Here is a 72,089-nt window from a genome sequence, read left to right on the forward strand (position 1 = left end):
AGGCAGTGAGGCTGTACAGCTGCCGCCGCGTGCGTGAGTGCGCGTGGGGTGGGCAGAGCCGCGCGTGTAGGTGTTAGCGCGGGGCACGCCGGGAGTGCCTGGCGAGGCGGTTTTGTCAGAAGGCGCGTCAGGGGCTGAGCGAAACAGAGGCAGTTCAGTTCAGGGGCTTTGCTGCTCAGCTCCGTGTCTCCTCTGAGAGGCTGCGCTTTCGGAAGTTAGCAGCGTGCTTTTGCAGCCAGTGCCTGCCTCTAGCAGTGCTGTCACCTGATGTTTACGGTTACTGCCAGTGACAGGGATGCAGAAAGGCTCTTGCTCATACTCACTCCTGTAGTGACCAAGGCCACTGCCGGAGCTTGTGTAACACACTGGGGGTGCTGGGAATTAAAAGGGGACACAAGGGAATAAAAGGAGTCGTAAGGAAGTACATGGTTGCACCTTCTTGGAGGAACAGACAGGGCAGGGGACCAACAAGAGTATTCCATTCCATACGTGTCATATTCAGTATAAAGCTGAGGGATCACAGGGGATAAGGCCTCTTTTTCAACAGCTGGTAAGTGAGAAGGACTCCTGTCCATTCTTCTGCCTTTGATCCAGATCCTGAGCTCAGGAATCCAGCTCTCTCTGGTTCCCCTCTGCTGCTGAGCCTGGGGCTGCCCATGTGCTGCTTGCTCTGCAGCATCAGTGGGGACTGATGTCCGGGGGGAGACATGTCAGGTTTGATAATGGCTTCATATATATTTGTCATTATTTTCATCATCCCCCTGTTAGTACTGTTATTGTTTTATTAAAACTTTTTAGTTGTCGTTTCTAAGCCATAAGTCTCTCTGCCCCATTCTTTTTCCCTTCCCGTTTTGGAAGGGAGCAGAGTTAGAGAGCATCTGTCAGCATTTAGTGGCCGGCCCAGCCCTAACCTTCAACACAAGTGGCATTTGGAAAATAGCATTTTGGTGCATATTTACTCTTTCATGGTGAAGAATTCTTGGAAAACTCCTAATGGGCTTTCTTTTGCATATTGTATGCAAAAGATGCAAAATATTTTTTGGCCTTTGTACTGCTGAATAGCAGAAAGGGCACATGTACTTTTGATGGAGAAAAATCTTGGCATAATTTTGCAAATCTCCTTTTTGACTGATTCAGATGAGGGTACTGGCTTTTCGAGTCAGGCCATATTCTCCTAAGAGCTAAAGGCCAAAGGAGATCTCACCATATTTTCCAATTAAACTCTGACATCTGAATGCTTTCTGTATTTTTGAACTTCATACTGCTGTTAGGCAAGACAGATTTTAAAACAGTGTGTTGCTGTAATCATCTGATATAGCCATGTTTAAAATATTTCAATCACAAATCAATTCAGAAAATGTTCCCAGTGACAGCAGTTTTATCGTTTTCCTCTATTTGGACTGAAACCTATGCTACAAGATTAGATAATTCATCTCTCTTTGGTTCTGGGTGGAAAAGTTAAGTTTTAAAGAAAAACCTTTCTTTTATGGCATCCACTTTTATACGCTGGTTGCTCTTCACGTCTTGAGCGAAGAGTTTGTGATCCATCTTCTTCTGTTTTGCCTCGGGGCCACTTATTAGCCCAACCAGCTCTCCCTTCTTCAGGGCAGCATCTCCAAGCCTACCTAGGTGTGGAGATGCTGCTGCTCCATGAGGCAGTGCTGTGCTGGTTGGCTCTGACCTTCTTATTGCACCCATGTTGGTGCTGGAAGGGCTGTGTGCGTTGTAGGGGCCAGCAAGGTGGACTTGAGGCCACAGCAAAGAGGGCCAGCTGCTACCTCGCTTGCCCAGAAATCAAGGAAAGTGACTATTCCCCTCTGCTCGGCATTCGTTAGATCTCTTCAAGGTATTGTGTCCTCTTTTGGGTCTGCCAGAACAGGAAAGACATGGACCAGTCAGGGGAGGTTCAGGGGAGGCCTCAGGCAGGTCAGGGCTGAGGAACACCCTGGGGAGCAGGACTTGGTCAGCTCGGGAGGGGCCCCGGGCAGCCCATGGGTGGGGAGGTTTCTGAGAGCAGGCAGCCTGGCTCTTCACGGGGTACATGGCCGGAGATCTTGCAACAGCATGCATGAGTGGAAAGAAGAGGCTCAGCATTGGGTATCAGGAAGGACTTTCTTCCCTGGGACAGGCTACCAGGGCAGGCTGTGCAGGCTCCATCCTAAGCCCCAACTGGATACAGCACTGAGCAGCCTGGTCTGGACTGAGGCTGACCCTGTCTTGAGCCGGAGACCATGGTAGAGACCTCCCGAGGTCCCATCCAATCTGAATTAGCTTGTATTCCTATGATTTATGTCTTCATTTGCCTCAGGTCTGCCCATTTACTTTTTCCAATATGCAAATTACATTTTTCCTCTCACCTTTTTTATTTTCCATTAACCTCATTTAACCAGCAGACTGTATTACTCAATTGAAGTTTTATCTGGACCTCACTGGCAGCTAGAAGCTGTGTTGCAGCGGAAGAGCAGTGCAGGGAAGCAAGAATGGCCCAAATGGTCCAGCAAGGTTTTCACCAAGAGCAGAGTAAGAAGGGACCACAGGACAACAGGTGTTTTGGGAGCAACCTCTATGGGCAGTGAGTGCAGATCCCTGACCAGACATGTCTCTGCTGAGTCAGGAGAGCTCCCGGTGTGCATCTGGGGTAACCAGGATTGTCGATCAGTGTGAGGAGAGACTTGAGACTGGGGAAAATGAGGAAGATCAAGGCTTCTGGAACTCTGGATAAAGTGAGATGTGGACTGAAGCTATTGGCTTCAATGTAGCAAATTCTTTTCATATATGTATGATTTAAATAATTAATAAAATCTTATTTATTTATGTATTCATTTTCCTCTGGCAAAAAGCAGAGGGCAGGAAATGCATAAGCCAAGTATTTATTCAATCATGTTGTCTCAAAGGATAAAGCTGAAAAATTAATTTAGAATTGTTAATTTATTATTCTATTCCATTTTGAACTTATATTTGTCTTTCCATTTGCCTGTGTATCTTAATGAAATTGTCAGACATTTTAAGATTATAGGTGGAATTATGGAACCCTTGAAGAAACAACAATTTTTCTGTTGGCTTCTGTGGAGTCTTTTTTCTACCCTGTAACAGTAGAAGGGATCCTGGTTTGACTTTGATCAGTGCTCTGTTACAGAAATAGGCTAATAAGTATTCATGCTGGAAGTTTAAATCCTTAATAAAATAGCTTAATCAGAACAGTAGTAAATAGGTATTGTTGTCTTCTTTTTTTTTTAATAGAGGATTTCACCCCAGTTCCATATAAGGCTCCACCACCTCCAAAACCAGAAAAAATTTTTCCTCCTTATACTGGATTTGGTTCTGAAGAGGATTCTCTGTGCTCCTGTATGGGTCTGCTTCCCAAGCCTCCCCAAAAAGATTTCAAGAAATTCATGGAGAAAGACAGGTATTTCACTGAAAAATAATTCCATTTTTTTAAATTATGTCTTCTTGTGAAGGAGCTAAATGCTAAGTAGGGATGTCATTTTTTCAGCAAAATATGCAGTATGTCAGAGTTTTAAGGAAGGTGTGCATGAGGACTGGTTTAATGAAATGGTACTCCAATGTCCTCCAAACTCAGCAAAACTTCTCTTTTGAAAAGGAAAATATTCTGACCCTCCCATCCTCTACTTCCTTCCCTTCTGCTGTCTTCAATGGATGTTTGATAGAAGTCTTAGCCCAGGAATTAGTCAACAATTTTGTGTGCTTCAGCAGTCCAACACTGATTTGCTTTTCTGTTTGACTTTTCGACATTTACTTTTTCTGTCTGCTGTATTTTGTGCAGTTTACTGTAACAATATGAAAGTGTTAACCCTTTACTTCCCATTATGAAATGGTTTGTCAAGCAGTGGTTGTTGAAGCGTAAGCGGAAAACGAAGTCATGTGGTAGAGATGCACCTGAAGAAACTCCATAAAAGAAGAAATCTATTAGAAAAGTCCTGGGAATGTATTGGTAGTGCATATAGCAGTACTGTAAATAATTTAAAACACTATCACTTAAAAAATATCCAACTAGTGGTGGGCCTGATTTTCTAGAGATAATCGTATGTATTGCTTTTCAGAATTTGATTTGAAAGTATACTTACCTACATGTGTTTCCATTATAAATTTTCTGGAAATAAACCTGGAGCTTGATTGGCAACTGAACTTGAATATAAATTCATTCCAGACCTGTGACAGAGAAGTAATTTTCCACTGAAAATGATTCCTTTCTGTCTGGCTTACTCTAGCTGATTCTGTTAATTTAAGCTGGAAATGGTTTTTGACAAAGTAGGGAATCTCAGGCCATTTCCCTTCTTGGTCCAGGAGTAACACAATTAATATGTATTACGAAACTCAAGAGAATGCATATCTTAGTGATGAAAACTTTTTTCATATTCTCTTCTTGGTATCTCACCTCTTTTTTTGCTTTTCAGAAGTGGCATGGAAAGTAACATCCTGCGGTTCTGTGCAAAACTTGTTACAGATAGTCCTGTTGACAAGGATCGGAAATTCATTATTTCCTACTTCCTGAGTGATGACACCATTTCAGTTTTTGAACATACACAACAAAACACAGGTAAGATGTCGTCATGTCTTGCAATCAGTCCCAGTTACCCTGCTCATTTGATTAGAATTTACAGTAAACGTTGTGGCCAGGCTCAGCACTGGCAGAAGCAGCAATGTGGATTTTTTAAATGCAATGGGAATTACATCAGCAGATCTACTGCACTATCTTGCATAGCCGTATGTCATGGTAATTTATAAACTTCATCACTCAGAATAATGCTGTGCATTGGAAGACTGTACTTTACAATATCCTTTGGGACCTAGAAGTTTAATGCATTAGAACTTCTTCATGTTTAAGTCTGCAAATTTGGCCTTTAAACATTTGCTTTTATGTGGATAACATACAGGAATCTTATTGTAACTCATGATAAATAGAGACAGGAAATTTAAGACATCGAGAATGAAAGAGTAAATCCTTTGTTTTGCAAGCTTGTATTAAGGCTTTGGTAAACTTATATAGCATCCATTGTATAGAAGCAGCTCATGAAAGCAAAACAGCTGTGGTATTTTTTAACATACTTTATCATTAATCATTTAGTGTTTAGCATATAGTGTCTGTGCTAGTATCTGTGTGTGTCTGTATAATACTAAACTGAATTTCATAGCCACACTACCAGTTTTTGAGTGACAAATGCTTTGTTACTTCTCAGTTGCTTGCATTTATCCTATTGCTTGAGCATGGTCATACAGTGTTGTCATGGTTAAATTCTTTTGACCACTGTTGTCTTTTGTTGTCTGCCTCCAACTGTGGATATGAAAGGTTTTGTGATTTTCAAGCGTCTTATTATTTCCTCGGAGTGTCTTGTACACGAATGGAAGGACACGGCACTGGGAAGAATGTCAGGAAGTCCTTCTGTAACTCAGAGAGATGCGGAAGCCCTGGCTAAGCATGACCCTGTTGGAGGAATTAGGGTATTTCTGTGAATCCCACAAAACATATGCAGCAACAGTTTCAGAGCAGTTCACAACCAGAAGTGCTCTAGTGCCTCTTAACATGTGCAGTTGAAGGACTGACTCTTAAAATCTGCTCTCAGCCTCTGATAAAACTATAGAGAGAAAAAAAGAATCAGGAAATTGCATTCTCTCAAAGACAAAGGAAAAAGAGTAACAGAACGTTTCCTTAGTTACTGTGTTAAACTCTTGTGGAACCTTGTGACTAGCTCTTTTGATACTGCCTGATACTGCACTGCTGCCAGTGGTGCTGCGAAGTCATTTGAGTGCCCTGCACATGAGTAGGTTTTTGGGAAGGCTTCAGCCTTTTCGGCGCAAAGAACTTCTAATGGCACCTCTGCTTGTATTCAACTATATTATGAATGCATAAATAGGGACCTCACCACCAACTAAAATACAAGCAGTTCTCTGAGAAATGTTTTGATGATGTGTAGAGAACCTGCCTAGGCTTCAGTGAGCATTCCCAGTTAGCCTTGCTCCATTGCAACATTGAGATTTAGCACTGCTTATAGCAGCAGCGTCCTGTCATCATTGTTTTACTAGTTTCCTGCCATCCAGTGGCCTGTAATTTATGCAGCTTCTCTTTTATTACAGTTAAAGACACATACAGTTATGTATATGTTTATTATGTCATGCTGCTGTGAAGCTCAAGAGCAACTCCTTTCTCTGCTAGTGAATGACATGTTTGATTGGCATCTTTTATGTCCAGAGATGTAAAGGATGCTAAGGGTACAGCTGCACTGTTAAATTCAGTAAGTCCAGGGAATAGTTTGAATCTTGGACCCCAATCATAGGTATTGTCTGTTGGGTCGTTCCTGATTCTCCTTCGCACCATTCCAAATAGAGAAGGTCTCAGAGAGCCTGGGACCACTCTTGGAGTTATAGAATGTGTTGAACCTGAAGGGACCTTTAAAGATCATCTAGTCCAAACCCCCACAATGAGCAGGGACATCTTTAACTGCATCAGGATGCTCAGAGCCCCATCAAACCTGACCTTGAATGCCTCCAGGGATGGAGCCTCCATCACCTCTCTGGGCAGCCTGTTCCAGTGTTTCACCAGCAGGAGGATGCTTGACTCCAGGAAACTCTCCTGCAACGCAGTAAGGACAAGGCTGCACCTTTGGTTTGGCTTGCCTCACCCTTATTGGTCATCTAACATTGTCCCAAGAGGTTTTGTGCTCTCAAAAGTTAGGGTCTTTCTGCCATACGGAGGGGCTGCAGTACATACCCTCAGTTTTATGCTGTAAACCACCATTCTGTTGGACGGCAGCACAGCCCTTGCATGCCTTCACACGATGTGAACACACAGAAATAATAGTTGTGTCTTAAGACCCCAGATTTATCATATAGCACCCAGAGCAGGGCCAGAGCCACACACGGTGCAGTGCAGATGTGGTCAGTTGGCCAGGCTCTCAGCAGCAAGAGTGTCAGGCCAGAGATTGCTTCTGGCCTTCTTTTTGTGTTTGAATGAGAATATATTCTGAGAGTGCAGCTGGGAGCCCGTTGGACATTGCTAGTCAAACAAAATGTGAAACAATAAATGAGCAAGTTCCCGTACCAACAATAGCAAATGCTTTAAAACGCGTATGAAAGACAAGTGTCTGTAAATGGGTTCTTAACTTCACTGAGATGATGAAGCAGATAGAGTAGCTGGCTTTCAGAGGTGATAGAAAGGTGAAGTGAAAGGATGTCTCTAAGAACTGGCCATTGGAGAGTTTGGTGAGACCAGCCTTGAAGAGGCAGGATAAGCAGTAGGAAGGGGGCAAGGCAGAGCTGGAGTTGGAAACATGCCTGGGATGGCAGAAGGTTTTGTTCCAGCTCTTCTTCTTTCTTCTCTTTTTCTCTGTTTTTTTTTTTCCAAGGGTTTTTCATGTTTGACCAACCTGATAGCCTTTTATGAGGACATAACCAGGTGGTTAGATGATGGCCATGCAGTGGACATGGTTTATCTGGATTTCAGTAAAGCATTTGACTCTGTCTCCCACAGCATCCTCGTAGCTAAACTGAGGAGATATGGTCTGGATGATCAGGCAGTGAGGTGGATTGTGAACTGATTGTAGGAGAGAAGTCAGAGAGCTGTGGTCAGTGGGGCACAGTCTAGCTGGAAGCCTGTATTAGTGTGGTCCCTCAGGGGTTGGTACTGGGACGAGTACTATTCAATATATTCATCAATGACCTGAATGAGGAAGCAGAGTGCACTGTCAGCACGTTTGCTGATGATACAAAACTGGGAGGAGTGACTGACACACCAGAAGGTTGTGCTGCCAGTCAGAGAGACCTGGACAGGCTGGAGAGTTGGGTGGGATAAGTGTAGCATCTTGCATCTGGGAAAGAATAACCCCATGTACCAGTATATATATAGTAGGGCCCCATGTGCCCCTACACCGGAGAGCAGTGTAGGGGAGAGGGACCTTCAGGTCCTGGTGGACAGCAGGATGACCATGAGCCAGCAATGTGCCCTCCTGGCCAAGGAGGCCAATGGCATCCTGGGATATTAGAAGGGGAGTAGCTAGTAGGTCGAGAGAGGTCCTCCTGCCCCTCTACTCTGCCCTGGTGAGGCCACATCTGGAATATTGTGTCCAGTTCTGGGCCCCTCAGCTCCACAGAGACAGGGAACTGCTTGAGAGAGTCCAGCGCAGAGCCACAGAGATGATGAAGGGAGTAGAACACCTCCCTTATGAGGAAAGGCTGAAGGAGCTGGATCTCTTCAGCTTGGAGAAGAGGAGGCTGAGGGGTGACCTCATAAATGTTTATAAATATGTCAAGGGTGGGTGTCAGGGAGGATGGAGCCAGGCTCTTTTCAGTGATGTCCAATGATAGGACAAGGGGCAACGGGTGCAAGCTGGAACATAGGAGATTCCACAAAAACATTAGGAAAATCTTTTTTCACTGTGAGGGTGACAGAGCCCTGGAACAGGCTGCCCAGGGAGGTTGTGGAGTCTCCTTCTGTGGAGACATTCAAGTCCCATCTGGACACATTCCTGTGTGACCTACTGTAGGTGATCCTGCTCTGGCAGGGGAGTTGGACTAGATGATCTTTTGAGGTCTCTTCCAACCCCTGACATTCTGTGATTCTGTGATTCTCTTTTCACTATCCCTCCCTTATTTTAGTCATGTCTGAACAGAAGTTAATGAGTTTCTGTGAGGTTAAAGAATAAGAGCACTTTGCAGAAGTCAAGTAAGAGTGTCTAGGAAGAAGGAGTAAGGCATGCAAGATGGGAGTGAGAAGAACATCCATGCATGAGAAGGAAAAGTGTTGAAGTGGCTGGGGTGGGAGAAGAGTAAGTTTGAGCACATCTTAGAGAGGCACTAAGTTAAAACAGTAGATGACTCTGCAAAAGACAACTTGACCACCCTTTTTGTGCTATATTTGCCTTTTTATTTGCATGAATCAATACAAATTGGCAAGTAAAAGTGTTTCAAATCTCCATCCTAGATTGAAGTAATAAGTTGCTCTTACTTTTCTCAGTCTAGTAACCTGAAGGTTGCAGAGAATTACTACACACTATTATTAAAACTGTGCAACTGTATTTGAAACACAGAGGGATGGACATCTTGAAGCACTTGTTGAGATGGGGGTCAAAACGTGAGAACTTTGGCTCCCCATGCAGAAGATCACAACCCCTTTTTTTACTCAGTGTAAGACCAAGCCAACAGCTGTACAAACACCTGCAAAGTCTGATCTGATCTTAATGGAAGCTGGTCTTCGGTTGTGGTGTTTATTTTGTGCTTTGAGCCTGGCTTTTGTAGATTTCCATCAAAAATTCTCATCAGGTTTCAGTGTAAAATCTCTAACCTAATGAGATATTTTTGTTTTCCTTTATACCTCTTGAAATATACTAACCCGTAACATTTAAAAAAACAATTGTGGGACAGAAGTATTAAGGTTCGTTTCCAATCTAAGTGCACAACTGCAGGGACATAGAGAGACAAGAGTGAACTTCCAATATTACAGAGACCTGTTCTGTTTAAATATTACAAACAGTTAACAGGATTATATAACCTAAAGTTTCATATTTATTTTAATAGTTAAGTGGAAAGAAATGCGTTAAGATTAGTGTTAAATTAATGATTTGAATTGTTTTTTGATTCAAGCTAGATCTGACCATTACCATAGTGTACTTTTTTTGTCTTTTGCTTTTATGGTGCTAGCAAAGCAATTAAGACAAGACATCTGATCCGTCTGGTTTAACAGGGAGTTTGAGTTTCACATTAATTCATAATTTTTACTATAAAAGGCATTTTATTACACTGTTCCTCAGCTTGTTACTGGACTTGCATCATTAGCTAATATGTAAGACATCATTAAATGTTAATAAACTGTGCTTTTTGGCTTTTGGCTTGGAAACTCAAACACAAACAGGAAACAAACCCCAGGCACACCAGAGTTGTTGCAGGGCACATATCCTGATGAAACTAAACGTGACAGAATGTTTTCTAGAAAGCCTGGTACATGCAATGCAATTATGCGGTGCACCAGAAGATATTACTGGAAAGCAGAATGTTCTTTTTAGCATCTTACATACCCTTGAGTACGACATGTAGTTTCCAGTGGCACAAATAAAATCATTATAATGTGAAAAGAAGTAATGTGACATACTCAGCTCACAGGGGAAATAAGAGATCACGTTTAAATTGCACTGACAGAACAGCATGTGGAAGATAGTGTCATGTCACTCCTACTTTTTTTTTTTACATTCAGAATCCCTTAAAAACATGTTAGAACTACAGTGCACCAGAATTCACGATCTTTGTTAGGACTAGGCTATTCTAAGTTGTGATTTTTTTATTTTTCTTTTCTTGCTTTAACAGTTCAGGGATAATTGCCTGCATCTTATATTTTGTATCTTGCATTTCTCAAGGGTCAGTTCCAAGGCTGGGAACAGGGTTATGGGAACAGTTTGAAGAGGCACATTTCTGTCCGGCTTTAAAGAGAAGAAAAAAAGGGAAGGTGTTTGGCAGGCATTCCAATGAGACATGGCACTGAACATGCACAATGTAATTGTTGCTGCGGATGCTGGCGGAGACAGTTCTTTTAGCAAAGAGAGGGATTGGGAGAGTACATTATGAGACAATAAACTCAAGGATGAAAACTCATATTTAAATACAAACCAGCCGGTTTGGGGTGTCTTTTGGGTTTTCTTTTGTGGTTTACTTTTCCCAAGTAAAGCCACAATTAATTATTTACAATTCTATTCCCATAGGGATACTTGGTGGGAAGTTCTTGGCAAGAGGTCGCATTAAGAAGCCCGGGCAGGAGCTCTTTAAGAGTGAGCCATCTGAATACTTCAAGGCTCAGAATCTGTTTGTTGGAGCCACAGTTTGTTTCCATGGTCACAACTTTCTCTTGGTGGATGCTGATGAGTACACATTCAACTACATGGAGAAGCATGCAAATGAGGTGAAGCAGACTCTTGTTATTTTCTATTATCTTTAAGGACTGTACCTTATCTCTGTTTTTCAGAGCTGTTTGTACCTAGTTTCTTCACCCAAGGTGCTCTCTGTCTAGCAATGTATTTAGATGTTAGTTAGGGAGTGCATGCAAGCCTGGCCACTCTTTACTGTCCCCTAAATTGATCTGACCTGTGTGGAATTATAGATACTGACTGCTTCCACAGCTCTCTGTGGTAGGAAGTTGAAATATGTGATGAAAGAAGTATGTTTTGTCTGTTTTAAATCAACCTCCCACTAGTTTCAGTGCTAGTTCCAATGTTTCAGGGTTTGGTGAAGATCACCATTCATCTTATTCACCAACTTCATAATTTTGTAAAATCTCAGACATTTTTTCCCCTCAGCCAAATCCTCTACATTTAAGAGTCTCACCCTTTTTAGTCTGTTCTTGCAAAATGACTGTGCGATACGGAGACTGGAAAGGTACTTGAGATGTGGACGCATCCACTTTAGTCTTCCTGATGAGGCTATTTTGTTCCCTGATTTGATTTTTGGAGTTCATACATATTTGTCTGCCAAAATGTTTTCCTTATCATGTTAGAGATCAGTCAGGAATTCAAGCCTTCAGTTTGCACTGAGTTTCACTACCTTTTGGTGTTGCCTTCAGAGGAGAGGGCAACAATAGAGAGCTGGGGTGCTTCTGCTGGTAGATACTTTATATTAGCAGTCATTACACAAGTGGCTGGTGAAGAAGCCCTCATTCACCAAAGCCAGAAATGTATTCAATAAGAGGAAATGGATTGTCCTGTAACAGTTTGTGGGATTTTGTGTTGGTTTGGTAAGAAATGTAGATTACTATTTCTTCTTAAAATGAAGTTTGTGCTGCAATATTTGAATAAATGTGCTCCTAGTATACTTGGAAATTCCTGTTCTGTGCAGCTCGGACCCAGTTGCTCTGGGCCAGAATGCATTGGATCAGGAGCTAAGGCTTCTCTGTATCCCAGTCCCTTTTCTGGATTGTTCCTTCATAGAATCATAGAAACATCAAGGTTGGAAAGGAGCTTAAGGGCATCAAGTCCAACTTACAAACTTGAACCCTAAACCATGTCCTGAAGTGCCACATCCAGCTGTTTTTTAAACATGTCCAGGGATGGTGACTCCACCACTTCCCTCAGCAACTCATTCCACCACCCTTTCGGTGAAGAAGTTTTTCCTTATATCCAATCTAAACTTCCCCTGGCGCAACTTGAACCCCTTCCCTCTTGTCCTGTCGCTATTCACTAGGGAGAAGAGGCCAACACCTGTCTCACTACAGCTGCCTTTCAGGGAGTTGCAGAGAGCAATTAGGTCTCCCCTCAGCCTCCTCTTCTCAGCCCCAGCTCCCTAAGCCTCTCTTCATTCTAGTCCCCTAATCATTCTGGCTGCCCTTCTCTGTACCTGCTCCAGCACCTCGATGTCCTTCCTGTACTGTGGAGCCCAGAACTGCACACAGCACTCGAGGTGCGGCCTCACCAGTGCTGAGAATTGGGGCACAATCACTTCCCTGGTCCTACTGGCCACACTACTCCTAATACAGGCCAGCACCTTCTTGGCCACCTGGGCACACTGCTGGCTGATGTTCAGCTGTCTGTCTTTCAACACCCCCAGGTCCCTCTCTGCTGAGCAGCTCTCCAGTCACTCCTCCCCAGGCCTGTAACGCTGTTGGGGAAACAGTATGATCCTGAACATCAGACTGACTGGACTAGATTGACTTTGCTTCATAGCTTGTGGTGATGAGGCAGGAGGAATTGTGCCTTCATCAGACCTTCTCCAGAGCTGCCCTTTTGCTTAAGCTCACTGAGAGCACACGTAGGGAAAATACCCAGGAGGCTTTATCCGGCTGTGGTCCTCTGCCCATTTTTCCAGACTTTTTTTCCAGCTGGAGAAGGGAGAAGGTTCTTTAGTGAAAGTTTTAACTGTTCTCTGGCTCCTGACTCACCAGAGTGAACCTGGAGGACTCCCAAGACTCTGGCAGGCCTGGTGCAGTCTCAGGGGTGAATGTCCAGTGATTTCAGAAATTTCACCAGTCCTGACACCGGGGTGCCGCAGAGACAGAGGCAGCCCTACCCTGTGCTGCCTTCAGGCCACACGTGCTGCCTCCCATTCAAATGGAAATAGCATAATGGTGTGATTTTTTTTGTAAATTAACGTGGAGTTAGCACCACCTGCATTCCCTGAAATAACAGGGAAGGCCTGCAAAATGCTTGTTGATGTAAAATGCTATGACTGCTAAATGCTTTAAGCAGTGAAATACAAAGCTATATACAGTGTTTTCTTACCGCTGGACCGTTTCTCTTCCCAGCAGACTCAAACCCAAAGCTGGTCTCCAAAATGCCGAGTGCATTGTTGGATTGTAAATGTTCTTTGGAAGTGCTCATTGCTTCAATTATCTTGGGTGAAACGAGCTCTGAATGATTGTGTATTATCAAAGTAAAATCTGCAAAATGAGAAGAAGCAGCACTAAAACTACTTCTTTAAAGTGAATTTTGAAACGTTCTTTACACAGTTAAGATTTTATAACAATGGGTAGGAAAAAAGGTTTATTCTCCTAATGATTGGTGCTTTATTCACATCCTTTGAATAGAGCTCCAGAAGTAAGGACACACCTTGTTTGCCTCAGTTCATTAGAGGATTGCATATTCAAATCACAACAACTTCAGCAATTATTAGGGAAGAGCAGAGCTGGAAGATAGTTTGGAGAAAGGAAAACAATTTTAAGATGGCTTTTTTCAGTATGTTTTCTGAAAAAGATGGTGAAAGAAATCCATATGGAGTGTTTTTCTTGTGGAAAATGCCATTTTGACCACATTTCTATAGGCATACGTTGATTTAGATGAGATTTTGATTGGTAATCAGTCCAGGTTGGTATTGATTTTGCTGTAATTGAAACATTTATCTGATATCATGTAAGGTACTTGGAAAGTTTTAATTTTCAGTTACGAAATTTGATTGTTATTTTTTCAAGTTATGGGGAGAGAAAAATCATTGAGTCTTGTAATTTTAATTGCCATCTATACTGAAAGCAAATTTAAAGATCTAATTCTCAAAACTTTTCAGCACTTTTAGTTTCTTTTCCAATTTGAGGAAAAAAATGTATTTAGAGAGTGTAAATTTGCATGCAAAACAGAACACGTGCTATGCAGAGTCCTACTGGTACTATCCAGGTTTGAGGTGGGTTCTTTCAGGCCAGGTGTCACTGTGCCTCCTTGGAAATGAATTCATCGTCTCTGAATCAGTCTCAGCTTTTGAACTTTGCAGTCTTTTGCAGCACAAACATGGAGGTCGATTTTACTTCCATTGAATTAAACTTAATAACCTTAAGCAAGACAATCAAACAAAATTAGGGTGTGACTACTAGCATGTCAGCAATTGCATGAGAAGGGGGCAGAGCAGGTAAAGAGATCTTGCCATGCTGCTCAGATACTCGGTGTCCATGTAGGTGTTGGAAGTATGGAGTTTAGGGAAAAAATGTAAAAATAACTGCTTTGATAATCTAGAGAAGACAGATTTTTAAATAGACAGAACACCTTGTCCATCTTTAAATACTCTGCTCATTGATTCCTTGTGCCTAGTGTTTTCCAGTCTCTGTTCCTTGCTTTTTCAACAAAAAGCTATGTGCTTGTGGCCCAAACAGTAACACCTTGTGGAGGGGCTGAAAAACTTACGGTCTCTCAAGCTTTTTCATCACTGGTCCAGCTGCTCCACACCAGTTGCTTCCATGGCTTTGCAATGCCAGGGTTGTACCTGTGGTTTTGGCATAGGCAGCAACTGTCTTCTCTAAATCTGAGCATGTTACCTGCAACCACTACATTTATTAAACTTGGATCAATTTTTAAAGCTCTGGCATTGTCATGGGGACTTTAGCTACCCTTTTCTAGATCCCTTTGAACTGATGTGTAGCTGTACTCAAGACTTCAGCATAACTGGGACTGAGGCTCAATTTCTGTTGTGATTAGGTCCCTAATACAAGTCATTCCACGTTTCAAATAATCACTAGTTAAGCAAACATTGCTTACTGGCAGAAATGGAAGAAAACTATTTTCTGACAGTTCATTATGCGGTTAGGCACACCATGACAGGTGTAAGGATATATCAGATATTCACACTTGGACTCAACTCCAATGTAATGACTCAATACATACATGTTTTATGTTAAAAATGGATATAGCAAATAAATCTTTGGTAGAGCTCTAACAGAATGATCTGACTATAGGATGGAAGCCTTGGTGCTCCAATTCTATTTATCTAAATTCAAATTTATTTTTATGTCCTATTTGGGAAGAAATAAGCATTGTTCTTACATGACAGGAAAAATTGGTTCCTAACGAATTCCCAGTCTGCTAATTCTGAATATATAAAGCAACATAGTTTAATATGAATATGGATATCCTTTGGAACAGTTCGTTTGAACTAGTAGTGAAAAGATTAGTTTTAACTTGCTGAAATTTATTAATTGAGAGTTAGGGGCACCAACTTAAAATGGGGACCAAGATATTAGAACTGTGTTTTAATTTTTTCTGCTTCTGCTTTAACAATATGACGTTTGAAGCAAAAGTGGATGTTGTTTTATATAGCTGGAATAAGCTTCCTGAGAGTGCATGGTCTGATGATTTTTGTTTATTTTTTATATTCTCAGTAGGAATCAGTTTCTTTCAGTAGCAAGCTTCCATCCAGCCTTAACACAGTGCTGATTTCTGCACCTGAAGTGAGACAATGAAGAAACCTAATAATTCTTAGCAGTTCACCGTTGCCCTGCATCTTGACAACTCTTGCTCGTACATGCATACTTGGTTACATAGTGGTTATCTCTTTAAACTATGTCTTGTTTTTCTCTGTTAAGTTCTCCGTGGCTGATATCGGTTTCATCCTCAAGAAACTGAAAGACCTAGCCGAACCTCATTCCCGAGAAATCAGACAGCTGTTTGCAGCCACTGACCCTGAGCATACCAAGGTGATACAGTATGACCCTTTCAGGTAAGACAGTGGATTTTATTTTTCAGTATTTAAGGAACACACATTGCCCAAAAATGCATAGAGCATGACTGTTTCTTGATGCTTTCTGCACATGTTAGCTGACAAATGGCATACATTTGTTTTGCATTTACTTGGAGACTATGTGTGAAAAAGAAAGTGAATCCATGCCCCAGAAAAAAAAAAAAAGAAATGTGATAGTTTCAAGTAAGCTGAAAGGCACAACTGAAATATGTCTACTTTTTATGGAGCTGGCACAGACTGTTGTGAAGAAGGGCAAATCAGCAGTAATATATACACTGAAAGATAAAGAAACTTTGTGTAATTCTCTGGACAGACTTAATTAGTAGTTTTGAAATTCAAGAAGGTATGTTTGAGGTGCCTCCTGAAAATGGTATTATTTGGGGTTTGAATCATGGATGAAGAAGAGTCTTTGTGGAACGAAGGTGTATTGAAAAGACAGAATTCAGTGGTAAGCATCATTAAAAAAACAACCTGGAAAGCAGTAGTGAGAGCAATAATTAAAGATTTAGTTGCAATTTCAGCATAGATAGGGAGAGCAGAAAGCTGGATTCTGGCAGTGATCCAGATAGACAATGAGTGAGTGTATAGATACTCGAAAGAGGAAATCATGCTCAAATTTTAGTTTGTCCCACAGCCAGAATACTTGAGCATATGAATTGTGTTTGGTACAAGTAAAATTAGTCATGTGGAACAGAGGAGTTAATTTTACCTAGAAGCATTTGGTTTTCACAGTGGGTCATGGATCAAGCCAACTGGGACAAAAAAGAAATGCGCTCTCCATCTCACTCCTCCCCACAGCTCCATTTCCACAGTGATGTGGAGGGAGAAAATTCAACTAAAAAGGCTCAAGGGTTGAGATTAAGGATAGGGAGTGCAATAATCTACCATTTAAGGTGATGGGTAAAGAACCAGAGAGACTTGGGGAGAAACGACATAGATTTAATTCACCACCACCTTTTACGAAGTAGGGTACTGAGAGGAATACATCAATAAATACGACCCAATCTTAAATACACAGGACAGCTTGAAATGAGATGAATCCAAAAGAGAGAGATAGAACAATCGGGTTGCCTCTTAAATACTCTGATCACAGAGGCACTCGCTGGCCTGGCCCTGGCCGGAGGCAGGTCTGACTCCTACCTGGGAGCAGGCGGGGGCTCTGTTCACATACAGCTCTACCCCTGCTTTTTCTGAAAACCCTTCCGGACTCAAACCCATGATACAGTAGTAATACACTGTGTATTTAGAAACTGTCCTAATAACTAAAGTATGCAAATAGATGTGTATTGCATGGAATGCCATCCCTATAGGAATGTTAACAAAGGCAGAAATTGCTTCTGAAATATCTCAGAAGAGAGATAGAACAGCAGAAGATTCTTCCAGCAATTCAGAGTAAAAGTAGTGAGAGATGAAAACAGGCTGGTATACAGAAATCAAAAATATGTGATTAGAAGGTAAAGTTTAAACTAAGAGAAACCACAGTTATTGGTGGCTTGTGGACAAAATATTTCTAGACTCAAATGTTTTACTCAACAGAAGGAAGATTTTGAACTGTTGATTGCATTAAGAGGGAAAATATTGTAACTAGGGTAAGAAGGGGAGAGATTTGACAGTTGAAGTAGAAACTATAGCACTTGGAAAAGGTTTTTTTAAACAATGACTGTTTAAAATCAAATAGTTGTGGATTTAATTCAAATTCTGAAGTAATAATCTGCAAAACTTTATCTTTGTACATGCACTAAGAGCAGGTCAAAGTTTCGGAATATTTGCATGACGAAATTGGTGGAGCACACTTTTAGAAGATGATTGTGCTTTTGAAGAGCAGGGAGAGATTTTTATTTTGCCAGGAAGAGGCTCAGTTGAGTGTGAATTTAATCGCAGTCATATTCTTTGCAGCCATGTACGGCCCAGCTCTTTGGTTTGGGGTAGTGCTGCTCTGTGGCACGCAGTAAGATCTCTCTAGTTATATGGTGCTGAGGCACTTGGTTTCAGCAGCAAAAATGCAGTAGCCCATGAACAAGAGAGAAAGCAGGGGAACCCAGTAATCAATGTTTTCTTGGCTTCAGTGCTCACCTGGGCCAGCCCGAGCACCTGCTCATGGCCTGCATCCCTCCTGGGGTGGGACTACAGGGGATCTGGCAGGAAGCATTTGCACTGCCAGAGGAAGAATTTACCTCTAAAGAAACGTTGAACTTTTGTGCTTTATAGTGGTAGTAGATTTATTATATCCAGTAACCTAAAGGCTCTCTGTTATCCATGTATCTTATTTTAGAACGAAAGAAACATTTTTAATGACAAGGACGAGAGCACTTTGCATCTGTGAAGAGTCAAAAGGATATTTTTCTGTGAATAGAATATGTGTTCTTCTTAAAATTTTATAATGTCTTGTGTGCATCACTGTTTATTTTTAATCTGTTGTGACATTTCTTGATTATAACTAAGTAAAAATGAATATTATCTGTGTGACTTCAACTAGTGTGATAATCCTCTTATATTACAGTTAAAGCTTTACTGTGCTCTGAATTTGACTGTTCAGATTTCTTCCTTGCTACCTATGTAATTTTATATGAGTTGCATTTAAAAATAGACCTATTAATATGATGTAGTGAAGCAGAATTATAGTTATACGGATTACTTCAACTACTTTCAGAACTCAAGTTTACAGCACATCGTCTGGGAAGTAAATACATGGCGTACACTGAAGCCATCTGCTAAGCTATTGTTAAAACCATTGAAAGCTTAGTTAAAAAGAGAAGGAAAAAACCCTTAAGACTTAGATGCTTGTGCATCATGTGGTCCTATCCAGACTGGTTTTGCTCATAAGCTACTGGCAAGACCATTGACTGTTGGAGACAAAGAACTATGTGGGTTTAACAGAGATGCGTATCTTCAATTCAACTTGAGAAACAGCTCTCTCAGAAGCAGTTAATTATTATTTCTTCTTTCTCTACCAAATTAAGATCGCAATCTGTCTTATTCTTCTAGAGCAACAACAACAACAACAAAAAAGTAAAACAAAAGATAACTCAGCTATGGAAACAATTGTTGCCGCGTGTTTCTTTTTGTCAGGAACAATTTAGATGTAATTCTGTTTGCGAATCTTGGATCTCGTTCAGTAGTCCCTTGCAATCACTAAAATGTTCCTTAATTCCCAAATGAGATGATCATTTTGTCTGGGGGGTGTGGTGACTTGATTGTCACTAACTGACTTGAGAAAGTAAAAGGCCTTTAAAATCCTGGCACTGGAAAAATCTGTGCCATGTATGGAAATTCAGTCTGTGGAAATACTCAGGTTGATGATGTTATCTACATGCTTTCAGCCAGCCCAAGCGTTTCGAGTGCCAGGCTTATCGGGCAGTATTGTCCTCTTCTTTGTGCATGCAGCGGTATTACTGCTGGCTTCACGAAGAAGAGGCTCCAGTTTTGACTGGATCTCTGAATGCTCCCTCAATATAAATAATAGTACTCAGTAAGTGGAACAATAATACTGACGAGATAATGGTAATATTAATAGATGGACCAAGTTTCAGTCACTGAGTTTGCATAATCTCAAATAAGGTTTGCTACTGTCAACAACTTGTCTTCTCCTTTTTATTTATCTCCTGCCACTGCAAATAAAGGATCTTTCTGATTTATTTAATATGAAAAAAGCAGCAATTGAATTAAAGGAGACACTATACAGTGTTTAGCATCCTCTTTTTGAATAGCTGTATAAGTGCAATCACATTCCATGGAGAGTTATCTTTATTTGAACAGGAATGCACAAACCTCTGAGACAAAGCAAGTGGAAAATTAGGTTTCTTGATAAAATTTTGCAGTTTGGAGGGGTAGCAAGTTTCTGTGCTTTCCGTTCACAAGTGGATGTTAAGAGATTTATTCAAAAATTTAACTGTTCTCTAGCCAGCAATTTGAGGCTTGTGTCAGAACTTTGTGCATCACTAGTAATTTCTTCCGTTTGTTTTCGAAGGTCAGTATACAATCACAGTGACGCAGTACCCTCAGGGGTACTATAAGGTACGGCTCTAATTGCATCAGCAAGTACACAGAAGTTTATTCTTAGTGCAGTTTATCAAAAAGCATTATATATAATTTATTTAATTTTGACTGAGGCACATAGGCCTATGTTGATGCTTGTTAAAAAATTCTGTTGAATGTGAGTTGTCCAGAGGCAGATGTTTGGGGTCGTAATGCCAATGTAGTTACATGAAGACAGGTTTGTCAAGAGGCCTTGTAGCAGCTGAGGCAACCTACAGTTTGGGCCAGTTTTTTCCAGGAGAGCAGGAAGCCTCCCAGGTTCCCTTGCATACCTCGCTACTGGTGTTTTTCTTCCCTTATGTTGTGTCAACATTCAGGACATTTGAAGAACTCCGTAATCACTGAAGGCAGCAAACTCCCCACTGCAAAGACAATGAGGTCTTTAGTCCTTCTCCTTTTCTCCACCAACAATATAAAGAAGAGGGAGATGTTCTGAATGGTAATTACTAGTCCCGATTAAGCTCCAAAGCTTGTGTCCATTTGCTGATGTACTACAAGTCCCTTCAGATACTTACCCAGAAGTCACTCCAGCTCTATTATCAGCAACAAAGTCTTGGTATGAATGGGAATGACTAGTCATTTGGTGTCAGCACTGGCTGACAGCATCACTCGGATCTCAGGAGTGTTTCTCCTTCCTCAGATCAGGCTGGTTTGTCTGAGCAGCACAAACAATCTTGGGAGGGGGCGTCCCAGGCTCTTCCCTGTATGGGATCTGATTCTCTGCTGATAGCTTCCAAGCATAAACTGGCCTTGCTACTGCCTGCTGTCTTCATTTCTTGCTAGGAGGGCTTATGATGATAAGTTGGGTGTAATTTTCTGTCTTCTCTCAGTGACCAGTTTGTGTTTCTGTTTCTCCAGCTTTCCTCTGAAAAGCAGCCTGTTGGGGCCAGCTTTCACAGTGTTTTGTGAAGTGTAGCTTGGCACTTGATTGATATTCTGTTCCCTGTTGGGATCTTCTGCCCCACTTCTCCTCTGCTGTTGTTAATTCTCCCTACTTTATGCAAGTGTTGTTGGGCATGCTTTGTGTTTAGAAATAATTATTAATGTGCTGCAGAATGCAAAATGTAATTAGGAACAAAGCAGGGTAGTACCTTGTTAATTCACTGTCTTGTTTGATAAATGCAATGAGAAGATTAATCTCTGCTAATATTCCATGCCAGTGTGCCATCTCTGGTAAAAGGCCTCGCTCATGATAATTATGTATTTTTGTATGTATAGCCAGTTGTTGAGGAAGAGTGAACATTCTGCAAAAGTTTAAGAGTTCAATTAATTTCAATTATAGCTCCTTGAAAAGACCTGGATTTGATTTTAAGTAGATACATTCTTGAAATCTAAATACAGCATTTGATAATGAGTGAGCTTTAATCCTTTCTTTCCCTGGAATTTAGTGGTTAGTGACTGTTTATAACTCCTTTACTTAGAACTAATGTAGTCTGCTGCTTTTGCAAACAGGCACTTGATAATCAGTATCACTGGCGGAGCGTTTTCAGAACATGAAATTATGACTCTTGGGCGCTACTATGGTGTGAGAGATGAATATGAAATGGACATCCACTTCCTCCTGGCAGTGGCTCAAGAACAACTGAAGAAAAATAGCTTTGAGAATTTTGAACAACTGTCTGCGGTGTTTCTGGACAATGACCGTGAAAAGTAAGTTTCCTCTATTTATCCTAAGCTGTTATTTGGGAAACTCTGCTTGTCAACTGACCTACTTTGTTTGTTGCTGAGCTTTGTGGCTGAAAAATGTTATCTGTAATATTAAGCTTCTTTCAGCACTTGATATTAGACAAGAAAAGGATAGCCTTTTTGTCTCTTTTTCATCTTGTTTGTGGACTATTTATTATAGCTGCTACACAGCACCTTCTAGAATGTAAACAGATGCCCGTTCATGGGGCAAAACACAGTATTTTATATCAAAGAAGAAAAACAGTGATTTAAGGGAAGAAAAGAAAGGCTTTTTGGCTGATTCTTTATATGAATCATGTGCCCTTTTTGTTCTCTGAACTAAGGACCTCGGTGTGGTGGAGAGAGGCTTCAAGTTTCTTCATGTGCAGTTCAAGTTTCTCAACTTTGTAACAGTGAAATTTCATAGAACCTTGCTTTTTTTTTTGCTTCTACCCAGATATTCCTCACATGTTTTCCTATTCCCAGCAACAGCCACTTGAAGCAGATCTGGAAAACACCTAATGTACACTTCTCACCCTCTCTTTCTGTTTGTGTAGGTGTGGAGTGCTGCCCCAAGACACGTGCAGGACTATTTGCAAGTCCTTTAGATTGCCCCTGGCTGATGATGATCTGCAAGCTTTACTGACCGTGTGAGTTAAGTGCATTGGTGAAAATCGCTGCTAAATACCTTCTGGAGACACAGTTCTTAAGAATTCATCATTTAAATAATATTAATCATGACTTTGTCCCTATACAGATGCAGACTTTCCTATTTACAGAATATTTAAAATCAGCTGAGGTGCATCCATCTTAGGTACTTCATTTTGTCTGGCATGGTGGATCATCTGGGTTTTGCCAGAATTCTGTGGAATTGTTCTTGCGGGAATCAGCTACTGCTACTTCTCATTATCAATGAGATTCACTTCTTTGTTGCATTAGTTGTTTCTGCATATTTGTAAGGTAAAAATAATTTTATAAAAGCACGCTATGTGAGTTTTAAGAAACATGCCAAGATGAAGAAAATGAAATGTCCTTGAATCAAGTGGGCAGCATCAGTAGTAAAATAAAAGTGTTTTTCTACTCCTGTTAATCTCAACCAAAACGTTTTATTGTAATTTTTAAAAAGGAAGAGGAATGTTGGCAATTTTTTTGTATTTTTCCCTTAGCATAAATTGCAATTAGACAAATTGCTTGGCTAGCTGTATTAATGGGAATAGAAGAAAAAAGAACTAGTACTCGGTGTGTTTATATTGAAGGCCAGAGTTCAGAGTACCCTGTGGTGTTTCAAACACTGATGTCATGCTGAGTTTGGTTTTTATGGCCAGATTTTTTGGTAATAGGTTTAAATGCACGGGTGTCTTCTTTCCTTTGTGAAAGATCATAGAAAGTTTTGTCTGTACCTTCATAATATGTTAAAAGCAGGAGCGAGTCTTGTCTTCTGCCATGTTTAGATGTTTTCAGGTAGATCTGCTTTTTGATTGCAGGAGGAATTGCAAACTAAGCATCTGGGTTTATCAAATAATGAAAAGACTCTTGTGAGGCAGAAATGCGGAATCCATTTTAATAAAGCATCTTTGTACTGCAGGCAAGACTTCCTACTTAAATCATTATCAACAGGAGTGGTTTAAGAAGCCTAAGGAGCTATTTTTCACTAAGCCCCTGTTTCCAGACCTGAATAGGTCCCTACAGTAGCCAGATAACTGATTTTGGCAATTTGTTTGCTGTTCATCACTTCTGATGGTTGGGTTACAAGCATTAGTCATCACAAGCACGTCTGAATTTTAGCATTAATCTAAAACTCATTTTTTAGAACTCCCACAAAGGTGCCCAGCACAAAAAGTGTTGGAGGACAATTGATGTCCTGTATTAGACAAGGGATTCTCATAGTTTCCGCTTCATAAAGGCTGAAAATGAATAGATGCACAGATAAGGGCCTCGAGGTTTTCCGTTATGTACTACCTCAATGCTGATGAAGAACAGACAAGCCTGATGCGTCATAGGCTCCAGAAATATGTTGATTGTTTGTGAATTTATACAAGGGAAAGCTTTTGTGAGGTGACCCTCTTCTCTCTGGAAGAGCCTCAGGGTAGGCGCTTAAAAAGAAAACACCCCATACATCATAATAAAAATTAGAGATAAGTTTAGAGGGCAAGGAGGAGACTAAGGACTGATTTCACCCAGCTTTAGCTGGGTACCCATGACGGCTGAATTAATTAGGATTCAGCCGCTGTAAGTTCTTTCTGTAGGCGATGGAGAAGGAGAGAGTTATCTCCTCGGCCTGTGCAAGAGCTGGATTTCTAAATTAGCATCCATTTTCCTTTATTTCTAAAGGGGCTGTGGCCAGCCTATATTGCAGATTTCTGTATGAGAAGGGTAAATGGTGTGAAGCTGAGCCTTAGAAATCGTAGTGTGAGAAGTACCTCATATGGTAGGGTGCTACGTGCAATGTCAGTTCTATGCGACTGCGTTAGCTGCTCTGAAAGCTGGCAGCTTCTGCAGTGAGTTGCTGCACCACAGGTAAGAAGAAAGACTGTCTGTCACATTCTTAATAATGTGCGCAGCTGGCACTGCGTGGTAAATTTATTATTTGGTGAGGATGCAGAGTCAGGGATTGATTGTTCTGAAGTCTGGAAATTGAGTAGAGTTGGCTGAATGAGATTTAGACTTTTCCTTTAGCTTCCTGTAGTTTTCTTCGAGGCTAAAGAAGCATGAAACAGGCAGGTTTATTGTTAATGAAGAACAGTCTTACTCCTAGGGAGGATGCAATTCAGTGTGGGCAAAGTTTGTCAACAGTATTTTTTCCCTGTTTTTTTGGGGGTTGGGGTTTTTTGTTTGTTATATTTTATTAAATCAGAAAACATGTAGTTCTGTGTCTATTGATGTTCCTGAAGTGTTGCTGAAGTGGTGATAGTATTCCTACTGTGTGTATCTGTATTTATGAAGGAAGAAGATGGTACAATAGAAGTTGTTGGATTGATTCCCACAAAATCAGTATATGTAGCTAATGCACTAGCTGGACCCTATTCAGCTATAAAATGATGCTAGAAAATGTGATCAGATAATAGCTGAAGACTGAAGCTGTATGTTTATTCAGCTTCATTATCTGAGATTAGGTGTCAAAGACTTTCTGTAGGACTTAATGGTTCTATTTTTCTATTTTGAAAGGTAATACTCTTAAAGTATTTATTATTTACATTTAAAAATTATACAGCAATGATCTGTCACTTATTAAAAGCACGAGATGGGACTAGAAGTTACTGTGTAATTTTGTGGTCACCTCCAGATGACCCAAGACTTTGTTTACTGTACCCAAAGACCATTCAGTTTCCACAGAAGAGCAGGGAGAATTAGCAACAAGACTGAGGCTTCATAAGATCCTTTCATATTGCCTGTTGAAAATAAATTCCTATTTTTAATTCTGGGATGGTGAAATAGTAGAATGCAGGTACCTGACATTGTGTCTATTTTTCCAGTTTGCCTGATCTGGCTTGCTAAAAAGTATTTCCTTTCTTCATCAGCATTTTTTCACATAGTTTTTGATCACAGGGCAATACAGACTTTTAATCACAATCTATTAAGCAGTGCAGACAGTGCAGACAGTGCCAGAAAAGCTACAGTAGCCATTACAAACGTTTTTTCAATTTATGCAGGAATAATGAACAATTATACCTTGTTTAATAAATAAATGTTGCTAAAGTGCTTAAATAATGAATTTAGGGTTTTTTTTTCTGTTTTTTTTTTTTTATTTAATGCAATGCTAAGTGTGTGCTAACAAGGACTTAAAAAGATGCAATTCTGTGCAAACAAATGACAGATAAGAAAAGAAAAAATGGAGGAAAGAAAGGATGACAAGTTTGCATCAATCATTCCACATTAGCTTAATTGTTGAGCATATGTCCCTATTTTTAAAAATATGTCTTTTAATTTCTGTTAAAAGCGGCTGTGTAGTTCTTCACCTCTCCACAGTACCAGGGTGAGGCTGTTGGACTCTTCAGAGGGAGGTTTGTTGTTTTGAGAAAGGTCTTCCCTCGTGTCTCAGGTAGCAGCACCTGCCAGGAGTGGGCCTCCGGCACCCTCATCCCACTTCTCAAGTCACGGCCAGGCCAGGCCAGGCCACTCCTGCCTACACGGCTTTTCCATGCTTTGTGTCTGGGTAAAAATTTTTTGTGTGATTGCCTACCTGTAATGTTTTTTGGGAGCAGACCTGTTTTTTTCAGGAAGCAAACCCTCTTCTCCGGCTACAGCAAGTGTCCAGGTGACAGGAGCAAGATTGGAAATGGTCACGAGATTGTTCTCCTGCACTCTGCCCTTTGCTTATTACCTTTCATGCCTGAGACTAGTTATGCCATTTGTGACGAGAAAACTCTTTAGCATTAATATTTGGATCTCTTAAAAGAAATTACTTCTGTTATTCAGGATGCTGAGGAACTGATGGTTCAATTCATAGTTGTTCAAGATGTGAGTAAGTGTATATACAAGATGGTAGCCATTTCTTAATTCATACTGATCAACTGCATTAACTTCACCCTGCTTACTGTTTTAAGTCTTCTCATATAAGCAGTTTATGACAGTTTAGGTGTATGCCCGTGTTCTCGAAGAGTGTCATACAGGCTGAAGAATACCAACATTTTCTATAAGGTTAAAGCATTGTGATGCTTCTCCTCTATTATTATCAAGTTAACTTCTTAATATATGTTATTCAGAAGCAAGGAATTAAAAAAACCCTCTACATGTACATTAGCTTTACACATAAATGTTCGTGTTACAGATTACCTGATTGGAAAAAAAGACATATTTGTAAGTAGCCTTTACTCACCAAAGCATCCTCAGGAATGGTCATAATGTGATTTAACCCGACTTTTCACATATCTGGAGTATTTCATGATGAGAATATTTTTAGAAGCAGAAATGTGCAATTATTTCTGTAATGTCAAAGAAAAAAAATAACTCTGCAAACTATAAAAGGGATAGGAGAGTGACTTTCATAGGCAAAAATCACATGTATTGGTGAAGGCACAGGGCAACACTGAAGAGAAGCTTAGTTTCAAGAGATCTTTGTTGCATCTTCTTGATAAGAGAAATCTAATTTCCTTTCCTGAAGAGCACTTTCAGTTTCAGTCATATTAACTCCAGCCAGTGAACTGTATGACATCTCTGTCCTAATAATGAACCAAGTGATAACATCTCCTGAGTCCATCTGGATAGTCTGTCCGGAATTGCAAGTGTGTGCTTTCAGGAGATTGATACAATAGGTCACAGCAGGAAAGAGATCTAAAAGTGTAGATTTCTGTTTTTTTTTTTTCTTTCAAAATTACTCTATTTAAGCTGCTTTCTGTGGCTATTTGAATATGGGATTTAGGAGCCCTATTTCCTCTGCCCATGTTCAAATCTTTGGTTCTAGTTAACTTTGTGCCCATGTTGTTGTGTCAGTTTGCTAGTGCTGTCACATCAAAGGGCTTTTCATGTTTCCTGAAAGCCAAAGCAATGCTTTCCTTGACTTCATTGCCTCAATATAAACTGTAGGTAGTTACACGCCTTCACATGTTCTTTGTTTAAAAACTCTACTTACAAGTTCTGCGTCTTGGCGTAAGATTAAATTTTTTGACTTTTCGCAGAAGAAAAATACATATATAGTAAAAGAAAAAAATAATTGTCGTGATAGTTCTGAAATTCAAAATCTGTGTGCCATAGATTTTTTCCAGGAGGTATAAGCTTTTTCTTATCTTGTTACTTCTAATGTAAAAGTCCTTTCTTCTCCCACTTGCCACCTGCAAAAAAACCTGAAACAAACAAAAAAACCCCAGTAGTGTGAATGATAATTTTCTTGCATATTGAATATATTCCCCAAAAAGTAAGGCTTTATGAAAATGTTAACTTGTGTGTGAGCTGTTACAAAGCAGCAAGCTGTCATAGGAGGTTTTCTCATGACAGTGTTTCAGGCCCCTCTCTAATACTAGTAACAGTAGCATTCTTTTCTGGCTTTGCTTTCATCTTCAGCATAACTCACTGTACTTAACATTCTAGTTTATCACTAGCATCTCTGTCTATGGCTCTCAGTGTATTTTATTATTATCTCTCCTGCTGACTATTAAATGGAAGGTGTGGGGGGAGGAGGAGAGGATGAGTTGCAGTTTATTGCAGTTTATTTTTGTCACTAGATTTATTTCTTCTTGTCACCAGTATTGTTTTCCCAGTTTGTGCTATAAATTCTCCATTAAAGTACCTTCATGCTTATTTTTGCCAGAACCCTCTGCAGTGGTTGAAGGGTTTTGAGGCCCATGTTTCCTGCAGTGCTATTTCTTTAAGAAGAAGACAGAATGATTTTCTGAAAAGACTCATTTCCTAGAGATTATCTTGCTTCTGTGCAGTAGTATTTGTCACCAGATTACAGGGTGGAATTGGTTAACCTCATGTTCCCTCCAAAAGAACAGGTATTGAGTCTTGCCAGTTGTGTGTGTCTCTCCATGGACCCCAGCAAAGCACAGACGTTTCCAGGGTGGAAATTTCCTTGTAGGCCTAACCCAGGTGCCTTTTGTATGTCAGTAGTGTCAGATGAGACAAATGTAATTCACAGAAGCTGCTAGTAGATTAGGTGTAGCAGAGCAGTCAAGGTGTTCCTTTGAAGAACAATTTGTATGGTAGCTTCAACTTGTGAACATCTTTCAAGTATTTGACTGCTCCCACTGAAATAACGATGATTCCCAAGTGCTTTAATCACTTGAGTGATTTGCTGAACTGAGGACACTTTTTCTGAAGCTGCTTCTTCCAAATCAATGACAGAAGAATGACATGGCTTACAAAACTGCTCCCCTGGAGTTTAGTAGTTCAAAGTAATAATTTTAGAAATTTGAGAGAGGGGAGTAATATGTTCCATGTGTACCTGTAGAACTTAGCTGGCAGCATTTATGTCTTTATGCATTTAGGGAACCCTCATAACTGACACAAATATATGTTTATTCCATAGAAATGAAGTACAATGCCATAAAATAACTGCCAAATTACAAGGCATGTGATTTTTAAATTTAGCTAGTATTTGATAGCTTAGAGTGCTGTGTGTTTGTCAATTGTTAATTGAGTAAATTGATCTCAATGTGTATGCAAACAGCATTTTTGAAGGATTGCTTATGTCAAGAAATGATTGTAGAAGCCATCTAAAGCAAGTCAGTTGTGTTATAGCACACAAGGTTTTCTCATATCATTCTGCCTGTTTCTTTTCCACACAAACGAATTATACAGTGATCATTCCAACTCTATGTTTGTCACCAGTTGTGAGATCTCAATGTTGGAAAAGATTGGACAATGCTTCAAAAGTAAATGAAATTAGTTGAAATGTAATAAGCCTTAAAGAAGTTGAATTCTACTATGAGAGACAGTAATAAGATGTGAGAATATGGAATAGGATGTATGATATAGAAATCCTGGCAGTTTGATGGTGTTTTTCTGTACTTCTGCCAGTAGTAAAGGAGTAAAAATTATTGTTATAAAATGTATTTGTATGCTGTAGATAACATGATCCCACTTTGTTAATAGTTTCCTTTAACTTTGAGTCGTCTTATGGATATTCTGTTTAGGTTTGAAGATGACCATAAGCAAGTGGAATATAAAAAGCTTGTGGATGGGCTGAACTGGAGAGAGAATCGAATCCCTGCTTTCCAGACCATAAGGGTACCTCTCAAGGTAAAAAGAGCATATCTGAACAAAGGAACAGTACAGTACATTGATAAAATTGGTTTGACTTTAACAGGAGTTCTTTGTCCCGTGGAGACCACAACAGTTTTCATATATTTGTATTTGTGCTCATTTTCTTCAAGTCATTGTTTTTTTCTGGGAGGTTTAGAATGAAGCAGGGAAGTCAAAGAGGGATGAGGAGCTCTGTAACACCCTTGTGCCTGATAGGTGCCATATCTCTCTGACATTTTTCTAGAAGAGAAAACAAAGAAGAAAGGGGGAAACAGGTGTGTTTGTCCAGGAACAATGTGAGTGAATACTGCTTCACCCACTGATATTGTTGTCACTTGTTAAATGATCTGTTCACTTGCTGAGATAGTCCGGAAATAATTTAAACTCCACTGGCACCACAGAAAATAGCTAAGTATTTTTTATAACTCTGTAGGACCTTGTGTATAATGCACCACATCACTGGTAGGTGTACAGCAAGAGCAGTTTGATAGATCAGCTTTGTATATCTCTACAGCCTGCTACTCAGGGTAAATAAAAAGGCGGTATCAACAAACTGCAGAGATAAATCTGATCTTGCCATCTTGTGCTGAATGGAACATTTTAAAATAGATGGTGCATAAAGCAATTATGCTGATTTTTAAGAACTTCCTAACAGTTAGTCCAAAGCCCTTCTGCCAATACATAGTTTTGTTTTCTGGCCTAGGCAATGTGTTTCTGTGCTTGTACAGAATGTGTTTAACTGTGTTCAGACCATTTAGAAACACAGCATTCCTTTAAATTCAAGTTCAAAGGCGACATAGTTTAAACCAATATTCCTTGAGTACTGTGTTATTAACCTGGCTTCTCTCTCTTGGCTCACCAGCTCTTTCTTCTGTAGCATCGCAAACTGTCAGTGATGTCTAATGAGGGCCCAGTGCTGCTGGTTCAGTCTGCTTTCCATGATGGTTTATCTTTCACTTTATCGTCAAGAAGAATTTTTCCATCTTGTATAGATAAAATCAGAGTCCTTCCACATGTTTTATACAGCAGTCCTGTGGTTCAAAGTGTGCATTAGATTTTGTTCAACAGGTATTCTTTGTTTTTACGGAAGAATTCTGTGCTTAGGTTATAACTCAATATTTAAACAGTGACTGTTCTCAGGAGATTGTCAGGATAAGGGACCTTGTGAGGCTCAGTACCACAGAAATAAAAAGGTCAGAGCCTGTGCCTGGAGGTTTTTTGGCTTGAAGATGGTGCTAAGCTCTGTATCAAAAGCAAGGGTAAAAGGGCCAGCGGCACAGATGCACTTGCAGTTGAATGTGTCTGGCTGTTTTTTTTTCCTCTCACAGGATGGGTTATGTAAGCATTGAGCATCACTTGATTTCTGGCAGGCGAGGGAAGGAGATGGCTCTTGCGAGGTGAAGGTTGGGGTGCAAGTGACAGTGGAACCAAAAGGCAGCCTTCACAAGCTGAAGGTGTGGAGGAAAAGGTGCTTGTGAAACAGGCAGGAGGTTGAAGAGGATGTTTGTGGTGAAACGTATGTTCCAATCGACGTAAAAGATGAGGTTTTGTTTGAGTATGAAGAAGACATTATCTCTGCTTGGAGGATGGCCAGTGGCTGGGCTTTCTGGGAGTGGCTGATGTGTAAGAGCCCCAGTTGAGAATGGTATGTGGAGTTAGGAGAGGAGGGGTTACAGCTCAAATCAGAAAGGAATAAAGAGCGTCAATAGAAAGTATAATCTGTCTTCATCATGCTGGGATAATCAGTTCCTCATCAGCTCCAAAGTCTTGCTGTAACTGTCGACATACAGCACTTCTTTTAATGAGCTGCACCCAGACTGGTGCCAGTATAGTTTACTGAATTTTATTGAGTTCATTATTTTGTTAGCTGCAATGCCTAGACTGTCTTTGGTACAGTACAAGAATATTTTAATAAAGAGATCAATACAAAGTGGGAAAAATCAGAGAAAGGAAAGGATTTAAATCTTCTTCAATGTTAGAATCCAATTGTCATTCTGCTTGGGACTTAACCGTGAGTTAATAGCCATATTTTGAGGCTACATTACCTGTATTTGACAGATAGATTACAGCAGCAGAGTTATGCTGACTTCTGTCTTCTTTCTCTCTCTCTATTTCATTATTTTATATGATTTTTAATGTTGAGACATAGAGGACTTGCAAGACTTTAAAGTATAAGTATCTTAATGAAGAAAATGTAGCATTATTTAATTTGAAAATACCTGCAAAAGGGCTTATGACAAAATATTTTAAATATTCTGCAAGATTGATAAAAATGGGCATGTAGTAATCTTTTAAGAGGCTGTGCTGTATAAAGGTCTGCTTTTTCTCAGGTTTGTATGAAGAAACGAAGCCTCTCATTAAATGTTATGTTGACCAACTTTTAATTAATCTTGTTTTGGTTATTATATTCTAAGATATTCTCTGGGTTATTAATTTCAGAATGAAGGTGACTGGAGTGGACAACCACTACCCCTTCCGGTGAAAGGAATCAAATACTTAACTCTTCTGGATGAACTGTTTGGCAAGGAAGAATAATCTGATCTGTGCAAGGCATGGCTTTTGGATTACTGCTTCAGCTCCAAAGCTTGCTTATGTACTGAAAACATCATTTGTAAACCACAAAAAAAAAATCAAATAAAGGTTTTATTGCATTTAATTTCTTATTCCAACATAAATGTATACTTAGGGTGTTTCTGTAACTCCTTCTAAACTGACAGTACTCTATCATACTTACAGAAGCATAATTAAAGCTGTGTCTCTAATCTTCATGTCTGGTTATATGGAGGATTTACAAGTACTGAGAAATCTTTGAGTCGAACAGAGCAAAACCTGACTGACCCTGGTTTTTCTGCAAACAAGTATTTTTGAATGACCTCTTAAAATATTAATTTGGACTATATTAACACAATCAGGTAATTCCATTTAAATTTCCTCCTACTCTTTATATTATATCTGCTTTTTTTTGCTATATCCCTGTGATGATGCTTAACTACTGTATGTGTCAATCTGTTGTTTCATGGAGGAAATACTAGCAAGGTTTTAGCAAGGTCTAAAGTTACTCTGGTATCAGAGATAATTATAGCCTTCTACTGCAGAAGTAAAAATTTTGCAGTCACAGCATGCAAACTATCACTTCTTGCTTGTTTTAAATGTGACTCAGATTAGTAGCCACACAAGATTACTTGGATGAGGCATGGTTGAAGAGAAGACGATTCAGTACAATCTTCATGCGCAGCCTCCTTGCAGTAGCACTGTACTTGCCATTTGAAAATTAATGGATGCTTTTCTCTTTGCTCAAAATTGCGTTGACTAAATGGAGTTCCTGTTAGCATTTTTGTATCTTTTTAAGCTTGTGACAGCTCAAAGCCAGGATTAGATCTGAGTTTACTGCATGCTTTTGAGAGAGAAGTAATCACCCCAGTTTAAAGAATGTAAGAGCTGAGGTGAAGAAGAGGGGAGCTGACTCATCTGCTGCGATTCCACAGGGGAGAGGGAAAGATGGGAAACTCACCCATTCAGTAGACTGAGAGCCCAGTGCTTTTTGTAATCTGAAATTACAATTCAGGAAAGAAGGGTTTGATTTAGAAGGATTAGAATTCAATGTTATCTAAATCCTCAAACTGAGGGAAAGACAATAATTCAAAGAACAACTTAATTCAGTAAATCTGTATCTTTTTGGAGACTTGGAGTTCCCTTTTAGAATTGTGATTCCCTTTAGAAATACCTTGCTGTGTTTTGCCTGATAGCATAAATTTTTAACTGTATGTCTTCTCTCTAGCCCCCCAGTTCTTGAGAAGAAATTATTTTCCCTCCATATGGCAAAATATGAAGCTTTTGGCAGTGTTTTCCTTTTTGTGTCAGAAAAAAAGAACTCAAGGCAAGGCATAATTATGTGGGTTGCTGCTATTTAGAAAGATGTTTGCAATAAAACGGATAAGCGATGGTCTACGTCCGGGGGGTAAAAAAGAAAATTGTGAACACTTGTTAACATGCCCCAAGTTGTAGGCAAACCCATGTCCTGCTTTTTGATCCGAAAGAGGAAGAGGGTTTCTTACATGACAAGAAAAATGTCTGATCATGGGGTTAGTGTCAGGAGCCAAAACAATAACTAATTGTGTTTGAAGTGAGTTTAATGAAAGCTGAAGATATTTAAAACATGCCACCAAGACTGAGCTTGACACTCAAGGACAGTTACCCTTGTAAATTTTTAATATTCCCCAAACTTCAGAAGGATCTAAGTCAGCTGTGGAAAACTTATACAGCTGAGGGTTTCCAAGAGAGATTGATTCTGAACATTTAGAACTTACCCAAGTAGCCTTTAGAGATGGGAAATCCATTTTAGTTTGTTTTCCTTTATGTGTATAAGACAAAGAGAAGCCTATTCTCAGAAAAAAAAAAGTGTGAGAAATATAATTTCTTATAATTTCATATGGAACTCTGTGTATAAGTCTGGTTAGTCGTGGTCTGGTCTGGTCACAGACAAGAAAAATACAAAGATGAACTAGAAAGATGACCAAGGTAATGGAGATAAGAAATGAGACTAAAGGAGCTTGACTTATTAGTGAAATAAAATGAAATCTCAGAATATAACTGCTTTCTGTAAATATATTATGACCAGGCAAGGAGAATAGTGTGTTTCAGTTAAGAACATTGGTAGTCGAAGAACAAATGGATATAATTTGCCATGAGTAAATTTAAACTGGACAACAAAAGGTAGTTTCTCACTTCTAAAACAACAAGAGTCTCAGACATCTTTCCAAGACCAAAGTAGTCAGTTTTAATGTTGACATAGGTCATCTGGTTACAGTAATTTTAGGATGTTTATTAATACCCTTCTGAATCATTATTCTCCCTTCTCTTTCTCGTCTTTTGCCATGCATCTTGCATAACCCTAAAGAGTACAAAAGGATCTCCTAGGAGTGGGGCAGACAGGGCCTGAAAAATGTTTTCAGTGCTTGTCCCCATGCTCACAATGTGTCGTAGGCTGTGGTCTGATGTGTTATAAATACTTTTCACCAGGTTTTCTTTTTCACAAGCAGCAGCACTTCCAGAAGGGAAGGTCCTAGCCAATGAGCAGTCCAATAATGCTCTTTGTATCGTGTGACTTACAGCATGTGCTGCCCAGAATATTTCAACCTCTCCTCTAATCCTGCCACCAGCTTCTTCTCTCTTTTCACATTGCCGATGAGGGGCCTGAATGAAGACAATACCGCAAGATTGTGTTTCAAGATGGCAGGAGGCCACAGCTTTAAAGTATGCGTCGCATAAAGGGGAAGGCAGCTCTCACAGTTGCCGTTAATCTCAGTTCTCGATCTCTGTAGGGGAGCCAAAGGTATCTTCTTTCCACAAGTATCTGTCCTGTCCACAGCAGGAGCGAAGAGATTCACATTACAGTACCGGCTCCCCAGCTCACTGCTGGGGTCTGGTGCGTGTTCGGTGTTAATTTTTATTTCCTCAAGTTGGCATCTGAGAATAAGAGGCTTCAGGTTCTCTGGAATAGCTGGCTGCTGCGAGCAAATGGCAAAGGCTGCAAATGGCAAAGAGGACTGGTCCTCGTGTGCAGGTGGTGTGCTCCTCAGTCCATGGCCTTGCATCAGCTTCTGCTCCTGTCCAGAGCGCCTGCTTTGGGCACCGGCAGATGGGCCTCCTCAGACATGGTAGCCACAGGAAGTATAGACAATCTGTGGACAAAAATGGGGTTCCTCACCAGACAATATTTTCCTGTGTCCTGCCCAGCATACTGACATCTACTGTGTTTTTCTAAGCAGGGCCATTTGTATCAACATCAGACAGATGTTCATCTGCATAAATGAAAAGACATTGAAGTCCTCCTTCCACATTTGTCCCTCGTGCTGATGTGAGTTGATTCTACTTCATGGCAGGAAAGCTCTTCACAGAAAAAAATCAGATGCAGTTGATGCCTATGTCTACGTTGATTCTCTCTGTCTTGTCCTTTTAGCCCAGAAGACATTTTTGCCTCCCAAAGGAAACTCTCTGTGGGAAAACTGAAGGGAGCCTAGTTATACAATAACCAAAATGTCAGATGTTTTCATTCAGAGAACAGCAGTCCATATATCACTAGTAGTAATACACTGGTCTCTTGCTTGCTGGACTCTTCTCTGCGTCCCCGTGATTTGAGATATGGAACTAATCATTACAAGAATTTTCCAGTTTTTAACATCTTGTAGTCATAGGTCATTCAATGACATGGAGGAAAGCACTACTTTTTAAAGCAGTAATGTCCTGTACCCTCAGTAACGTATCCATTGCATATTTACTTTCAAGACTTCTTCCTCCTTGAGGTGACTTAGTGGGAAAGTCCCAGTACAATGAGAAAGACAAACTAGCAATGTGTTTGTGAAGAAGTTACAATATCAGGAGGAAAAAACACCACAGTCAGAGGAAAAAAATATATTTTTAGTTTTAGACAGCAGTAGAGATTACATTTGAGAGAAAACTTTCTTGAAAGAAGACTTTTAAAAGTCACTGTGTGCTCTGAATTAATTTCTTTTTGTTGTTTATTTAGTGTGGTGACTCAGACCCAGTTAGAAGCAACACTCGTGTTTTAGGCAGTGGTCAAACACTGAAGCCAGATACGGATGTCGGGGATGTCTGTGTCCCTACCAGTTTTCAATGTAAAGTTTAAAACCAGTGAGGGAGCATAAGCAAGACAAGGAAGGAAGTTAATAAAGATAAAATATATTAAGGTTATAGATTGGTTGTATAAACTCTCTGCACAGTTGGCCTTTTCTGAATCATCTGGAAGTTTCTCCTGGTATGTATTACACACAGATAAACTAGCTATCCTCATCTGCCCTTCACCCTGGCCATCTGTCCTCTTTGCTCTCCTCTTTCATCAGGCTAGTTTCGTATTAAGAACTAGGAACAAAGAGATGTAAAGGAGCTGATTCACAAACTTCTCCGAAACGTGATGCAGATCCCTGGCAAGCAAAAATTCTTTCTATCGCCTAACAGTGCTTGAGAGAGCTCCCACTTTCAAAGGCAGATCTGTCAGAAGGATGGCATTGTCTTGAAAGAGAAGAGGAAGACTTTTTTGCAGAGCTGCTATGGTGCAGGTGGGATGCAGCCTCCTCTGAATCAGTGTGAGGCTATTGGGCGAGGATTATCTCCTTTCTCTTCAGATGCCTACAGGGCAGATGTCCGCACCTGCGCTAGCACTCTGCATCCCTTACTCGCCAATGGAAGGGTGATGGGCACCTCTGGGGAGTGACTAGCCTACAGGAATATGTACAGGCCTTTTATCTGCCCTTCCCTCTGCACTGGCTGTGAAGTGATTTAAACCAACCAGCTAAATGTAGACGTTTGCATTGCTGCCAAGTGAGAGGAATCTCACCCTTAGGGTCCATCAGCATTGCTGGAGGAGCACTGAGGTCAAGCATGGTGACCACCTGGCTGCTCCTCACCCTTGCTGCAGGTTGCAGCCATGCTGCGGTGAGTATAGTACGCGTAGGAAGAGCTGGGCTTTGGCCAGCTGTGGGTAGTCTGGGTTGAGCTGGGCAGAAGGGAGTGTGAGTCCACACTACGTGCTGAACATGCGTGTGATTCCTCTCACGGGGTGTTGGGGAGCTTAGACTGAGCAGAGACCCAGCACCGTCCTTAGAGAGTGGACCTGACTGTCCCCAGTGAATGTGACTCAGGCTCTGGCCAGTGGGTCTTGGTCAAATTTTATTCTGGGTAGGTAGACGGGAAAACCTGGGTTGATTTAAATGGAACTATGATTTCTCCTGTTAGAGCTCTTGGAGAATCTAATTTAGCACCGTATTTAAGCGTATGCATAAGTCTGGCCTTTTCGCAGAAAGGCACTTGGGTGTGTGCAAGAGGCTTGCTGAAATCTGTCAAATGAAGCACCGGTGGAAATGCTTTCCTGACAAAGAGGAGTTCCTAATTTGAGGCATTTAGGAATTAAACCATTGTAATAAAAAAACCTACCATATGAGAAGGTAGCAGTGAAAGGAGGTAATATAGAATTGTCTGGACATGTTTATACAGGCTATATATTGTGTGTTGTTATTGTAGTTCTTCTGCAATATAAGCTAGCAATTAGCAATTAAATTCCCATTATGGGATCATGTTGGTAATTGAGATAAACTGTAAGTGTGTAACTGTTTTAAACCTTTATTTTAACTAACCCAAATACTGTAGTACTTATATAATTTAGAGATAATATCCCCATTAGTAGAGTTTATGACTCAATAAACAGCTCCCACAAGTTCATAAAAGCCAAAACCGTAAACACCAGAACTATTAATGCAATAGAAATTCTGTGTCTCCCTCTTTTCTTGGTGGTCTAGATAGAGCAAAGGGAAATGCTATCTCAGAAAAAAAAAACATTTATTCTGGCTATATAAATACAAATGAATTGTCTTAAAACCCATCTGGAAATTTCCTCTCCTCCCCATGTCCCAGGTGGTCTGGCAACAGTAATGCATTGTGCTTTTGTCTGCAGGCAAGAGCAAGAGCTCCCATTTGAAATTGTTTGCATGAAAGGATCACATGTAAAAGCCCTGGTGGTACCCTCACCCTGCCTCTCCCTTCTGGAGAAATGGGAACAAAATCTCCTCTAAGAGTTGGGTCTCAGTGTATTTTATTTTTTCGGGTTTTTTTAATGGAAAAGCCTCATTGAAGTGCCTGGACTTCACACTCTTTGAACCTCTCTGCTGCAGCATTTTCCCCCATTTTGATGGCTAAATGAATTTTAGGGAAAAGCGTCTGCTTGCCTGGCTTGCTGGAGGTTAGTGCAAGCAGAGCTTTTGTAGCTCAAACTTCTTTCCATTTCGAGCTGAGGGAAGTGATTAATTAAGCCAGTTGCAACAAAAAATGAACCCTTTGCTTTGTCCAAAAGAGCTTTATTTTGCAGTGTGGTAGGGCGCCGCTCTGCTTATCAAATCATTGTGCAGTGAACCACCTTTATCTGGTCACTTGCTTTGCTGCTGACGGACATTTCTTCCTGTGTTGTTATAAAATCGTATTTTTTGAGCTCATCAAAATGCAGGAAGTTTCTGTAGTCTATAGGTTTCTGGGTTCAAACAGATGTGAAAAGCTGGAGGTACACAACAGAGCAACTGCTCTTGCTCTCCCTTTCCCAGTAGGTCGGTACCTACCCAGCAGGTAACTCATCCTGGGACAAAAGAGTCTGTTTTCCTTTGTTTTGCTCTTGGATCTGTCTTTGTTTTCGCTGCTTTTGTGTGAGAGTTTGTTTCCAGAGTAAGTGTCTCAAGTGGCTGTTGGGATTCCTTGTCTGTCACCTCGCCTCCTGACTTTTATGTCTCCAAGGGAGTTTGGTCTTTAGGACCCCAGGAAAGTTCATTTTCACAAGAGGCAGGAACTCAGACATTTCATTCTGCAGAAGCCTAGTGAGCAAATATGGTCTCTCTTGGTCTTCATGTCATTTGCATTTCATTGGCCTTCTCAGTTTATCTTGAAGTTTTAAGTTTCCATAACAATGGTATCAAACAGGGAGGCACTCTGTTGGGAATGTCCCTGCCCACTTGCTCTCTCCCACACATAACATTCGCTCTGTAAAGTTGCATGGCCTCACAGCAGGTTCAGAGATGCCCCTTTTGATTCCCTCTTGACAATGGCATAATGAAGACAACCCAAGGCCCGAAGCAAATCAAATATTCGAAGTAGAAAGACTCAGCATCTTAATGAAGCAGAATTCCTTTTAGGAGGAAAAGTCACAAAGGACCTGAACTGTCGCTACTGAGGTCCCAACAGTTGCATCATTGATTTCTGTGGAAACAAGGCTTTACTTTCTGGAAAAGGGCAATTGCTTTGCTGCTTTCCTACCCTTGCGCATCAAATCCTCACCTCACCTCAGAGCAGTCCACATAGAATCATAGAATCATAGAACAATTCAGGTTGGAAAAGACCCTTGGGATCATCGAGTCCAACCATTAACCCTACACTACAAGTTCACCCCTAAACCATATCACCCAACACCCCATCTAAGCGACACTTGAACACCTCCAGGGATGGCGACTCAACCACCTCCCCAGGCAGTCTGTTCCAGTGTCTGACCACTCTTTCTGTGAAGAATTTCTTCCTAATGTCCAGCCAATTTCTTCCTAATATCCAGCCTAAACTTGCCCTGTTGCAACTTGTTGAAACATGCTTCAGCTTCAGCAGCCAGGTCCTAGGACCGGGCCATATCCTGGCAGATCCCTTCTCAGAAGGCACTATTGCAGGTATGGGGGCCTGTGACGGCACTCGAACTCTTTAATCAAATTAGCAGTAGTTTGGTTCAGACTCCAAAAGAGGTAAAGACCTAAGCCATAACCGAGCCAAGAACTTCTCTAGTTCCAATCTGTTCTCTGAACACCCACAAAGTAGCAGTGACACAGTGATCATCGACGCATATGAGCTTGGAACAGTGATCATGCAATTAACACATGAATAGCGGGGTGGCTTTCCCAAGACTCATTTATCAGGGAACAAAGAAAGTTGTGGGCACAAGGAGTCTGGTGCATACCTTTCCTGTCACGTTTAATTTGACCAAAAGCCAACCACTTTATTCCATAAATATGACAGCCTGTGAGCCTTCTTTGAACTCCCCCTGCTAAGCAGCCTGTCTGTGCAGAGTAATCTCCCCTCAAGCTGAGATGTGTCTCAAGGTTGCTCCTCAAGGCAGAGAGACCTTTCACCAACAGCAGACGTTTGGCAGAATGGTGGATATTGTGCCTAGCCTTGCATTATGTCACTTTGATTTGTGTCTTGGTAACTTTGACTCTGCCTTGGTAGTTTTGAATCATTGCTCAGATGATTGTGCAGCACAGTAACAGACTGAACCTTGCCATCAAACTTTGTTGGGTCGTACTCTTACAACCTCATATTTCAATAAACCCACTCTTGTTGATACCTTTGACAGTGGTTCTTCAAGTGATCTAAATCTCCCATTCACGACAGGATCTCATCACTTTCTCCATGGCTGCAGTGTTAGAGGCTCTGGCTCCTGGTACCTGGTGGGGTAGAGAACCAGGAGGAGTGTGCTCTGGCTGCCAGCAAGAGGAGAGGCTGGACCTAAACCCTGAGCAGACAGGAAAGACAGATGGAGTGCCAGCTCCAACCTGTGAGTAGGGAAGTTTTGCAAATAACACTAGCAGGACTACACAGGGGTGGGAAAAGAAATAATTCCTAGGTATGAGATAATGTTCCTGATGCCATGTAAGTATGCTGAGGAGCAGGACAGGATCTGAGATTCTGCATCACAAGAAAATGTCTGTAATATTTGATCCACTACATCTGTATCCTCCTGTGTCAACGAGGGAGATTGATGGAGTAACAGAGAAATTTTCATAAGAAACTCCCCTGAGAATTAATGACTTTTTGTTATCCTAAAGTGCACCTTAATCTAAGTATGTGGGTGGGCTGTTACTTGAATTATAGAGAAGAAAACTGGACTTCTCAGTCTTTGACTTGATTGTATGCAGCTATGAAAAGCTCCAAAGCCTCCTGAGAGGTTCCTGGTCATTTAGAGGGAGCAAGAGTGGGCCTTTCTCTTAGGTTAGAAACTGATCATTTGAAGTCTGCAGGTGACTGCGGGTCTCGTGGGTTGCCCAGGTTTCTGCGTGTAGCTCGGGAGGCAACGGGGGGTGTTTTCCCAAAGCAGGCCCAGAAATTGCAGGATTACCTCCTCATCAAGGAGATGTTTAAGCTTTTTGATCATTCTTTTCCTTCTGGATTGCTCTGCTCAGTTGCATAAACCTCCCGCTTTCCCTGGGTAAGAAGCAATGCTCCCTTTCTTGTGGGTCAAGACAGTTGCATATTCTTGCTCCTGCTTCGTCATCTGAGGCTTTCAGATACTCTGAGGCTGTTTGGCCCTGCCCTGCAAAGCTGCTGGCAGAGTTCTTCCCACTGATGGCGCATGGAGAGCTGCAGAAAGAATGAATGGCGTGAGCATAAACACCCAGCAAGCAGGAGGAAGAGCTGCACAACTAACTGTGGATGCTGATGAATGCTTCCCTCCCCTTACGTTCTTTTTACAAAAATGCCCTGTTGGTGGCATTTGAGGCATCTCTGCCTCAGTATGCCAAAGGCCCTTCGTATTGCAGAAGGTAAACCATAACTCTTAGTGCAAGATACAATTTTTTTAGATTTAAAATTGCTAATTCAATCTGTTAGTGATGCTGAGCATACACCAGCTAAGGAAGGAAATCTGTTGGCCATCTCTGGGGAGCATGTTCAGAGTGTTTTCAGGTCCAAAAGGTGGAACCCAAGTTTATGGAACAGGATGTTTCCATTGTAGGTGAACGGAAATAGTTCTCAGGGTGATACAGTATTTTTGCATTTATTTCAGGAGCAAAACTAATAGATAATGTACCAGTGCAAACAGATTTTATAGCATGATGTCACAACAGCCTTTTATTTGTATGTGTAAATATTCAAACCAGAATAGCAACCCTGAGGGAACCAGTTACTCTGCTTCTGGAAGGTAATAATGCAGGAGTCAGCATAAGAAGTTGGCCTCATACAGCAGAGCATATTATGTCAGTGAAAACAGTGGTGGTAGTATAAGCAAAAGATAGGTGAGTTTGTTAGGATAGTAATGAGACTGTCCCCTCTTCCCTCCCCCCATTTGTATTACTCACTGTATCTCTTCTGGGTGATCATACAGTGGAGAAAAAATACATACCTCCAAGTTTGCCAGGAAAGAAAGGCTAGGTTGCACCAGAGCACATTGTTTCCAAGAGTCAGACCATTTTTAGGAAGGATGAGCAAGAAAGACTGGGAAAGACTTGCTGCACAGAGATGATTACAGTTAGGTGACTAGTTGCTTTTCCCACTGGGAACTTATGGCTTTTCTTTCAAGAAAGCCAATATGTGTTAGAGGGCTGAAGGGGACTCGTTGAACAGTGTATGCTAAAATTACACTAGTGTTGTAGTGAGAAGGATCAGGAATGGAAGGAGAAAGAGATAATCAACATGTGTTTTCTTTGAACAATACTGAAATTAAGCTTTTTTTTTTTATTTTCAGGGCCAGCTCCTGAGGTTGCTCTGCTCCCTGAATACCTGTTCATGGCTGATGCTGTTTCTTATCTGGAGTGGCCATCCTCATAAGGTGAAAGCCAGATCTATGAGTTGGGTACTGGATGGTGTAACCAAAGAAGTCTGTGTCTCTGCCAGGCTGCACTTGCCATTTAAGTAGTAAAGATTTCAATCTGTATTTTGTTTCCAATTCAAAGTGTGATGCCGCAACATTGAACTGGTGGGAACACTGCTGCACACAGTTGCTAGGGAAACATCTTCAAGTTCATTTTCCTTTGGTTTTTGTCATTCAACTCACGGCCTGGATGCAATTGTTCTTTTAAAAGTGGGACAAATGAACCATGAAGGGGTGCCAGTCACTGATGTAAGAGCTGGCATTGACCAAACGCTCTTGCTTGAATCTCACCAAGGGTCTTAGGGTCAGCAGAGAGGTTTCTGCAGGTGGGAAGAAGAACAGCACCAACATGGATTTGAATAATGTAATGAGAAACCCCTTCAATTACACCTGCAGCAATGATTCAAGTTCAAGCTTAAATGCTTGGGATTTTTTTCTAGACTTTGCAATTACATTTGAGTAGACATCTGGCAGTGATGACCCTTGTTTTGTTAATGAGTCTGTTAGTATATTTGTCTGCAGTGTGTTAGTAGGCTATGTAATGAAAGACGATATGACAGGAATTATTGACACTCAAAACTGATCAGAAAATTCTCCTCTAAAGAGGAAGTGAAATGAAAAGCCTTTTTCTATTATTCAACCTTTAACATCACTAAAGACATCCCTCACCAAGTTGTAAACATCAGCCTTTGTGGAAAGGTCTCTCAAAATAGGTGCGTCTCCCAAACATCAACGTGTGATCCAGAGATATCACCCTTGAAGTACATTGAACAGAAGTCAGGAAGGGGTCCCAAGAAGTGAGATGGAGCGGCATGGCAAACCCGAGGCAAAATCCTGACCCTCTGAACCCCTAAAGAGCATCTTATCCAGTGGGCTTCATCTTTCCCTGTTTGAGTCTATAGCTCAGGTAATGCCTTCAGAGGATGGCTGAACACACAGAACTTGCCAGTTGAACCAGGATGAGGTCTTCTGTGGGTTTTGCCAACCCTAGGAGCCTGTTGTCCTGTGCTAGATGTCAATGTGTATGACAGAGAGAGGGGGGACACAAGGAAGTCCTCCGCAGGCTCCCCAAGCCATGTAAGAGAGTGACCCCCTCTGAGCCATGAGCAGGTCCTGGCAGACTTGACTGCTTCTCCTGCTCCGGTTCTCAGTCTCCTTCACAGCCACAGGCTGCCAAGCACAAGGAGGCTTTTTTGGAGTGAGATGGAATCCTGAGTGTTGGGGGGGAAGAAGAATGATCCCATACCAACTATCTCATTCCCCGTCCCCCACTCTGACAGAAAGTTGGGTCAGCGTTGTTTTTGTTTCTGCTTCTTTCTCCCTTGCCAAAGAAATCATTGTGACTAACTCCTCATCATACGTGTTCGACAGTGTTTCTGGGATCAGGTCCTTCTCACAAAAACAAAAATAATCCCTCTTGCCTCTCCTCCCAGCTATCCCATAACATACGTAAGTGTTCAAGGAAGCCAGGAATGTATTTTAATTCAGATCATTATTAATAAGTTCAGGAGCTATGAGTTTTCCCCTCTTCATTCAAAATGAATTATGTTTTGGAGAAAAGCATATCCATCTTACAATGTTTTAATCCAAAGGGACACCTCTTAATTAAATTAACCAGTGAAAAGGAAATACTTGTAATAAGGGTGCAAGATAAATATTTGTACCGTGCACATTCTAATTTATCACAGCCTTAAAAGAGTCCATAAGGTTTGTTTTTCTTCACTAAAATGTGACGCATTCAGGTATCATTCTCATTTATAAATTAGTGTATGCCACATGGGATACCCCCCTACGGGTTAAGGGTATTGGCCTGTGAGTGATATACTGCAGCTGAGAGAGCTGCAAAGTGAAGATGAGTAGTCCTGAAACGTGAGCCCTAAATTTAACCTTACCTAGAGGCAAGCACAGCCCTGAACTGACTTGAGGATGGAGGCAAGGCTGCACAGTCCTGATGTATTATCATGTGGAAACCCACCGTGCGGCGGTGCTGCTAATTTTGAGGGAGAGAGGTGAAAGCACCCGCATTCCCTCCATTAATCTGCATTTGTTTACCTAGGTGGCACCATGATGATACCCACTGAAGCCCTGAGTAGCCAAACTATTCAAGTGGGAACCTATTTTTGAAGCACTCAATAGGTTGCATTGATTTCACAGGAGGTACTTTCATATTTGTAATTACCTCCATCATTAAATAGTTGATGCTTTCACTGCTACAGGTACCTTCTACCTCTTTCTGTTTTATTTAGCATTTTTTGAAATAAAACATGATACCTGTACACATACCTCTGTTTATGTATTGACCTTCTCCAATAAATGCACATGCAGTATTATGCACACACATGCATGTGCACACACAGGTGTATGACAGATGGGTAAAGCACATATAGACTTGCATACTTTTACCCTATGATATGCATTTCATTACATTTTAAATGTATGCAGATTTCCTCCTTGTAAAACTGAGGGTAATCATGCTGAAAGAAAATATGCTAAAACATCAGCAAATACGCACATTTATTCCAGGAAAAGAATGTGCACAGAGAAGGCTCTGATTTATAATGGAATGGAATAGAGTAGAGTAGAACAGAACAGAACAGACTAGAGTAGAGTAGAAGCGAACAGAATAGAATAGAATAGAACTATTTCAGTTAGAAAAAACCTACAACAATCTTCCTGTCCAACTGCCTGACCAATCCAGGGCTGACCAAAGGTTAAAGCATGTTGTTAAGGACATTGCCCAAATGCATTTTAAACATTGACAGACTTGGGGCATCTACCACAGTACCAATATAACTGAAGTTATAGAGGCAAAATAATGCCAGTACATTTCCCAGTGCAGGAGAACTCTAATAAATTGTGACCTTAGACTGCAGCATTTATTGCAGATGCCAGACAACTTCTGGATGTTCAGTTGGTGCCTTACGTTTGACCCACCACAGACTGTAGGAGCAAAATTGTGAACACAAAAACGGAGTTTATGGGGGAAGAAATTGCCAGTGTACTTTGTGGTGCAAAAAATAAATCAACACTTTATTTAAGGAACGAGGGCAACTTTCCAAGTATTTTAATTGTGAACATACTTTGGCCCAGTTTGTGGAAGAAGATATGCTTTTAACAGGGAAACTAACACAGATAACTGAACTTGTCTGCAGGGAATATTTTTTATCTTTCTAATTATTAATAAAATCTCACATTTGCACCTTTTATTCCAGATATATTGACTCTAGCTACAAATTCAAGAATGAACCTGAGGACTGCAAACTAGCTTGCTGGCCTTCTGTACCAGACAAGGTATTGAAAATTTTATCACATGTTATATTGATAGACAGGGATGGATCACATGTGTGTGAGATACATGGTGAAAGGAAAGAAATGTTGCTTCTGTGAGGGAGAGTCAGGCTTTGCAAATCTGTTGGCAGTCTTTGCAGAGGTCAGTAAGTAAGTGACTAAGCAAGGCATCACCGATAAAGCGTATCCAGCTTTCCAAAAATGGTACCCTGCCCCAGGCACACTGGAAAGCAAAGCTGTGAAGGGGAAAAAGCCCAAGTCCTCTCATGGAGCTGCTCTAGTCTAGAAAACACCATAGATGTATGTGGTGTGCTCTGATGTATTAATCAAAGATCTGGAAGAGGGGATAAGTAGCAATTTTACCACATTTGCAGATGATGCAGTACTCTTCAGAAGAGCCCATGGCAAATAGCTGCAGGAAGATCTCACAGTGCTGAGTGGCTGGGAGATAAAATGTCAGGAGAAAATCAGTGCAAAGTAACGAAATAGAGTGAAAGCAGCAAAGCAACCACTGCTTATCCAAAAAATTGTGTCTCAGCAAGCCATTTAGAAATAAGTTTGGAATAATGATGGAAAATTTTCTGAGAGTATTGTCTGCTACTCAGCAATGGAGTTAAAAAAACTCAACAGGCAAATTAATTACTAGATACTAGCAGGAAAGGAAGTTGTTTCAATCATAAGTCCAAGCTATGCCATGCTTTAAACCCTCTGAGATGGATACAGGAGAGCCAGGGGTACAGAAAGAAGAAAAATGAGAATAAGGAGGGCTATGGTCAGGCTTTCACAAGGGAAGTGATGAAAGATTTTATGCAAAAAGGCCTATTTGGAAAAAAGCCTAGTGTTTCTCATAATGCAGGACCTAAGGGTCTTCCAGGGACATTGCCAGGCTTAAAAAGAGGGCAAGGAACTATTAATTTCACATGCAGTGTAGCTGCCTCATGCCTGTGTTTTTGCCACAAGAAGCTGCAAAAGGCCGAGTGGGTAGAGGGGCTCAAAAGGTTAGATTAGACAAATCCGGAGAGGACGGGGCCGTTGGTGACTGTCAAATGCAGCGGCCCAGCTGCAGCTCCAGCTCAGGAAGCCTCGTGACCACAGAGCGCTGGGAGCGCAGCGGGGACACCAGGGCACTGGTCCTTCTTCCTCTGTGCTTTGCTTTGAGCATCTGCTACCGGCCGCTGTCGGAGGCAGGATACGAGGTTGGACCGACCCTTGGTCTGACCTCGCGGAGCAGTTCTTGTGTTCCTCTGTCTCACAGAGAGATACAGATGTGCTGTGCTGACATCTAAATAAAATAAAATAATCTAACTCCAAATAAACTGAATGTTCTCCTTGAACTAAAAAAAACCAACACAAAGAAAAACAACAAAGAAAACACCCCAAATAAAACCAAGATAATGTTTATACTGGGAAATGTGCATTTTTTTCTTCCTGGATAATTCAGAAACAGCTGTAGGGGTTTTATTCAGACTCCCCCCTCCAAAGTTCACTTTTAGGTTGAGACAAATGTTTTCAGTGCCAAAGAAGACATTTGAAGAAGGCTGTAAATGAGAGAAAGCAGAGTTAAAACACAAATTGAGTTTTGCTGCAACCTTAACCAGTAATCTCACAATTTACAGTAATTTTGCTAACATTTGCTTATCTTCAAGGAGAGAATGACTCTGGTTTAGTGGAAGCTGTGTTTTACCAGGAGGATAAACAACAGTCTTACTGACTAATCAGGATTTCCCAATGTTGTCTCACGAAAATTTTAGGAAAAAATCCCCTCAGAATAATGCTCTCAATACTATGGCTGAGAGATCTGAAAGAGAGAATTAGACCTGATAGTATTTAGCAGCTGCTGCCACAGGCTCTAGGCAAGAGACAGAACCTAAGGAAATCTGGAATTAATCTTGCTGGCAGGCACAGCAGGGCATTCAGTGAAGACAGGATTGCCCAACACTTCCCATTTTAAGTTCTTGCTTATGCTTTCTCCTTACATCGGCAAACTTTAGCTCTTCAGGCTAGAATTATGCAATCAGATATCTTTTCCTAGTTTACAAATTTGGGAAAATTGTCAGTGTAAATGAAAATTTCTAAAGAGGAGGAGAGAATGGCGACAGAAATGGGGATTTACAACCCACCTGCCAGCTCGTTCCTGCAAAAGTTTCTAAGTCCCTCTGGAGGTGCAGCACAGACCTGAAACCTGGCAAAGGAGCTGGTGTCAAAAAAGTTTGTTTTCTTGCTGTCACCACAAAAATCTAGCTGTCAGTTAGTTAAGTGATATGCTAAAGTCCCAGTTTTCCATGCTCAGAGATGAGCAGATAAGCTGCTAATGCATCACCAATGCTGGGAATGCTCCTATCCCATTATACAATTCCTGTTTGGAGGGCACTGCCCTGGAAAAGAGAAATTGCCCTGAACAACATTTTGGTAGGGAGGAAGAATGATGCACTCCTGGTTTGGCTTTTCCCCTTGCAGGTAACTAAAAGGTGATTTTATAAAAGCACCAGTGGTGTGACTTCAGGCTCTGCCATGTTAGAGAGTGCTGGAACTGAGTGTGCAACCTTGGTGCAGCTGGAGTTCGAGGACAAGGTCCTAGGGCTTTAAGAGAAGTTTCAGGAGCCTCCCATCATCCAGGTGGGATCAATCTGGTGCTCCAGCAGTAATGTCAGAGACAAGACTCTGTGTTAGCTGCCACAGTTCTCACCTTCTGAAGGGGAGATGAGAAATGACCTAGGGTGATAAGTACCAACAAGCTGTTGACATGCATTCAGGGCTCTGGGAAGGAACGTAGGAAATTTGCGTTTCCTGTTCTGCCAGAGGCACGCTTGAGGAAACTACCATAATATATATGTGCAGAAGGTTTGAATGAAGGGTCATTATGTGTTAAATTAACTGTATTGCAAGAACATTAAAGAAAACAAGAACAGGAGAAACTCTTCAATCCATGAGAGAATTTGTGTGATGCCTCAGAAAAATAGATCTTGTTAGCTGGAGGCCTATCATTCTTGTGGTTTCATTGGAAGGGACCCAGGGCCTTTTGCACTCTGCATGTGCAGCGTAAAATAGCTTTGCATTTGCTTGATCTTTTTCATTATATTATACAACCTTGAGGAAAGAAAAGCAAGCATCAAATTTGTGATTTATGGCTTGATATTTACTTGCTGTATCCGAGTGTGAGACCTGGTCCAAGAAACAAAAAGAGACTGTGAGCCCAGAGAAAAAGCTACACGCTTAAGGACTAAATATATTTTTCTTGGAGCGCTGTCACCACTAGCTCTGCTTGGAAAGCCGACCGCCTGCTCACCCTGTGAGGGTTTCCAAGCTCATGTGCTTCCACGTTGAAGTCTCTCTTTCTCTCTCTCTTGACAATCTCTGCACTTGGCTTAGTGGACCTTAACCCCCATCCTCACTGCTCCTTGTGGAGGAGATTCCTGTACCCCAAGGGCTGGGCTGAGAAAACCCCTTTTTAATAAATTAACACAGTACGATGGGATGCAGGAGCATCTGGCGCTCCCAGTTCTGATTTATTTCTGCAGCAACACACAAAACATCGAGTGATAAATTATTGAAAGTCAATGGGCCCTTTGGAGAATAGGGTCATGATGAATAGTGAGCAGTTGGCATCCCACATAACCGCGTGTCCCGGAGGGCTACCTAGGGAGACAGTAAGGGGAAAGGAAAGGCTGAAGCCTTTGAAGGAGTCAGCTGTTAGGAATGTCTTCCTTTCAATGAGAGATTACTTTGATTTTTAACGCCTTATTTCAGCAATGGAAAATGGGATTAGTGGCCGACTGGGAATAAATAGCAACCACTAAACTCACTTTCACCTGCAGCCTGGTCTGACACAGGATGACAATGAAGCTGAATATTGATTTACCCTAAATGAATTTTTCATTAAGAACACCAAGGGCTCCCTTAAAAGATATTGTATACCAATATCTGTCTTTTGCAATTTCAAAGGCGGGGAGATTCACGGTCTGTGCCTCACCAGTAAAAAACCCACAATGTGTTTGTTTGGTATGGAAATCAGAACTATTCTGGAGTCAGTCTTTAAAGATACTGGAACAAAAGATACTGTAAACACTTCCCAATTGCCCTGGTTGTTTAGGACTTTCATAAGGGGCAGTGGAGAAACCACTGAGAAATACCTTTCCTTAATGATCCTGGAGCTTGTGGTCATGGGGGAAAAAATCTCCAGAGGGGATGTGGTGACGGGGGGTCACTGCAGGGGTCTACTGGCTGGGGTTTCTGGGTGGCACTGGGACAGGTAGTCAGTCCCTGTACCTCCATCCTGTAACTTGGGAGCTGGATGCAGAAAACGCACTGTCAGTCATGAAAGATCAGTTGACAGAAGGTTTGCTGTACATCAGCTTGTTACAGCAGTCTTTTCCAAGTCTATATGGATCGTGAACTTCACTGCATCCTCTGAGGTAAAATATGCTCGTATCTTGCATACCTGAGTATGACAGTTAAAATGACCCCTATGACCAGAAATGAAAAAATTGAGGCAGAATGAGAGCAAGAGAGAGTAGTACTCTTGGCACCAACCACCCCTGTGTGACACCTACTTTTCTCACTGGATTTCATTTAGGAGGGCATGCAGGTGTTGGTGCATGGACATGTAGAGCATCCTTGTGCAAGGACTTTGAAAATCCTGAGCTGGTGCTTCAGCCTGTCTGACTTTTTGAGTGATATGACTATTTATCTGTATTACAGCTGGCAGCCAGGGTACATCCCACAGTCTTATTTGGGAGCATTCTCATTTGCAAAGATTGCACTTATCTGGCAGTTAGTGATAACTTCATCTGGCTCCAAAATTTTCATTTTAGCTGCCAGAGAAGTCATCAAATGCTACAGCTTCCTGGATGTTTCTGCTTCAAACATCTCTGCTTTCAGATACACGAGTTTGGGGGAGTGGTTCAGATGCATGTCTACCTCAATGAGAAAAAATCAATACAACATTTTCATGCTTATTTTCTCTTGTTTGCATCTGCCTCCATCTTTCACTAGAATGGTTATTTATATTTATTAGCTATTACTCAGTAAGTGGGGAATTCCTTACTGGTAGTGTTTTTTTTCTGCTTTGCTTTTGGCTGAACTATGTGTTTTGGAAGTCCCTAAAAATTACTAGTTAAGATGATTCTCATAAACCACTGCGAGTTTTTCTAAACAGAAAAGTAGAAACACCAAAACACCAGTGTAATTTATAATTATCCATCGGAAACCTCTGTGTAGGTTTTTTGTTGTAACCACCAGTTGCTCAATGAGCTGGTTGAGCTTCTTTGTTTTAAAATGCCACAGGCAGCTGGAAACCTGCAGGTGCCTGCAGGGTGGAGGAGGTGTGAGAGGAGCCGGTTGTGTCCACCCCGTGTACATCAGCGGCATCTCCAACTTCCCTTTCCGAGCCTGGGCTGTGGCGATGTGTTGGCTGATGAAGGCTGACGTGGAGTGCACTAACTTGAGAGTCACTGGGTGAGGGGTGGAGTGTGGAGTGGGTGAGCTTGTACCCCTCCTCTGGAAGGCTTCACAGCCCAGACTGGGCTCTCAGCTGTCAGGGGTCAGTTCAGGCTGCCTCCAGTGTTTCAGACTTTATCCACTGGCAAAGACACCGGAGTCTGAAGGGATATTAGAGACTGCATTACTTCCAACAACCTATTTTCTTTGCCAGGCCTCCGAATGCAGTCAGCAGTGCTGACTCTGCCTTCTGAGACATCATAGGGGTGCAGCGGGTACCTACTCTGCTCACGCAGGACTTTGGTTTTTCTGTAGCTAAGCCAGTGGTTTTCATTAGCACATTGCATGAAAGAAAAACACAGCACAGATATATCATTTAAAATACCTTAATTAGAATAAATTCACCACTGATGGTATCAACAGTGTCCTTATAGCACGAGAACACAACATTTATTCTTTTTAATGGTACTTTTTTTCCTTCTGCATCTTATATGAGCAGGGGCTTATTATCACTGTTTCCACTCCTATATTCCTTATGTGACTTCAAATCAAATCCTGAGTTATTTCATCTTTTGCCTGGTAGGGTCAGTTTATCGTATCAAAATCAGCCTGACTTACATCTGCTTTGCAGATCATCACTGGCATACTTTTAAAATGGTTATATGTCTATAACGACACCTTCCTCCCCTCCCCCAGTGCTCCAGTAATGTCAAGATTTATTGAATCTGAAGGTCCAGTTGTGACCTTGGCTCCCACTCACTAAATCTGAACCTCTGGGGTCTATAAATCTTTGTGCGCTGCTCAATTTATAGAAGTGAACATCTGCTTATCATACAATATTTAAGTTGCAGGTGTATTCTACCAGTAAAATAAACACGTAGGTTCACAGTTGCTGAGGCTGTAGGACATTAGACAGATGTTGAAGAGACGGTGGTGATTTCTTCTGTTGGCAGAGCCCCCAGCAGGAGCACTCACCACTGGCAGAAGTCTGCTGGATGGCAAGGTGGCTCTCAGAGCTCTGTGTCACCAAGAAGTGAAGGTGGCATAGCTTTTACCCCCAGCACCTCAGCCTGATCATCTTGCCATGTGGAGAGCAATATTTGGCTGAGATGCACACAAATCATGTAAGTCTCATCTTCCTGTCTCTCCTACATCTGGTAGGAAAGGCGTCAGCCCACAGAGGAATGGTTCGTTTTCTGCACAACGTGGGGAACGAGACGCAGAGCATTGATTCTGTTTCTTCACTCACATGATGAAAAATACAGTGCACAAGAGAACACTATCTCAGAGCATGCATGAAGAAACCTATGAACATCTGAATATGATGAGAGAGGCTGAAGAGTCCTGCTCTACCGTGTAAGGAAAGCTTTACGGACCACAAATCATGGGAAAGACAAAACAAAAGGTGCGGAAAGTATCCACTGTGAGTGAAAAGGAGGAAAGAGGAGGTGATCCAACAAATATAATTAGTCAGTGGAGGCTGAGCTGGGAACAGAAAGGCAGAACAAAAACAAGGTGACTTTGTACCTGTAGGAGATGACCAGGGCAGAGGAGTTTTGATAACAAAAACTGAGGAAGCCAGGTGACACAGCAGTGTCACAAAGAGAAGGAGGAGGAGATGAAATGAATGACTGAAATGACTGAAAATCTTCCCTATTTGGAAGGAAAATCATAGAATCATTGAATGCATTGGGCTGGAAGGGACCTTTAAAGGTCATCTAGTCCAACCTGCCTGCAGTGAGCAGGGACATAGAATCACAGAATCATAGAATGGCCTAGGCTGGAAGGGACCTTAGAGATCATTTTAATCCCAGCCTCCCGGCTGCCAGGGACGCCACCTCTTGACTAGATCAGGCAACACATGGGGACCAAGCATCTTTAACTAGATCAGGTTGCTCAGAGCCACATCAAGCCTGACCTTGAATGTCTCCAGGGATAGAGCCTCCACCACCTCTCTGGGCAACCTATGCCAGCGTTTCATCACTCCCATTGTAAAGAACTTTTTTCTAACACCTAATCTAAACGTACCCTGCTCTAGTTTAAAACCATTGCCCCTCATCCTGTCACTACATGTCCTTGTAAGCTTGTTGAGCTTTAAACACTGCTTATATTCTAATGCTATCTCACACCAAAGCTCCCAAGTCCAAGCATGTTTCTCAGCTAGATCCTGACTCCCTGTTGGGAGCTTATCCTCCTCCCTGTCTACTTGCCCTCTGGGAAGGCAATCTGGCTGTGGGGACCAGCAGGCAGCTGTGATGCATCCAGAACCTTCCTGGGCGTGTGGCCTGATGCCCTCCAGAGATGAAAGAGGCTGATCCAGCCACTCAGGACAGTGGGATCACTCGACCCAACTCCTCTGCTCTCCCCATGGCTCAGGGCTGATGGTCACACCATACACAGAAATACATCTCCAAGCAGCGACTGGAGAGTATCTGAGCTCAGAGCTGTGGTGAGCATGCAGAGAGGCTGGGGCAGCCTTTCTAGTTGTCCTCCATCCCCATAACTGACAGTGACAGAGCCTTTCTACTGCCTTTGCCTAAGAGATTCCAGCCTGGAGCAGCCTGTGATACTGCTGGAGATACCTTGTACATCCTTGCACTGAAAATGTGAGCTTGATAATTGGAAAGGTTGGACTTGACAAGTTGTAGTGGCTCAGGATTTTGCTCCTGCATGTCCCCGTGGAAGCAGATAGAGCTTCCTGCAGGTGGAGATGGTCTCATCAATCTGTTGCATGCATTCTGTGATTCTGTGATTTTTGGAGGGTGACCAGCTCAATTCATTAAGTTGCTTTTGAAAGAGGGCAGGAGGGTGTCTAGTTAATGTAACACAGCACCTGAAGAAAGATTGTGAAATATTTTAGCCCTACTTCTATCAAAACATTTATTAATATATTTCAAGACCTTCTATAGTTGTATTCTCCTCCCTCTGGACTAGTCTAACCCCAGTCATAATTTAGCACGAGGCATGAATATCTTCACTTCTTTTACCCATAAAAGAAGAAAATTGGGAATTTGTTCAGACTGCCAGGAATCTGGAATTTGTTGATGAATGGACATTTGGCTGAACACAGTGAATTCCCAGCTAATTGAAAGCAGATAGCGAAAGTAATGCATTTACCTTGAAAAACATAATTTTCTTAATAAATAATTGAAATGGTGATCTTCTGACAGAAGAAATAAGAGAAAAATACTAAATAAATTCAGGATTAATACCTGTCCTATATATTATAGCATACTTAACAGTCATACCTTATGAGGAGATTAAAAACTATAAATCTTTGTTTTCAGCACAGTCCCGGGGAGTACATTAGTCTAGAAAGTGCAAGGGCTATCCTGTTCAGGGGAGTGTGCTTTCAGTCATCATCATCCCATGTTTCTCTCTCCAAATATTGTACCTAGGGAGAAGAATTCAGAAGCTGGGGGAAGAAACCAACCTTGGAAAAAATAGAGGGTAGTCAGTGTGGTCACAAAATATTGAATAAGTATCTTTGTAGGTGTTCACCCTTCTCATCTACTTCCTCTCCGTGAGGGTGGGCCAGCGCTGGTGGGGAACTGTGGTTAGATGTTACATTTCAGTTGAGGGGCAACGTTTTGAAGCTGAAGGGATGTTAATGGCTAAAAATATGCTAGCTTGAAGCACTTGCAGATGATCTGAGCACACCCTCCATTTTAAGAAAAAAATAGCGAAGGATCCAAACAAAAGCATATGGGTCCAAGTATCCCATTCTGGGTAGGATTACGACTTGGAAACCATTCTGGATCTAGAAGTAGGTTCCTCCCATCTTTACACAACAGGACAAAATTAAACTGCAGCTCTGAACTCCACGGAAGTGTAGAGTTTTCAAAATGCAAAGGTGGATTTTTTTATAGCTTTAATTTGGCGGTAATAATTTGTTGCGGGATTGTGGTTTGAGTGGAACAAAATGTTCACAAAGAGACATGAAACCTGACAATTTTTAATCTGTTAAACTGCAAAACTTGGCCATACCAATTGGAAGCATTATTAATCTGGGTTAAGCTTGGAATTACTTTTTAATGAATTTGCAGCAGGTTGTGGTTTTGGGCAAAAGCCATGGAAAACTTGGTAATTCCACAGATGTTTAATGGGAAAAGAGGGAAAACCATGGTGATTTTGCTTGAGTTGTGATTTAAGACTTTAGACTTGGTCAAAATGACGGGCTGCAAGGTCATGTGAACTAAAAGAACAAATCCTGCAAATGGAAACTTTCCCATGCAGTGCAGCAGATCTGCTCACAGAGGTGCTTTGTATCTGTTCTTAAATATATTTTCACAGAGGCGTTCCTTTTCTATCGCTTTACTGATAGGCTCAGCCTTGGTGCAGCGGCGTGGCCCTCTTTAGAGCCAATGCCAATCGGCTCCATCAAACTTGGGAAGCTTCTAGCAGCTTCTTGCAGAAGCCACCCTGAAGCTCCCCCCCCTGCCGCCACAAAAATCCGGCTGAGCCAACCCAATACATTGTCAGATCAGCTCTTTAGCTGATAAGCCTCAAGAGATTCATCCATCTTCTTCACAAAATTAGTGAGCAAGAAGTTCTATGAGGCCACAAAAGCAGCTGAAGAAATGGGATAAATGTGTTTGAACCTCTAACTTTCTTGCTACTAAATGTTCACTGATTTGGAAGATCTGCAAGTTCTATTAGCATGGGCAAATTGCCATTCTCTCAAGACAGAGGTAAAAGAACAACTGCTGAAAAGCTTGACAGTGACTAAATGTGGTGACTTCACTAGCCAAGATGTCTTATTTTGTCTATCTGTAAGAGCATCTGGCAAGTAACTTTGGGAACCTTTGAGCACTCTCTTGTGTAAATAAAGGTCTTCCTAGTTGTCTCAGTATTGAGACAATCTGCTGCACAAAAGACTCACTGAAAGTCTGTGTCATCATTGACAATTTTTCTCAGATTTGTTGAGGTTAGAATAGACCTGAGGGACAGATCTTCAGTGGTACCACAACCCATGGCATCTACCTCAGTTTCTTCCTGCTTGAGATTTCCCAATTTCAATGCTTTACAGTACTTTTTTTTTCTTCATAGAATCCTCCAATCTTTATTATCAATAAAGATTGTTTTCTAATCAATAACAGATATCCTGTTGATGAGTAATTTTCACATTTATTCCTCACTCTGAAAAACAGTGTCTTATTTCTATCTGAATTTAACTTCAACATCAGATCATGAGATTTGTAAAACATTTGTCCAAGTGAAGGAGCCCATCTTTGTGAAAGCTCTGCTGTCTGTTCAGACATAACTCATTAGTACCAAGTCATCCTCCAGCCTTCCTCAATATAAAATGAGCTCTTGAGTCTCTCAAAATAAGGCAGGCCTTCCTATCTTTTAATCAGGTTAAAGTGTTTTTTTCCTGACTGCTCTCCACTTTTCTTCAGGACTTTTTTTCTGAACACAAAGTAATTGTAAGAGCCATCAACCTTGCTGCCTGATGGACCCTGCTTCTCACAGCTGAAGGCTGTCTTGGCCTCTTCAGACACCAAACTCGAATTTGACTGATTTCCTACCAGGATCTGGAAACCTCTTCAGAATCCTCGATCTCCTCACTGGAGAGATCTGGCCTCTTTTGCTGTCCCTTACTTGTGCTGTGTCACAGTTATGGAACAAACTGGATTCGTCAGCCAGACCAGCTGTTACATCTTGACCATTCATCCATCCCTCCTAGTCTTTGTCTGATTTGCCAACTTGATCTGCAGGGAACGGTTGCTAAAGAGTGAAGGGCTGAGAGACCAGCTCATGAGATTGGCTAATTCCCCGAAGACAGTTTTATTTGAAGAACTCTCAGCTGGTAAAATAGTCCAACAGTATCATTAACAGCAGCACTATAACCTTTACCCATTAAACTTGTAGATTTTCCAACACGGTAAAAATTTTTTGATAGAATCTGTTTTTAATAAATTCATGATAATTTCAATGTAATTCTATTTCTTCTGCCTTTAATTCTTAATCGAGTCCTCAAATAACTGTTCTATTATTTTGTTCAGATTGATGTCAGGCTGACAGGCCTATATTTATTCATGTCATCCTAGTTACTCTGTTTAAGTGCTGGCACAACTTTATCTTTCCTTCAGATCTCTAACTTCTCTAGTGTTCCAAGACTTACTCAAAATCACCAGCAGAAGTTCAGTGAACATCTTTGCCTTTTGGATGCAAATTATTCAGGAACTGCCAATTAAAAAATTCTAAGTTTAGAAATTATCGTTATAAAAGTAAGGGTTATTTTTCTTACATAAGATACGATGTGCTATCTGGCTTTTCCCTGAATACATGTGGGAAATATTTACTCAATATTTTTACTTCTTTGTGTTTATTATTGACAGTCTTAGCATGTCTGTTTAGAAGCAATGTGTTACCTTTCCGATGATCCCATTTGTAGCTAACATACTTTTAAAACTCCTACTGACTGTAGATGTCTACTTGTGTCATTTTCTTACCTTACTGCTCTAATTTACAGCCTGTAATTCATATTCATTACCATCAATTTACTCTATTTTTTGATTAGTGACTTCTCTGGACTAAAGTCTTTAGTACAGGTTCTTAACTTAGAATCACAGAATCATAGAGTCATAGAATCATAGAATGATTTGGGTTGGAAGGGACCTCAAAGATCATCTAGTTCCAGCTCTCCCGCCATGGCAGGGACATCCCCCACTAGATCAGGCTTCTCAGTGCCCCATCCAACCTAGCCTTGAATACCTCCAGAAGTGGAACATCTGCAACTTCCCTGGGCAACCTGTTCCAGTGCCTCACCAGCCTCAGGGGAAACCTTCCTTACATCTAGTCTAAACCTACGCTCTTGCAGCTTCCGCCCATTACCCCTTGTCCTATCACTACAGGTCCTTGTAAAAAGTCCCTCCTCAGCCTTCTTGTAGGTCCCCTTTAGGTACTGGAAGGCCACTATAAGGCCTTCCCAGAGCCTTCTCTTTCCCAGGCTGAACAAGCCTAACTCTCTCAGCCTGTCCTCATAGAAAAGGTATTCCAGCCCTCTGACCACCTTGGTAGCCCTCCTCTGGCTCACTCCATCAGCTCCATGTCCTTGTGCTGAGGACTCCAGAGCTGGATGCAGAATTCCCGGTGGGGTCTCACAAGGGCAGGGAAGAGGGGCAGAATCGCCTCCCTTGACCTTGTGGTCACATATCTCTTGATGCATCCCAGGACACAGCTGGATTTCTGGGCCACAAGCGCACACTGTTGGCTCATGTTGATTTTATCATCCACCAACACACCCAAATCATTCTCCTCAGGACTGCTCTCAATCCACTCATTGCCTAGCCGGTATCTGTCCTTGAGATTGCTTCGACCCAGGTGCAGAACCTTGCAGTTGGCCTTGTTAAACTTCATGAGGTTGGCCTGGGCCCACCTCTCAAGCCTGTCAAGGTCCCTCTGGATAGCAGACATCAGAGGACTCGCCCCACACAGACACCTTATGAACAGCTAGCAATAAGCAAAGCTTTGTCCAAGCTCAAGCCTTATCAGACAGCAATAGTCACTTAGTGGTGTAAGACATTCCTCACAAACTGGAACTCGTCAGTCTTAGTTGTCGCTGCTCTGCTGTCATTAAGCATCTGTCAATCATCGTTGAGTCTATCTTTAAATTCTTCCTTGCGATATTTGAAATTTTTTGAAGCTATTTTTTTTCAAAACACTCAGTCCTGGTTAAGGCTATACGATAACAATCCCAACAAACCTGATCTAGCCATGATGGCTTGTATCTATGCAGTCACTACTTTATGCTGTCTGATCTGCTGATAACCTGTAAAGAAAAAAAAGGTCTAGTAGATAGTATGCTGTGGACCAGATTTTACACACTACATGTTATATGCTGCATGTACTTAAGGTATGCTATGTCTTCTGTATATCTGGACATTCCATAAATGTATTGGTAGATGCAATGGGAGGTGTCTCGCACTATACAGGCTGCAGCACCCGTGATGATGGAGATTTTTAGCCCTATGCGTCATAATCCAGGGAGCTAAATTCACTATTTGGAGTTGACACCGGTTGTACTCATCTCAGACACCATTTCTGAGGATATTAATCCATAACAGTATGAGAATGTTAGTTTCCCAAGTTGCTAAATACTTGGAAGCATGCCAAAGTCCTTTTCACAAAGAGTGCAAGTCCTTCCTTAGCTTTTGCTCCTGAAGTACACTTTCTTCTGAAGTATAAAATATTCATTAATTTAAACATTCAAGCTATGGGTATCTTCCTGCTGGATCTTAGAGATAGTGACCAGGTCAAGCTTGTGTTTCTAAAGGAGTGAAAATTGTTCTCAATCTGCTATACAAGCAATTACAGGATATCGTCTTCTGGTCTATAAAGATGTTTTTCCTGAACTTTCTGATTTGATGCTGAAGGAACGGTTAGATCTTCTCTTACTTGTCACTCCTTTGCTCCAGTGTGCCAGGAAGGTCAGTTCCTTTCAAGATGGATGATTCCCAGCCTACCGCAGCCCTGCACCAGAGAACAACACCAGCTGAACCACAATCTAATGATAGCTGCTCCTGGCATTTTAAAATGGCCCGTGGTAATTTTGCTTATGAAATAAAGTTTCTAACTGTTTCTCACGTAGCACAGGAGACAGCCTGTCTCAGTACAGATTGAATTATTATAATGAAGCAATCAGCCTTTTACTACCAATCTGCCCATACCCTGGCAGTGTTATGCCAAGTGATAAACAGAGACAATAGCAAATGCAGCTAAGATATTGATGGGTTCCCTCCAGAAAGCCCCCTCAGGTCTTTACAGAGGCATGGAAGGAGAGTCTAGGTTGGGCCAATATTCTGTGATAATTAGCACGAGGATAAAGAAGTGGAACATGAGGTTATTCTTATCTGAATGCCTAATTCATTAATCAAATTTATTAGGATGATCTGGCTGGTTTTCATATCGATTTAATAGAAATGTGTCGCTTCTCGAAATTCCCAGCTTTATTTTTCTTGTTGATACTCAGTTTTAGTGAAAAGAACAGAAAGAATAAGTTAACTCAAAACAACCAGGTCATTTATTAGCAAAGGCCTTTTGTGTGTGTTTATTAGATGATAATTGTAAGACTGAGGCCAGACATCTTAAAAATCATCCTCCAAAATGAAAACAATTTGTACTTGGGACTGATGGCTTACTCTGGCCACAGAGGTGGAGTCTATCTGAAGCAAGTAGACACTCAAGGCTCAAATAAACCCAGGGCAGGATTCATCTCATCTGACTTCAGGAAGCTGAAAGAAAGCTTCTGTCATCAGCAGAGAAGAGCAAGTTTGTCGAGAGCCTCATTCTTCCTTTCCTACAGTAGGTGTCCTCACAATTTTCAGTTGTAACCAACCACATTACTCATTCTCAGCAGCCCCAAACTCTGTGGGCAGCACTGGTCCCCTTAGCAGGACTGCCCAAGGAGCAGAGTCCTGCCTAAGCTGGGTGAAGCTGGCAGAGTGCTGGTTTAAGCCTGCCAATCATTTTGCACTGAAAGTGCAGTGATTTGATCCGTTTCTTTAGATTTCAGAGTTTGAGAGTGAACAATGTAATTCTCACAACTCTTTCCTTCTGACTGTCCTGCCAAACTTGGAATGCTCTTCAGCCAGTTGGGAAGGAATTATACTTGCAAATTCATTTATTACTATGACTTTGGCATTCTCATTAGAGCGCTGGCTGTACATCTGAACTATTACCCCAGCTCAGTTTACCTTCTGGTAAACTTTGCTGATATGCGAAGTGTTGGATGGGTCCTGTGTAAAGCATATTGTCCTATTAAAACACATTTAAAGAGTCTTGTAAACCCTGGAGATTAACCCCAATGTTTATGGAGAGTTATAGATGCTAATTCTTGCATACTTATCATTCCAGAGCATGGTCTGGTGGCAAACATTCTCGCTACCCCACAGCATTTACGTCAGTGGGATTTGTCCATGCTCTGATTCCTTAGGATAGAGAAAAGAAATGGTGGGAAAGTGAGGAATATGGACATTTACCATCCTGGCCTACATTAGCTGGTCATAAAATCTTATAGCTGTCTCATAACAGCAGACCTCAGACTGGGAAATGGGAGAAGAACCTTCCCCAGAGGACAGTTTTAGTTAAGAGTGTATTGAAAAAAGATGGCCTTGTCCCGTTAGAGGAATTTTCTTTTTCAGTTTTTGTTAATGCTCCTGTGATGGGGCACATCTGTGTGTGATCCTCGCTTTTTCCTGTCCTGCCAAACATGCTGAGCTGGCTGCAGCAACCCCATAAACCTTCAGCTTCCTCACCAGCTGTAGGCATCTTAATCTGCCCAGCACCCATCAATTTCTACACTTCAAGGTTTAGCAGATTTCTAACATCTACAAGCTTCTGTCTGTTGGTAAAATAGTACATAAAAAAGTGATGAAGTCAACTGTTTGGTGTACATGGGTGTAACTATAGGAAAATATGTTCTGTGTGTTCATATAAATATGTATATATCAGTTCAGTGCATTTGTGTGTGTGGGTGTGCCTGTGTGTATACATGTGCGTACACATACCCGCGCACAGTTTGGCATATATTTCTGATTAAAATAAATCTTGGCAAATTCAATTTCCCTGAGATGACACCTAACTGTACAAGTGCCTTTGATGATATCTTAAAACAACTAACTTTGCAGATCTCCATAGAGCTAACCCTGGCAACTTTTTAGTGGAACAGAAGACACAGTTTTGGGTACACAGTTCCTTTAGGAGACAACTGATACACCGATTATGACACTCAGTGGAGCCACAGGTAGCTCAAGAATTTTAACCTTATGGATATACAGGCTTTTTGGGGACCACTGAGACCACCATGACACCACCATGGAAGGAGATAGTGAGGAAGGAAAGGTAACGTATCTCTGACTAAGCATTTTGGGAACAGTTGCCAGACAGAAATGTGAGGAGTACCTGCAAGGAACTCCATTGACGATGTTGATTATTCCTGTCTTCAGATGAATAGGTCTTTAGAGTTTTTTTTTCTTTGTTTTGCCTAAATTGATAAATAAACAGATGTCATCAATAAATCAAATTACTTTATTATGTTCTTAATTTGACACAATCTTTTGGATGTCAGATTTTGGTTGACGGCTGTAATTGAGTGAAGTAGATGGAAATTAGTTATCTTCACACTAGCCAACTCAAAACCACTTCTTTTTTTGATGAAGAAGGATTCTTTGAAGATTGAACAAAGAGAAAAACATGCTCTATACAACTGGGAAACCAAAAAACAATAAAAGAACAATTAAAGGAAAGCTGATCATACAGTCCTTTTTTTGTTAGACTGCTACTTGACAAAGCTGGGCTAGTGTCAGCAAAAAACAATCTGATGAATTTAATATTTTCTTTAATGTGTTTCCAAGAAAGCTGATTATTTTGAATACATTCATTAGTCAACAGTTTTTTCTGGATAACTTTTGAAAAATATTTCTTACCCTCTTGGCCTAGAGCGGGTCACAGTGAGTAATAGATATTTACAATGCTTTGATTGTGTGCTCCACCACGTAACATGCCTAAGGAGGTGCAGCTTAAAGGATCAGATTTCTAGTTACTATATATAGTTACCAGCTATACCTGTGATGTAGCATATAGGAAGGTATAGGAAGAAAAAAGAAAAAAGAAAAAAGAGAAAAGAAAAAAGAGAAAAGAGAAGAGAAGAGAAGAGAAGAGAAGAGAAGAGAAGAGAAGAGAAGAGAAGAGAAGAGAAGAGAAGAGAAGAGAAGAGAAGAGAAGAGAAGAGAAGAGAAGAGAAGAGAAGAGAAGAGAAGAGAAGAGAAGAGAAGAGAAGAGAAGAGAAGAGAAGAGAAAAAAGAAAAGAAAAGAAAAGAAAAGAAAAGAAAAGAAAAGAAAAGAAAAGAAAAGAAAAGAAAAGAAAAGAAAAGAAAGAGAAAAAAGAAAAAGAAAAAAAAGAAAAAAGAAAAAAGAAAAAAGAAAAAAAGAAAAAAGAAAAAAGAAAAAAGAAAAAAGAAAAAAGAAAAAAGAAAAAAGAAAAAAAAAGAAAAAAGAAAAAGGAATGGAATATCATGCACTTCTTAGTATTTGAAAGTGTATCTACCTTAGTGAGTGATGCTTGGGGCACTCGTGAGAAGACTATCTCCTGGCTGTGCTATTAACCTTCAGGTGCACCCTCAAGTTGGATTGTTTTGTAATTCCTGGGAGGAAACATGGTGTTTTAGGCTCTTTTTATAGTGCAATTGATGAGCAACAATGAAAAACCTAACAGTCTTTTCTATCTATTTTTTTTTAATTTTTACTTTACAACAACAATTACATTCTCCTGTCAAGAGTTGTGTGGACACTTTGTAGAAACTTTACTGATAATGGTTGAATTTGACTTCTTGTCCTTCTACAACATCTGATTTGAGAAACTTACGTCATATAGGAGCAGCTTCTGTGTCTTGCTGACCCACACACTTGCACCCAGACCACAGGTTGCAGCAAAAAATGAAGCCGTAACACCAGCAAATTACTTAAGATAGTTTTGTCTTTGGAGGAGTAAGAAATCTGAGCTTGTTATCTCAAACAGCTAAAACTCAGGGAGCCAAAATTACTTCATTTTGAAGCGGTGCAGAATTGGATGAAGACAGCTCCTCCATGGAAGGAAAAGAGGAAAAGCTTCCCTTCCCAATCATTTGCTAATTTCATGCCCGAAATGGGATGGCCAATCACTTTAAAAATAAATCCTTTCATTGCACTTGCTCATAGGAGCTGACGGCAGTGGCTGATTTTGCTGCACGGTGTGGATCAGGGTGCTTGTGTGTGTTTCCCATGGCTGTGCAGCATCCTTCTGAGCACCCCAGCTTGCACCCCGGAGCTACCAAAACAGCAGCCAGGCATAGGCTAAGTGTTCAGGATACTGTCTAAGTACAGAGTCTCCCCTCCAGAAAAAGAGGAAAACTATGTAACTGATAAAGGGTACAGTGACAGAAGACTGGCAAGTTTTGTTCATATTCTGAGAGCCATAGTGGACTCTCAGGGTTGGGGTTCCCGCCAGTTTTTTCTCTGTGGAGTTAATTCAGACCTTTATTTTGCAAAAACTGTTATGTGTAGGCCCTGCCTGCTCCACCTGAGAAGGAATTTTTTCCATGGTCACAGCAGATCTTTGCAGGAGCAAGGGTGTCCATGGGAGCATCTCCAGTCTCACTTCTAGCATGTGCCCAAAGGAATGGGAAAGCCTCTCGGCTGCTGCGCCAGCTCCATCTCAGGGGCAAGGTGAGTTATCAGGCAGCAAAGATCAGGCTTTAGGCATTATGAGAAGAGCCTAAAACTTCAAGATTTTCTATTTGTTAATAAATATACCTTGACCCGGTCTGATTTATTTCTTCCTCAGCAAAGAAAAGAGAAGATGTTTGGGTCTATAAAGGAGATTAATGGCAAAGAAACTAGAAAAGCTGAGCTGCTTGGAAGCTAAAGCAAAACGCCGCTATTGAGTTTGGTCTGCGTGAATGATTGCTGGATTATGCCGTCACTGGAAAACATGTGGTTTGAATGGCAGTGCAAGCGGTTTGGCGTAAACCCTTGGGTTGACATTGGGTTCCTGCTAACTGTAGACTCCTCTGCATCTGCTGATGAGCAGGGAGTCTCTGGGGGGGTGTGAAAAAAACAGCATGGCAAAGGGTGGCGAATGATGTGGAACCTGAGGATGTTGCTGCCTCGCCAGCTGCCCGGCAGCAGGAAAGCCAGACAGCATTCCTGTTGGAAGTGCAGGCTCTTTGTGGAAGCCAAGGCTGCAGCATCACCAAGCAAACAAAAAGTGACATCCTCAAATGGGAACAATTTGGTGGATTGCATGAAATCGGTACAAGATTTATGTTGCTTAGAAACATGCCACTCTGCCTTTGCGCTTGCGAGTGTGTTGAGGTTACAGCCCACAATGATGACCACAGAGACAGCAACCAGTAGCTCATTGTTTGTGAGGAAGGCCTCGTGTTAATTGTTTGTTATCCTAAGCAATTTCTTGTTGCAGATAGTTTGCGACTGATTGTTAAAAAATTGGTTGCCTGTTTTTTAAAACCGACTCTTTCTCCCGTACCTGAGCTTATGGTGTGGGGCTTTAACTGGCTGAGCACAAGACAGGGAAGCTGCTTGGAGTTTGACTTGACTTCAGCATTCACAGCAGCCCTGGGTTAACGTGGAACGGGCCGTGGCTTAGCTGGGGGTGCCCACAGCTGCTTCCCTGCTTTAGCTCTGCACAGGAACTCCTTCGGATGAGGACGGCTAGAGGGATGAGTAAATTGGTTTGTCTGGTCTGACCCCTGAGTGGCGTTTTCCTGCTTGGATGAGCACAGCAGAAGAAAGAAGGTGTAGATCATGGGAAAATAGTGAAAACCTCCCTCGATGAGCCAATTACTCAGACTTTCCCCCTCTGATTGTGTCAGGTGCCTCTTTCAAAAACCTTAACTCATACTGTTAGGAGTTTAATTTTAGCCTCATGCCTCCCACATATGGCTTTTATACTGTGGGAAGCCTTCAGACATATCACACTTAATCTGTTTATCCTTACTCATTTTCTTGCCATGCTCGATATTTGTTTTTAATCAAGAACAACTTTTCTGTCTCATGCATTCATCCAGCTAAATGATAACGTGCAGTTCTGCTCCAAGAAGTCACTATGTGCTTGCTGCGTCAGTTTAAATCTGGGCTTGCCGAGTTGGGTGGCAATATAGCTGTTTCTTCTGCTGCCCTAGAGCAGCCAGCACAATGCTGAGGCAGTAAAATAAATTATATTTTATTCCTTTACTTTATTCCTTTATTTCCTTTATTCCTTTATGCATTAAAAGAAATGGCAGATAAATTCTCTATCTGCGGCCAGCTGTGTGACACTTCAAGAATGCTAGATAGACTTTTCCTAGGAGGTGAATTAGTAAGGACAGAAAGATTTCTATTTGAGTGATGCTGTCCATCTGCTCTTTAAAAATATGCAGCGAGTGTAAGCTTGACCCTTCAGAAGACAGCAAGAACTTTGCTACAGCCTTTCATAAAACAAGGATTAAACTCACCCACTTTTAACACAAATGAACTAAATTTTGTGCCAACACAACTGACACATTTTCCATTGAATTTACTAGTAGCCAAAATGGGATCTTGGGTCTGAAAAATAGTAAACTTGGAACCATTTTTCACTGGGGAGCCTATGCTCTCATACTACAGTGATGTTGCCATGGCAGAAGTATGTGGTAGACTAATGCAGACATTTTAGCTCTGCAAGCTTTTGAGTTGAATGGGAGGAGGAAGTGGATTAAAAGAAAATACACTCTTGCTTTCCTTACGGTCATGAAGTTCTGATGGAGAGAAAGGAAAATGTTCATCCACAACATGTATCCGAACACAAGTCTGCAAGGTGTTGGAGGAAATAGCTTCCATGAAATCAGCTTTGTAAAAAGGTAGGGAAAAAAAAGGTGTACATGGTTTCATTTTTGTTCAGCCATCACATTTTAATCTGCTTCTTTTTTTCTGTTGGCTATTTTGGGGAATGTGATCTGTTTGGAAATACCTGACACATACATCAGATATTTTCTGTGTCAGAGTCACCATTTAGGAGATACCATTACATTTTTCACCACTCATTTTTATCTGTTAGCGAAAGAGGCGAGTGAACGGATCTACATTCCCAGCAGAGCTGCCTGGGTGGGATGAACATCCCATACAGACAGCCTGTCTACAGATGCTGCCAAACACCAGGGCTTTTAAATTGCATATCTTTTACCTTCCATTTTTTTTTGCATACAAAAGACCCTGCAAAAAGTACAAGGTCTGCAGGGGTCAAGAATTAGGTGAGTCATAACCATACCTAATTTCTCTTTTATCCTCCACCTCTCACAGGCACCGTCCTCCAAGTCTCTTCTTTTAACATTAGCCTTGCTCTGGTCTATAAAGGGTGTTTTTCTGCATGGCCAAGTTTTACAACACCTCACACCAATGTTGGTTGTGTTGGCAGTTCCTTCTCTGCTCCTTGGAGCATCAGCATGGATGTGGGTGACTGAGAGGGTCCACACAGCAAAGTTGCAGTATGACACTGCCCATGAGTGTTGGAAGGATGGGTTATATGTGGGCTGATGTTTCACTCAGCTGTAGATGCAAACCAAGATTTAACTGACCCGTATGTAATCCCTGGGTGAGTAAAGCCCTGGCCTGGTGCTTATTATCTTCTTGGCGCCCAAAGCCTTGGCACTGCCTCAGTTCTCGTGTGGCTTCTGAGGCTGAAAAATTGAAAAATTCCCTATGTTTTGCCTTCCTGGAAGATGCTGCAGTCATGGGACAACTGGGAAAGTGGTGACATTACAAAAAAATCAAAGAGTGACCATGGGGCAGCTAGAAGGGAAGAAATGTGTAGTTGGATGGTCTGCTTTCCTCTGGGCCGAAATTTCTCCCCTGCTGAAGAGGTATCCCAGTATAAACTCAATGTGTCTCCTGCTATGGCTGGCGACGGACAATTTTAGTTTTGGCTTCTGTCAGCACCCATGTAACTCAATGACTACTGCTTTACGGAAGAAACCATTAGGGACTCAAACCATCTCATTCTCCACTCTGCTTACACACAGGTGTAAAAAAGGACAAATAAAAGATCCATAACTTCACAAAACCTTCTAGAACAAGGATGAGATTTGAATTTATTTTTTTTTAATTTCAGACAGAAACAGAAAATGCATCTTTAAACTTTGATCTTCTTACACATCATTAAATAAAATGACTACAATCTTAGGTTAAAATAAAATATCCATAAGTCCTCCTTAATTTAGTCTTACCCTCACTGAGGTACAGAAGAAGCAAAACAAAGCAAAGTAGCTTTTCAATTTCAAAATCCGAAAAGTTTTTCCCATCATATTAAAGCTTTGTGCCAGAATTTATTTTAAAGATAAATGTACACATACGCTTTGCCTGAAGTACCACAATTGCTAGAAAACACAGAGAGGCTTTGAAGGATTGAAACAGAGCATGAGACCTGCAAATACAACTTGGCTAATACGTTTTTTTTTTTTTCAGTTCATTGGCAGTACTGAAAGAACTAAAACACAGTTTGTTTCAGGTTGCCCCAAAACGGGAACACTCAAAGTGTTTTGGATGAGCAAAAGAGTGAAGAAAAAAGCATTTGTGTCTGAACAAAATGGCTTATTGTGCCTGAAATCAAACATTACAAATATTTAAGTGAAGCTGAAACTCTTTTCAGTCATGAAAGCATAGCATTTCCTCTTGAAAGTATGAATATTCAATAGTTTTTTCACTTTTTTAGGGTCTTTCAAGGTCTTATTTTTACTGACCTGTCAAGCTAGGCAACTTTGGACATAAAATAGAACTTAATTTTTTCAATGTGTGCCAGCATTTTCCAGGAAAATTCTATAGTCATGAATGCCATGCATCTGTCCAGCCAGAAACCATGATGCTACCTGCTTCTAATTTTTATAATAAGTGTGCTTCAGTCTTACAGCAGACCTCTGTTTTTTCATCCTTTTAGGGTAATATTGTACTGAAAAAAAAAAAAAAAGATGACAACACTGGTATCTGCTACTTTTTTTGGGGAAAGTTTTTCTCTGAAGTGTCAACTCCATCTCCCATACAGCTACATGAATCATGGGATTTGCTAGGGCTGCCTGGCATGAATAAATTTGGAGACCCAACTGAACAAGTTCTCAGATGTTGTAATCAACTGGCATTTATAATGGTGGGAAATTTTCCATCTCTCAGTGGGCTCTTACCTAAAATGCATTATGCAACAGACTCCTATCATCCAATCCTGTGGTTATGCAGCAAGCTATTGAAAACACATAATATATGTTATTTTACATAATAATGTTTTACGTGCAGCACATATTCTAATTTATTTGCTCTGCAAAGATCCATGTTAAAACTTATGTTGACCTTAGTAACATCTCCTTTTTGTTTTTATTTTGCAGTATAAATGGTTGCTGAAGAGCCAGCGCTTTCCTATCTGTAACAGCCTTGCATTCGAGAGCCAATATGGGAACAGAAGACTCATATAACAGGGAATGAATATATCTGTCAACTTCATATTTTGTTCTGGCATATTAATGCACATCATGGGGTGAGATCCTCAGTTGCTGAATATTGGGCCCCTGTGTTTCCTCTGTATAGTTTACTGTGAAGTCCAATGGTTGTAATCTAACAACAAAGCAAACCCACGAAGCCTGGAGCAACTGCAGTGTTTCATAACCCAGAACATGAACACAATGGTGTTGCCAGGACTGTCAAAGCAGCTCTGCAGACTCCCGACCTCCAGCGAGTTCGAGTTCGATGTTGTGCCTCAATCAATGGAGATAAGGACCTTGTGAGAGTCAGTATTTGTATTAATTAGAATAACTGAGCTGTTTGTCTGGTTTTGTGGGTATTTTTCCTTTTGATCTCTATCATCTATAGCGGATACGTGTGCTCAAGCTGGAGAGCATTCCTTTGACTAGGAAGCTCACAGTGCTTTTTGTTTCTTGGTATTGTCCCACAGGACTAGCTCCCTGGGCACAGTGGAGGAGGATTTTCAGGGGGTTACTCAAAACTTTTTCTTGGCTGATGACTGTGTATAGCCCCAGGAAACAAACACAGAGGAGGGCATGGAAAAGTAGCAGACGTTAAAAGTACTGTCACGTACTTTTCTTCCATTCTCGGAAACCCTGGTAGTATATCGTTCTTGTTATCTACGAGGAAGAAGTGAGGGGGTGAGGGCAGGGGGGAGCATCTTTCAGCTCACTGAGGAAATGCCTTCTCTCTGCCCTTCTCCATGCAGCAATAGGAACCCTCCAAGGGTATCTGAAGGGATGCACAGTTCCAGAAGGCTGTGCCGTAGGTAAAATACGATGCTTCATGCAACTATTGCAGATGTGCCTTAAATCATGTCCATTGATGGGAAAGACAATTCTACTCTGGGAAAGATCATGGTTCTGCAGATTTACTGTTCAGTTGAGGGGGGCTCACAGAAAGTCATGAGTATTCTGGTACGAGCTGTTGCAGAGGTGAAGAATGTTCATGCCTGCCTCAGGCTGGACCAGTGTCAGAGGGCAGTGTAACTGTGGCACAATCCAATTCTGTATAATAGAGGTCAGCCTGGAAACAGCAGGTTGATGAAAAGTCCATAAACCTATTAAAAATAATAATAACAACAATAAATAATTTCCTTTAAGTTGTCTAAGCTCCTGTGGGAGCACAGTTACTGTTATTTTTTTTCATTGTGTTGCTGCCTGCAGGTCCTACTGAAACACCAGCAGCCCAGTGTGGCAGGCACATTAACAATAGAATCAGCTGAACAGTCGTGACCTGGCCAACAGTCAAGCAGAGGACACAGAAAAGAGATGCAGAGGGTACCACTGACAGACAGGGAATTGCTAGTAGGGTAAGCTCTTGCTGTTTCATGGTAACATACCACAGCATAAAATTGCTCAGTGTACAATTTTTGACATGTCATGTTCCAGTCTTCGCCCTGGCTGAGGAAGACTATGCCTGACAATGTGACATGTGAAGACTGGGGGTTTCCTCCCATGGGTTCTGCTGTTCAAAGTGCAGACCTGAGCCTGTCACCAGTACTTTCATGGTCCACACAGCCCTGCTGGGCTACCTATGGCACTGCAATGGCTATGCTGGAGATCTCTGAGGTGTAGGGCCCCTCACCACCCAAAACAAAAGGTACTTGTCAGAGTGATGCCGGCACAACGTAGCCTGTCCTTACCCTCCAGAGTAGTATCTGGTTTCAGGAGAGGAGTCTAGAACACTAGGAGTAACCCCCTGCTCAACCTTTCTCAGATGAACTGATTCTCTCTTTTTAGGGAGCTAACCCATCTGCATCCTTTGCTCCAAGAAATGATTTGTTGTTGTCTTTTTTGTTTGTTTGTTTGTTTTTTGTAGTAGAGTATGCTTGCTCCATGCTGGCTCAGCCCCTCTGGGGTGCTGTGCTGCCTCCTGTCCTTCCCATCCTGCACAACCAAAGCCCATCACATCACCCCTGGGTGCTCAGCATAGTCTAAGAAAGCCATAGATTGAAAGGTAGGGCACAGAATTTAGTCGCCTTTGCTTCTTTTACCAGTAGTGTTGGCTTACAGCAGGGGTTTCATGGAAGCTGGTATTTGTGGTGGGTTTGGAGCTCAGTCAAGAAGAACTGTGAAATCATGGACAGGAAGGCAGGTGGGTGGCCTGGGAGGTCAGTGGGTCCATTCCCTGCCCTGAGGCAAGCCCAGGTGTATCTGCCTTGCCCTTGGCAGTTTGCTTATTCACAAGCATTTTGGAGCAGCTCCTCACTTTTGTGCCTGAAGTCTCTCAGAGATCTCCAGCATAGTAACCCCATGCCAGCAAGCCTGTGAATTTCAGCATTTAATATTGTTCTGGGTATTATTTATGTCGGAACCCATTTTCTAACCTAAATGAATTATTCCTTCATCTTTTCTTCATAAATCTTGCATTTCAGTCCCTTGCAGCTCCTCTGGCTCTTCTTTCCCATGTGTTCCCATCCACCCGCATCCTCTGCAGAGCCTGGTGCCAAGATCTGGGTTCAGAGCTGCTGCTCAGGGCTCCTCAATGCAGAGTAATTGTTTATAACACTTGCTGGCATGTCCCAGAATGACATTTGCCTTTTTTCCAACAGTATCACATTGTCAATTCATGTTCACTTCCCGCTTTGCTCTCACCCCCAGACCAGATTGCACAGCAGCCTAGTCCATCTTGTCAGTTTGCCCTTCTTCTGGGCAACTGAGTTTTCCTTGCTGAATGCTGCCCTCCACGTCCATCTCACTAAGTTTCACCCTGCTGATTTCAGATCTGTTTTATTTCATTTTACGAGGACTGCTCTGAATTCCATTTTAATCTATAAAAATGCAGTTCTATCCTCCCCAGCCTCATGCTGTTGAAAATCTTATTGAAGCCAAGATATGCCACATCTACAGCATAACTCTACCCACCAGCCCTGTGACCCTGCCAGAGAAGAAAATTCAATGGGTTTGACATAATTTGCTCT

At 41.4% G+C, this 72,089-nt stretch overlaps 1 protein-coding gene across 1 annotated transcript; it reads left to right on the plus strand.

Annotated features, from left to right (window-relative positions):
* Positions 1–3,240: 3,240 nt before the first annotated feature.
* LOC104267222 (EF-hand domain-containing family member C2-like) lies at positions 3,241–31,839 on the plus strand (the record flags this gene model as incomplete). The annotated part of the gene is made up of 8 exons (XM_009864947.1): positions 3,241–3,406; positions 4,416–4,558; positions 10,704–10,900; positions 15,770–15,903; positions 21,412–21,609; positions 22,182–22,274; positions 29,196–29,301; positions 31,744–31,839. Coding segments are annotated over 8 exons (1,133 nt in total), but the record flags the coding sequence as incomplete, so codon positions are not given.
* Positions 31,840–72,089: the final 40,250 nt, after the last annotated feature.

The sequence above is a fragment of the Apaloderma vittatum genome, unplaced genomic scaffold (assembly GCF_000703405.1).
Source record: "Apaloderma vittatum isolate BGI_N311 unplaced genomic scaffold, ASM70340v1 scaffold8542, whole genome shotgun sequence".
Taxonomy (NCBI): domain Eukaryota; kingdom Metazoa; phylum Chordata; class Aves; order Trogoniformes; family Trogonidae; genus Apaloderma; species Apaloderma vittatum.